Genomic DNA, 72,089 nt, shown 5'->3' on the forward strand with positions numbered 1-72,089 from the left:
CTTAGCGATCAGAGCGCACACAGTGATCTGACAAATACCCAAAAATACAAGAACGAGCTCTGAGACGTGGAAACTCTGTAGACTGCACACCTGATCCTATCCTAAACACAACTAAAAGCGGCTGTGGATTGCGCCTAACAACTACCTAGGCAACTCGGCACAGCCTAAGAAACTAGCTAGCCTGAAGATAGAAAAATAGGCCTGACTTGCCCCAGAGAAATTCCCCAAAGGAAAAGGCAGCCCCCCACATATAATGACTGTTAGTAAGATGAAAAGACAAAACGTAGGGATGAAATAGATTCAGCAAAGTGGGGCCCGATATTCTAGGACAGAGCGAGGACAGTAAAGCGAACTTTGCAGTCTACAAAAAACCCTAAAGCAAAACCACGCAAAGGGGGCAAAAAAAACCCACCGTGCCGAACTAACGGCACGGCGGTACACCCTTTGCGTCTCAGAGCTTCCAGCAAAACAAAAGACAAGCTGGACAGAAAAAAAGCAACAAAAAAGCAAAAAGCACTTAGCTATACAAAGCAGCAGGTCACAGGAACAATCAGGAGAAGCTCAGATCCAACACTGAAACATTGACAAGGAGCAAGGATAGCAGCATCAGGCGGAGTTAAGTAATGAAGCAGTCAACGAGCTCACCAGAACACCTGAGGGAGGAAGCTCAGAAGCTGCAGTACCACTTGTGACCACAGGAGTGAATTCAGCCACAGAATTCACAACAGTCGAACAAGCATACATGCATTTTAAGCCATCATATACCTGAGACAGGGACAAGGAGGCATCCTCTACGTCTGGAGGAAAGAAGGTTTAAGCATAATAACAGACGCAGATTCTTTACTGAGATTATGGAACTCTCTGTCGTATGATGTTGTAATGAGTGATTCATTGCTTAAATTTAAGAGGGGACTGGATACCTTTCTTGAAAAGTATAATGTTACAGGGTATATACACTAGATTCCTTGATAGGGCATTGATCCAGGGAACTAGTCTGATTGCCACATGTGGAGTCGGGAAGGAATTTTTTTCCCTAATGTGGAGCTTACTTTTTGCCACATGGGTTTTTTTTGCCTTCCTCTGGATCAACATGTTAGGGCATGCTAGGTTAGGCTATGGGTTGAACTAGATGGACTTAAAGTCTCCCTTCAACCTTAATAACTATGTTACTATGTTACTATTACACATACAATATCTATAGTCCGTCTTTATTTGCAATTTAAGGGTATATTTACATGAGGGTTTTTTAAACCCTCATCATTTTTGCTATATATAAGGACGTCACAGCAAAATGTCCTTTGTCATATTTTCAAATGTATTTTGTTGCTTCTTTGATGCTGACTTTTTAAAAAAAATATTGCATGTGTTAATAGTGAGCATCTTTCAAGCGGAAGACACCCAAAACTGAACTGCTAACGTCTTATTAGGGTGCTTTCACACTGTGCTTTGTTCCACATTCATTAGTTCCATCTGGGCTTACATTTGGAACCGTAAAACGGTATTTGGGCATATGCGCCGACAGCGCCATTTACTATAATGGTGCTGACAGAGACAACATGTCCTCTGTCTTGCATCATTTTTGGGCGTATACTCCTACTGGAGGCGGACACTCAAGCATAGTCTAAAACATCTGGGTTCCCACATCCAGTAGGTGTTTATGCTCAAAAATTATGCTCGGCAGAGCACACGTTGACTCTTCCGGTACCATTATAGTCAATTGCCCTGTCTGAATCCCATTTTTCTAAAGGGTTCGGACGTACACCCCCACCAGACCAACGAATGTGGGACCCTGCATAGTGTGAAAGGGCCCTAATTTCATGTCTTTGAAAACTTAAAACTTAAAAAGACTGAACGTATGTACTGCAAGTCGTTTTTACAATGCATTTGCTAGTAAGCGCGTATCAGGTGTGTTGCAGGCGGAATATGCCTAAAATGGCATCATATGTTCATACACCAAAGTGTTCATATCAGTTCTTGTACTAAACACATTTTTTAAAACCAATGATTTTTTTTTTTAAATACTGAAATATTTTTTATTACTGTGATTTTTAGGCTAAAAAAATAGGACCCTGCAAAACGTTTTCTACAAATGAAACAAATGTTTAATTAAGACTAATAGAGGCAGCTGGCACAGTAAATTATGTAGCGGAAAAACTGATTTAATCAGGGCCATTCACTGAAAATTATGTCTTGCAGACTCATGTATACAGCATAGATGAGGTACAGAGGTCTGTATTTATGACATGACTTCTCTCATTACGAGGTGTAATTTAGGAGTCAATTTATGTATCATTGTTAAAATGCTCTACAATTTTAATTTCAGACATGAAAGTTTAATTTATGACTTCCATGGAAAGCTTTGTGCATGTAGTGCATTTAATGTGGTAGTTTTAATGGTAATACATTTAGTTTTTTTTAAATGTAGCCTAAAAAATTCATTTGCATGTTTATGTTATGGATTAAATGTCACAATTTGTGATATTTTTTTGTAAGCAGTGGTGTGCATACAAAATGGCAAAATGATAAAATAAGTCAATTTTTCAGGAGCTGCCTGACTTTTCATCTGGCAAGTCCTGATGGCTACATAACAGAAAATTATACATGCTTATACTTCAGAATAGGGGAAACAACCTGAGTTATTGGCAGAACATTCAAATCATAAATTGGTGCTGGTAGCTGATTCTAGATGGAACTGGCTATGTATGCTGTTTACACTGCTCCTATTGACTTTAATGGAAACTGTATAAATACCTATTGTGGGAGCTCACCCTAGTGGCAGCTTTAGGAAACCATACATTTTTTGTTGAATTATGTGCTGAGTTATAATTTCAGATATAAGTTGCATAGTTACTTAAAGGTGTTATCCCTCAAACAAAGTACATTTTAATAAATAGATCTAAAAATATAAATAAGTTCCACAATTGGATGTGTTCAAAATGTTCAAGTCCCAATATAATCTTATAATAGTGCTCCTGTGTACTGGATGTGGCTGATAATGCTAGAACATGATCAGATACACCACAGCTCCTGGGCAGGGGAGGAAAGCAAAAGAAAGTATAAAGACAGGCAGGGGTGTACAACATCAGCGTACTATTATGCCCAATGTCGGAAAGGGGTTAAGCGGCTGGACTGGAACAGTTGAGTCAGGCCCATTCCCCTGGACTGAGACAGTTGGGTCAGGCATAGTAAGGGGCAATACTTTGATCAAGGGCACATCATAGGAAGATATTTTTTTATACAAGAGTCAAATTTATATTGACTTTGTTATTTTTAAGGGCATCATTTTTGGATGTGTTGCAGAAGATGAAGGAAGCATGCAAAGAGAAGTTGCAGATGTGAAAAGTCATTATGCATCTGGTCTTGATGAAAAAAAAGAAAGAGAATATCGCCAATCAGAGAAGATGTCACCGGTAAGATACCTGGGGGTAAATATTTAAATGAGATACTGACTACATGTAATTAGTACTGTGGATCCTGTATGATCTGATGGTGGCTGGTAACAACATCTGTAGAATCTCTTTACCAGAGTTAAGGACATACTAGGAGTTGTAGGTTCATGCGATAAAAGTGTATATGGCAAGAGCTGACCTGACATGGCATTTTATTGCTGTACTAAACTTGGTGCAGTATTTATGTACTGATGGTAGTTTGGGTGCTGAATTTATGCACTGATGATGGTTCTGGTGCTGTATTCATGTAATGATGATGATTTTGCTTATGTAGTCATTTACTGATGATACTACTCATGCTGTATTCATGTGCTATTGATTGTTCTGTTGAGGCATCCATGTACTAATAATAATTCTGGTGATGCATTCATGTACTGATGGTGGTCAGGATTGTCAGCCATTGAGAAAATCCTGAACAGTCTTTAAAAAGAAGGCACTTTTTTCTATACCTGTAAAAAAATTGTTGCATCTGTGATTTTTTTGAAGATGGAGAAACTCATACAGATTATTATGATTGCAATTATTATCCTTTTATAGTTCACAATGAATGCAGCTAATTTCTTTATATCAGAATTACGGGCCATCAACAAAAATAACTTAAACCTTAATGGTTTATTATGGTTTTCTAATGTGTCCATAAAAACATCTGTGATTTTTTTGAGAAGCTCTCCAGAAAAAAGTAAAAACAAAGTTAACAACGCTGATGGTGGTTCTGGTGCTTTATTCGTGTATTGCTGGCTTTGGTAATGTACATCTATTCTAATAAGTTGTCCTGGTGTTATATTCATATACTGATAATTATTGTGGTGCTGTGTGTTAGGGCAGGCGGAACGCACTGAGTAAATATTGAGATAGTACAGGTGCGTTCGCAGCCCGGGGTCCACCGTTTAGGAGTGGAACCTGCTACTAGTAAATGCCTGCACTATATGGCGGTACTATGCCTGAATAGACATGGGTTCCGTTACCCGGTCTGTATAGGAGCGAACTCTGTTGCTTCACAGAGTCACCGAGTTTAAAGGTAACGCTGTGCTCTGTTATCCTCACAGAGGACAGAAGCTCACTAACGGAGCAGGTAGCATACAGTGGTCATACGGTCAGCAACAGCACTCACACAACTCCTCTCCGGAGGTGCCCGAATTCTAGTGGCTATATGCCTGCCCTGAGTTCATACAAACAAACTCCTCTCCGGAGGTGCCGGAATTCTTGTGGCTATACGCCAGCCCTAAATTCACACACAAACTCCTCTCCGGAGGTGCCGAAATTCTACCAGCTTACAGCCGACCCTGAGCACATGCTGACACAGACCACAAAGTAGCAAAGCTCATACACTCATGAACATAAGTTGATACTAGCGCATGGCAGTGCGGCCATGCAAACCTTTTATAGAGGAAGCTCTCCAGGACCTTCCTAGTGGTCCAATAGGAACTGCTACAGGATCAGAGCATGTGACCCCCGACCTCCAATGAGAGGTCGTCCCTTGGGCTTGCTCAGTAGATGAAAAGCAGGACTTAGTCCCCGGAGCGTCTGCTTGCTGCAGAACAGTGCTGGCTACAATGGCTGAGCCAGGAAGATCAGCAGTAACCAAGCGCACAGTATTTGCCTGAGCCAGATGCTGGGACCGATGTCTCTGCTGAGCAGGCTCCACTGCAGCTGAAGAAGAATGGGAGACCGCAGTGGAGATGGTTCGAGATTCCCCCTGTGCAGCAGCGGGAACTCGACACCTAACACTGTGTTCATGTACTGATGATAGTTTTGGTGTCATATTTCTGTATTAACCCCTTTCTGCCATTGGACGTACTATTCTGTCCATGTGTGGTTGGCCCTACTTCCCAAGGACGGAATTGTACGTCCAGAGCGATCAGCCGCGCTCACGGGAGGAGCGCGGCCGAACGCGGCCAGGTGTCAGCTGACTATTGCAGCTGACATCCAGCACTATGTGCCAGGAGCGGTCACGGACCGCCCCTGGCACCCTGCAATCAAACATGATCGCAGTGTTCCGGCGGTATAGGGAAGCATTGCGCAGGCAGGGGGCTCCCTGCATGCTTCCCTTAGACCCTCAGAGTAACGCGATGTGATCGGGTTGCTGCGAGGGTCTCTTACCTCCTCCTCCCTGCAGGCCCAGATCCAAAATGGCCACAGGGCTGCATCCGGGTCCTGCAGGGAGGTGGCTTACCAGCGCCTGCTCAGAGCAAGTGCTGGTAAGCGTCCCTGCTATGCATGTGTGATCGCTGATCTGACACAGTAACATCAAAGTGTCAGATCAGCGATCTGTCAATAAAATGTGATGCCCCCCCTGGGGCAAAGTAAAAAAGTTAAAAAATTTTTTTTTACATGTGTGAAAAAAAAAATCCTAAATAAATAATAATAAAAAAAAAATTGTTCCAATAAATACATTCCTTTACCTGAATAAAAAAAAACAATAAAAGTACACATATTTAGTATCGCCGCGTCCATAACGACCCGACCTATAAAACTGTCCAACTAGTTAACCCCTTCAGTGAACACCGTAAAAAAAAAAAAGGCAAAAAACAACACTTTATTATCATACCGCCGAACAATAAGTGGAATAACACGCGATCAAAAAGACTTATATAAATATACATGGTACCACTGAAAATGTCATCTTGTCATGCAAAAAACAAGCTGCCATACAGCATCATCAGCGAAAAAATAAAAAGTTATAGTCCTCAGAATAAAGCAATGCAAAAATAATTATTTTTTCTCTAAAATACTTTTTATAGTATAAAAGCGCCAAAACATTAAAAAAAATATAAATGAGGTATCGCTGTAATCGTACTGACTCGAAGAATAAAACTGCTTTATCCATTTTACCAAACACGGAACGGTATAAACGCCTTCCCCCCCCCCCCCCCCGCCCCGAAAAGAAATTCATGAATAGCTGGTTTTTGGTAATTCTGCTTCACAAAAATCGGAATAAAAAGCGATCAAAAAATGTCACGTGCCCAAAAATGTAATCACTAAAAACGTCAACTCGTCCTGCAAAAAACAAGACCTCACATGACTCTGTGGACCAAAATATGGAAAAATTATAGCTCTCAAAATGTGGTAACGCAAAAAATATTTTTTGCAATAAAAAGCGTCTTTTAGTGTGTGACGGCTGCCAGTCATAAAAATCCAATAAAAACCCACTATAAATAGTAAGTCAAATCCCCCTTCATCACCCCCTTAGTTAGGGAAAAATTAAAAAATTAAAAAAAGCATATATTTCCATTTTAACATTAGGGTTAGGGTTAGGGCTAGGGTTAGGGATAGGGCTAGGGTTAGGGTTAGGGATAGGTCTAGGGTTAGGGCTAGGGTTAGGGCTAGGGTTAGAGCTAGGGCTAGGGCTAGGGTTAGGGCTAGGGTTAGGGCTACAGTTAGGGTTAAGGTTAGGGCTACAGTTAGGGTTGGGGCTAAAGTTAGGGTTAGGGTTGGGGCTAAAGTTAGGGTTAGGGTTGGGGCTAAAGTTAGGGTTTGGATTACATTTACGGTTGGGAATAGGGTTGGGATTAGGGGTGTGTCAGGGTTAGATGTGTGGTTAGGGTTACCGTTGAGATTAGGGTTAGGGGTGTGTTTTCATTAGGGTTTCAGTTATAATTGGGGGGGGTTCCACTGTTTAGGCACATCAGGGGCTCTCCAAACGCGACATGGCGTCCGATCTCAATTCCAGCCAATTCTGCGTTGAAAAAATAAAACAGTGCTTCTTCCCTTCCAAGCTCTCCCGTGCCCCAAACAGGGGTTTACCCCAACATTTGGGGTATTAACGTACTCAGGACACATTGGACAACAACTTTTGGGGTCCAATTTCTCCTGTTACCCTTGGGAAAATTCAAAACTGGGGGCTAAAAAATAATTTTTGTGGAAAAAAGATTATTTTCACGGCTCTGCATTATAAACTGTAGTGAAACACTTGGGGGTTCAAAGTTCTCCAAACACATCTAGATAAGTTCCTTGGGGGTTCTAGTTTCCAATATGGGGTCACTTATGGGGCTCAGAGGGGAACTGTGACTGGGCACCCTCAGAGCCATAGTGCAGAAGCCGGGTACTGGGAGCCTGAGGCCTTAGTGGAGCTGTACGACACTTGGCAGAACCGGAGGACTAAGAAGTTTATGTGATTGGCCCACACCACACCTGAGACGCAGCAGCACCTGAGGAGCCTGGGGCATGATAGCGTCCCTGTAAAATGGCTCAAGCTGCCCGTCATGCAGGTACCTGTCTCAGGACTCTGCAGAAAGCTTCAGGCAGCAGGGACTTCATACACAGCAGGCGCTAGTTGGAAAGGCTCATGGAACTCTACTGGAAAAGGGAACCCTCAATTACCTCTGAGCCGGATGGGCCATACCATCATCCGTGCCTGGTACCCTGGACTGTGGCCTGCTAACTACAGTAAACCAGGTAAAGACTTACAACTTGTGTCCTCCACTTATTCGTCGGGATTCACCACCTTGCCACACATCTTAGGACCCCTGGGGACCCCACTTCACCTGTAGGAAGTGTAACACCCGTGCTGTCACAACATCCCCCAGGGGACCCCTTCAACGCAGCGTCGGTCCCACTACTGACGAAACACCACAGGTGGCGTCACAACCGACTCATAAACATTTTCCCCTTTAAAGATCGTTCTCCTTTAACGTTGAGCTCCCGGGCCATGGACCGGGTCGCAGCCACTGTGACATCCCCCCTGCAGACCGCACCTGGTACCGAGTACCCCACTGCCCTGGCTGGGCGACTCAATAGTGTCACAGCTCAAGAATAATACACGATATTACCCATATGTTTAATTATTGTATTGTTAACGTTGTTACTGTTTATGTTTGAAACTGTTAAACTGTAAAGCGCTGCGGAATATGTTGGCGCTATATAAATAAATATTATTTTTATTATTATGTGGGATTTTCTGCTTGTTTATTGGGGCACAGTGTTGACACTATGGTCTAGACTTATTGCTTTTGCACCTTTTTTGGTATTTTATTTACCTATTTTTATTTTGTGCTGTACTCTTCTTTTAATTTGGGCCTTTTTAAAGGATATTCTATATGTGTTTACCTGTTGTTGTTTTTCCATTGTTGGCAGGTTTGGGCTTTCCATGGTTTCAGTTGATTCATCAATTGTGACTTTTTAAAAAGTCACAAAAAATTTGCTCCCTTTCTTTCCTGGAGAGATATTATGTATGTCTGATTTTGTTCCACAAATTTTGCAACATTTTAAGAGAACATGAGACTTTTTTAGCTGAAAAGTCGCTCTATAGATAAAAAAACAAATATTTTTTTTTATTTTGGGCAAAATTCATGAACCGTACATGCCATTTTTGCCATTTGCAAAGACATCAATGAATATCACAAAACAGTGATTTAAAAAAACGTGCAAGTTATGATTTGGTCCTTATGTTTATAACAAGCACTTTGCTGGTGCTGTTCATGGAGGTACTTTGCCAGCTGTTCTGAGACATATTTACATCGTCCAAAAAAATCCATATTTCTAAAGCAAAATAATTTAAATGGATTGTTAAGCAAGAACATTTGACTAATTTTGAGTTTTTCTTTTCCATGATTTGTACACAGAATTTTCTTTCATGCTTTGCACTGACATGGTTATTATCATTCCCTTGGATTGCCAAGTAGCTTCACTTAAAATATAGCGCTACTTTAGCACCTCGGCCGTTGTGTAAACCTGTTGTTTCAGATGTATTTTCAGAATAAGCGTCAGTATATGAGGAATAGCACTATTTCTGGCAGTTACTGTATGTGACTTGAATCTTGCATGTTTCCCCAGTTTTCCCTCTAGCTATAATTTTCAGTTACCTCTGAGCTAGTAGACGTAAAACTTTCTGACTCTTCTGTCTCTATATCACCTGTTTAGGGTCAACAGCAACATGTGGGACATTATACAGCAGTATTGTGCAGTGTAGCTGTGAATCTAGCACTGAGGTGACATAAAACATTTACTAGAAAACAGTAGCACCCACTCCATGTATTTCTCTGCCTCTCTCTCACTTTGCTCTTCCTTGCCTTAGATTTCAAAAGGGAGCTGTAATCTGATCCTACAGTGCTCTCTCATGAATTATGAAATGACTTTAAGAAGCATGAGTGTTGAAAGAAGCATACATTACACATTTTCTTATATTAACTTGTACTATTCATTTATAAAAAAGTTTACTGAAGTGACATTGACCATTTAATAAAACTGGTAAATTGTTCATTATTTCTAGAAACTAATCAATGAGTGCTTTATCCCCGAAATATCAACGAAATTGAATTATGAAATGCAACAGCTGCCAGAGCATTACTAATTCCTCTGTACCGCCGAACAATAAGTGGAATAACACGCGATCAAAAAATATATGTAAATATATAAATATACATGGTACCACTGAAAATGTCATCTTGTCATGCAAAAAACAAGCTGCCATACAGCATCATCAGCGAAAAAATAAAAAGTTATAGTCCTCAGAATAAAGCAATGCAAAAATAATTATTTTTTCTCTAAAATACTTTTTATAGTATAAAAGCGCCAAAACATTAAAAAAAATATAAATGAGGTATCGCTGTAATCGTACTGACTCGAAGAATAAAACTGCTTTATCCATTTTACCAAACGCGGAACGGTATAAACGCCTTCCCCCCCCCCCCCCCCCCGAAAATAAATTCATGAATAGCTGGTTTTTGGTAATTCTGCTTCACAAAAATCGGAATAAAAAGCGATCAAAAAATGTCACGTGCCCAAAAATGTAATCACTAAAAACGCCAACTCGTCCTGCAAAAAACAAGACCTCACATGACTCTGTGGACCAAAATATGGAAAAATTATAGCTCTCAAAATGTGGTAACGCAAAAAATATTTTTTGCAATAAAAAGCGTCTTTAAGTGTGTGACGGCTGCCAGTCATAAAAATCCAATAAAAACCCACTATAAATAGTAAGTCAAATCCCCCTTCATCAACCCCTTAGTTAGGGAAAAATTTAAAAATTAAAAAAAGCATATATATTTCCATTTTAACATTAGGGTTAGGGTTAGGGCTAGGGTTAGGGATAGGGCTAGGGTTAGGGTTAGGTATAGGTCTAGGGTTAGGGCTAGGGTTAGGGCTAGGGTTAGAGCTAGGGCTAGGGCTAGGGTTAGGGCTAGGGTTAGGGCTACAGTTAGGGTTAAGGTTAGGGCTACAGTTAGGGTTGGGGCTAAAGTTAGGGTTAGGGTTGGGGCTAAAGTTAGGGTTAGGGTTGGGGCTAAAGTTAGGGTTTGGATTACATTTACGGTTGGGAATAGGGTTGGGATTAGGGGTGTGTCAGGGTTAGATGTGTGGTTAGGGTTACCGTTGAGATTAGGGTTAGGGGTGTGTTTTGATTAGGGTTTCAGTTATAATTGGGGGGGTTTCCACTGTTTAGGCACATCAGGGGCTCTCCAAACGCGACATGGCGTCCGATCTCAATTCCAGCCAATTCTGCGTTGAAAAAATAAAACAGTGCTTCTTCCCTTCCAAGCTCTCCCGTGCCCCAAACAGGGGTTTACCCCAACATTTGGGGTATTAACGTACTCAGGACACATTGGACAACAACTTTTGGGGTCCAATTTCTCCTGTTACCCTTGGGAAAATTCAAAACTGGGGGCTAAAAAATAATTTTTGTGGAAAAAAGATTTTTTATTTTCACGGCTCTGCGTTATAAACTGTAGTGAAACACTTGGGGGTTCAAAGTTCTCCAAACACATCTAGATAAGTTCCTTGGGGGTTCTAGTTTCCAATATGGGGTCACTTATGGGGCTCAGAGGGGAACTGTGACTGGGCACCCTCAGAGCCATAGTGCAGAAGCCGGGTACTGGGAGCCTGAGGCCTTAGTGGAGCTGTACGACACTTGGCAGAACCGGAGGACTAAGAAGTTTATGTGATTGGCCCACACCACACCTGAGACGCAGCAGCACTTGAGGAGCCTGGGGCATGATAGAGTCCCTGTAAAATGGCTCAAGCTGCCCGTCATGCAGGTACCTGTCTCAGGACTCTGCAGAAAGCTTCAGGCAGCAGGGACTTCATACACAGCAGGCGCTAGTTGGAAAGGCTCATGGAACTCTACTGGAAAAGGGAACCCTCAATTACCTCTGAGCCGGATGGGCCATACCATCATCCGTGCCTGGTACCCTGGACTGTGGCCTGCTAACTACAGTAAACCAGGTAAAGACTTACAACTTGTGTCCTCCACTTATTCGTCGGGATTCACCACCTTGCCACACATCTTAGGACCCCTGGGGACCCCACTTCACCTGTAGGAAGTGTAACACCCGTGCTGTCACAACATCCCCCAGGGGACCCCTTCAACGCAGCGTCGGTCCCACTACTGACGAAACACCACAGGTGGCGTCACAACCGACTCATAAACATTTTCCCCTTTAAAGATCGTTCTCCTTTAACGTTGAGCTCCCGGGCCATGGACCGGGTCGCAGCCACTGTGACATCCCCCCTGCAGACCGCACCTGGTACCGAGTACCCCACTGCCCTGGCTGGGCGACTCAATAGTGTCACAGCTCAAGAATAATACACGATATTACCCATATGTTTAATTATTGTATTGTTAACGTTGTTACTGTTTATGTTTGAAACTGTTAAACTGTAAAGCGCTGCGGAATATGTTGGCGCTATATAAATAAATATTATTTTTATTATTATGTGGGATTTTCTGCTTGTTTATTGGGGCACAGTGTTGACACTATGGTCTAGACTTATTGCTTTTGCACCTTTTTTGGTATTTTATTTACCTATTTTTATTTTGTGCTGTACTCTTCTTTTAATTTGGGCCTTTTTAAAGGATATTCTATATGTGTTTACCTGTTGTTGTTTTTCCATTGTTGGCAGGTTTGGGCTTTCCACGGTTTCAGTTGATTCATCAATTGTGACTTTTTAAAAAGTCACAAAAAATTTGCTCCCTTTCTTTCCTGGAGAGATATTATGTATGTCTGATTTTGTTCCACAAATTTTGCAACATTTTAAGAGAACATGAGACTTTTTTAGCTGAAAAGTCGCTCTATAGATAAAAAAACAAATATTTTTTTTTATTTTGGGCAAAATTCATGAACCGTACATGCCATTTTTGCCATTTGCAAAGACATCAATGAATATCACAAAACAGTGATTTAAAAAAACGTGCAAGTTATGATTTGGTCCTTATGTTTATAACAAGCACTTTGCTGGTGCTGTTCATGGAGGTACTTTGCCAGCTGTTCTGAGACATATTTACATCGTCCAAAAAAATCCATATTTCTAAAGCAAAATAATTTAAATGGATTGTTAAGCAAGAACATTTGACTAATTTTGAGTTTTTCTTTTCCATGATTTGTACACAGAATTTTCTTTCATGCTTTGCACTGACATGGTTATTATCATTCCCTTGGATTGCCAAGTAGCTTCACTTAAAATATAGCGCTACTTTAGCACCTCGGCCGTTGTGTAAACCTGTTGTTTCAGATGTATTTTCAGAATAAGCGTCAGTATATGAGGAATAGCACTATTTCTGGCAGTTACTGTATGTGACTTGAATCTTGCATGTTTCCCCAGTTTTCCCTCTAGCTATAATTTTCAGTTACCTCTGAGCTAGTAGACGTAAAACTTTCTGACTCTTCTGTCTCTATATCACCTGTTTAGGGTCAACAGCAACATGTGGGACATTATACAGCAGTATTGTGCAGTGTAGCTGTGAATCTAGCACTGAGGTGACATAAAACATTTACTAGAAAACAGTAGCACCCACTCCATGTATTTCTCTGCCTCTCTCTCACTTTGCTCTTCCTTGCCTTAGATTTCAAAAGGGAGCTGTAATCTGATCCTACAGTGCTCTCTCATGAATTATGAAATGACTTTAAGAAGCATGAGTGTTGAAAGAAGCATACATTACACATTTTCTTATATTAACTTGTACTATTCATTTATAAAAAAGTTTACTGAAGTGACATTGACCATTTAATAAAACTGGTAAATTGTTCATTATTTCTAGAAACTAATCAATGAGTGCTTTATCCCCGAAATATCAACGAAATTGAATTATGAAATGCAACAGCTGCCAGAGCATTACTAATTCCGCTAAGAGCAGAAATATAAACCACAGTCATTGACGGAATAGATATCATAAGATACTGGAAGGAGCTGGCCTTGACATTTCCTGCCAGACAAATATTTACTACCAGAGTATAAGAGACTTGGCCTATAATAAGCTTTCACTCGTCGAGATGGCAGCTCTGCTGAGATCAGTAGAATGGCTGCAGCTGCAAGTGGGATGTGAACATTTTAATTGTTAGATACACCTGTGAAGAAAGGTGAGAAAGAAATGTCAGTCAGCTCTATTCACTATCATTTTATAACGCAAAAAAAAAATCAAGTAACCTATTCTCACCACCGTATGTCCTAATATTGTATAGAATGATAAAGCTTATCCTTTAACGATGCTGACAGTTTTCTCCAGGGCTTGATTTTTGCAAGGCGAGCTGAAGTTTATATTGATTCTGTAATGTCTGCTTACATCTCCGCCTGGTTCCCCCTCCTCCCTCCATGCACTGACTCCAGTTTACTCGCCGTCCAGGCCACAGCAGTTTCTCCGCTTGCTCCCTCCTCCTTTCCTGTGCACGCGACACTGTTCTCAGCGACATGCATAGTGCGCATGTGCGCATACTCCCCTGTACTTATAGGGGCAGCACGCACACGTGTATAAAAGGCATTCTCCCCAATTGGGAGGTGCCTGAGCAACCACTATAGCATAGTAGCATAGTGTTAGGGTTGTGCCATTGTATGTTACCAGGTCCTCTGTCCTTAGTCTGTTTAACTTATTCCCATATCATATGTCCCATTAGTTCAGTATAGTTTATCCTTGTTCCTGTGACCACTTCGGTGTCGACCTTACCCTGAAACTGTTTTATGAGACCAGTGAGTCTTACCTGGCCATCCTGTCAGCATTGTTTGAACTCATCCTCTGTAGCTGTCCCGTCTGCTATCCAAAGACTGCACAGTCTGAATCTGTCCCTGTTGCTATCATGTCGGCATAGCCTGTACCTGTCCCATTGGCCGTCCAGTCTGCTATCTATAGACCGCACAGTCTGAACTTGTCCCTGTTGCTATCATGTCGGCATAGCCTGTACCTGTCCCATTGGCCGTCCAGTCTGCTATCTATAGACCGCACAGTCTGAACTTGTCCCTGTTGCTATCATGTCGGCATAGCCTGTACCTGTCCCGTTGGCCATCCAGTCTGCTATCCATAGACCGCACAGTCTGAACCTGTCCCTGTTGCCGTTCTTTTGGCATAGTCTGAACCTGTTCCTATGGCTGTCCCAACTGCTATCCAAAGACTGCACAGTCTAAACCTGAAGGGATGTCACAGCGTAGAGGGATCGTCTTTATTCTCATTTGCACATGGAAACACGAGAAGCAATGAAAAGAAAATGAAAGGCAGAAGATACAGATTAGATATTATCAAAAACTTTTTGACATTGAGGGTGATCAATGAGTGGAACAGGCTGCCACGAGAGGTGGTGAATTCTCCTTCAATGGAAATCTTCAAACAGAGTTGGGACAGACATCTGTCTGAGATGGTTTAATGAATCCTGCATTTAGCAGACCATTGGACATGATGACCCTAGAGGTCCCTTCCAGCTCTCACTTTTTTGTGATTCTATGATTTTATGAGGGCCCCGTCTGAGATTTAGCACTGGGTCCCACAGGCTTCAAGTTACCCCACTGGCTGTAATCATACTGACCCAAAGAATAAAGCTGACTTATCACTTAAACTGAACAGTGAATGGCGTAAAAAAAGTAATTCTTAAACTCTTGTTTATTTGTTCATTCTGCCTCAGAAAAATCAGTATATGGGCTAGTTTAGATGACCATATTATACAGACAAGTGCTGTCCAAGTAAAAATTGGACAGCACACTGACTAACTGACTAATGTAATTCAATAGGGCTTTTCAGAAGACAAATTTTTCACGTGGGCCGATAGTCTGTGTGAAATAATTGCAGCATGTATTTTTCTTTCCCATATCAGGCTTGCCCATTCAAGTGGATGAGCAAAAAAAAAGGCATCCCATATAGAACATCAGTATTGCATCGTATTTTTACTGATGTATTGCCATTGTTAACCCAACAAACTGTATTTCATCATGTACATTTTAAAATAATGATGTGTAAGTAGTATGGATCCCACACAGATGTCACTAAAAGCCCCAGACTGAGGTTTCTGGGACTCACAAGATGGATTGACCCTAAGGGCCCACTCTACACTCTATAGCTATATGCAAATACATGTTAGCCGTTATCCCAGTTATAGTGGAGCATCAACTGTATAACAGAGGCGGTTCCTGTACATCTGCTGTGTGCCACCATAACTGGGATGTATAAGGCTATGTGCACACGTTCAGGAAAGATAGCAGAATTTTCCTGAGCAAATCCGGACTACTTTAGCAGGAAATCCGCTCGCATTTTTTTGCGTTTTTCTACCGGCACCATTACATGGCAAGGTAAACCCTGCACCTGCCCCCAGCAAAGCACAAATCATCACGGGTTTTAAAGCTACTCAAACTGCAGTAGAACAGAACTCAAGGAGCATCCAGACTCCTATCGTGGGTACTGATGAACTTTACGTTGTACCTGGCACACGTTTGAGCTCCCGGCTAGTAGACTGTACTGTGCAGGTGCTACCTTGGAAAAATAAAAGCTGAATCCACAAGACAAAATGACTGATGAATGTTAAAGTTGCTAAAGTATAAACGTTTCAATTAACCTGGTAAGGTTTCGGCTTCAAAAAGTTAATTTCTTTAAAGACACTGAGGCCATGGACAGTGAATGGTCTACAAACTCTCTTGTAAATAGTTGGCACCTCTTTAGGTGCTTCCTACTGGTTTTACAAAGAACCTTTAAAGAAACTGTTTATAATGTTGCTTTAAATGTTGATTTGTTCTTGAAACCTGAAGAGCAAAACCATTTGGCATGGCTGAACACCGGGTCTGCATATATGACTTGTAGCCTGCCCAAGTCCTACGTTGGGGGTTTATGACTTGAATATTGATTGCACTTTTAAATGAACATTGAATTTGTTGCACTTAGTTTAATAAAGTGATAGTGTTTAATACAGTCAGAAAAGTTACACTGTCAAGGAAGTACATAGTGTTTTGTATGTGAGATAGGAAAAGTATGCAGATATTGTTGAAGAATTATAGAATGAGAGCTAGCAAATGAGAAGTAAAGCTGAAGTTTTTTTTTTGCATTTTGATTAAAGGAAGCCTTAAAGATAGTATACCAATGAAGGGTAGTTTCCATTCTATAGTATATCATAGACAAGTTTTATATTTGTGAAAGTTATTTATACCTTGTAGTAAAGTTATGTAACGTTTAAAGATTAATTACCTCCCATAAAGGGAAGACAAAGTTTTATATCCATTTTACCTGTTGAAATGCATTTCCCAAAATTTTGTAAGTCTTCTAATAACCTGTATTGTTGTTCTTCTTTTCCCAGTCCGGGAGTACTGGATTTAAAGGAGGGGAGTGTAACACCCCAGGGTCCTGGTTATTACAGTGGCATCGCTGGGGAGAGTGATGTCACGCTTGGAAGCAAGGGAACATCTCTTCTATCAGGTAACCACAAAGCACACATGTTCACACTCCAGGCCAGAAGGGGGAGCTCTAAACCCAGTTTAAGGGGAACTTCCCTATATATACATTCTGGTTTGTAGGGAAATCAGTCAGTGAGTAGGAAGAGAGAAAGAGAAAACCAGACAGCAGACTGGAGCAGTTTGAGGCTGAGAGGAGAGTTGGAAAAAGCCAGAGAGGAGCTTGTCACAGAACTTCAGCTATGGCAGAGCTGGAACGATAGGAGAATAGCTGAGCAGACGTGGAGGCCTGCAGCCTCTGGCAGGAGGAGCAAAGAAGAGAGACTTGTGAGGGGCCGTGCAGCCAGAGGTGCTGCAGCTCCTGGACAGGGAAACAGAGAAGGAAGAATGGCTTATAGTGAGCGTAAAGGAGAGTGAAGCACAGGAGAGTGACAACATGGGAGGACAACAGCGTATGGGCTATCTCCCTGTGGCGAGCAGATTCCCGGTAGCTGGAAGATCGAGGTTATGTCTAGGAGACACAGCAGAAACCGGCAGGACAGCTGGATTATTACACGTAACCTGTCCGCCCTAATACCCAGGAGACACAGTGACACATAGAGCCCAAGTTGTGATAGAGACCCTGTGAAAAGGCTCGAGTCACCTGTCATAAGGGTTTGTGTCCCACCTTTATAGAGGACAGAAAGAACTGTGAGAACATTACATAGTAACATAGTAACATAGTTAGTAAGGCCGAAAAAAGACATTTGTCCATCCAGTTCAGCCTATATTCCATCATAATAAATACCCAGATCTACGTCCTTCTACAGAACCTAATAATTGTATGACACAATATTGTTCTGCTCCAGGAAGACATCCAGGCCTCTCTTGAACCCCTCGACTGAGTTCGCCATCACCACCTCCTCAGGCAAGCAATTCCAGATTCTCACTGCCCTAACAGTAAAGAATCCTCTTCTATGTTGGTGGAAAAACCTTCTCTCCTCCAGACGCAAAGAATGTCCCCTTGTGCCCGTCACCTTCCTTGGTATAAACAGATTCTCAGCGAGATATTTGTATTGTCCCCTTATATACTTATACATGGTTATTAGATCGCCCCTCAGTCGTCTTTTTTCTAGACTAAATAATCCTAATTTCGCTAATCTATCTGGGTATTGTAGTTCTCCCATCCCCTTTATTAATTTTGTTGCCCTCCTTTGTACTCTCTCTAGTTCCATTATATCCTTCCTGAGCACCGGTGCCCAAAACTGGACACAGTACTCCATGTGCGGTCTAACTAGGGATTTGTACAGAGGCAGTATAATGCTCTCATCATGTGTATCCAGACCTCTTTTAATGCACCCCATGATCCTGTTTGCCTTGGCAGCTGCTGCCTGGCACTGGCTGCTCCAGGTAAGTTTATCATTAACTAGGATCCCCAAGTCCTTCTCCCTGTCAGATTTACCCAGTGGTTTCCCGTTCAGTGTGTAATGGTGATATTGATTCCCTCTTCCCATGTGTATAACCTTACATTTATCATTGTTAAACCTCATCTGCCACCTTTCAGCCCAAGTTTCCAACTTATCCAGATCCATCTGTAGCAGAATACTATCTTCTCTTGTATTAACTGCTTTACATAGTTTTGTATCATCTGCAAATATCGATATTTTACTGTGTAAACCTTCTACCAGATCATTAATGAATATGTTGAAGAGAACAGGTCCCAATACTGACCCCTGCGGTACCCCACTGGTCACAGCGACCCAGTTAGAGACTATACCATTTATAACCACCCTCTGCTTTCTATCACTAAGCCAGTTACTAACCCATTTACACACATTTTCCCCCAGACCAAGCATTCTCATTTTGTGTACCAACCTCTTGTGCGGCACGGTATCAAACGCTTTGGAAAAATCGAGATATACCACATCCAATGACTCACCGTGGTCCAGTCTATAGCTTACCTCTTCATAAAAACTGATTAGATTGGTTTGACAGGAGCGATTTCTCATAAACCCATGCTGATATGGAGTTAAACAGTTATTCTCATTGAGATAATCCAGAATAACATCCCTCAGAAACCCTTCAAATATTTTACCAACAATAGAGGTTAGACTTACTGGCCTATAATTTCCAGGTTCACTTTTAGAGCCCTTTTTGAATATTGGCACCACATTTGCTATGCGCCAGTCCTGCGGAACAGACCCTATCGCTATAGAGTCACTAAAAATAAGAAATAATGGTTTATCTATTACATTACTTAGTTCTCTTAGTACTCGTGGGTGTATGCCATCCGGACCCGGAGATTTATCTATTTTAATCTTATTTAGCCGGTTTCGCACCTCTTCTTGGGTTAGATTGGTGACCCTTAATATAGGGTTTTCATTGTTTCTTGGGATTTCACCTAGCATTTCATTTTCCACCGTGAATACCGTGGAGAAGAAGGTGTTTAATATGTTAGCTTTTTCCTCGTCATCTACAACCATTCTTTCCTCACTATTTTTTAAGGGGCCTACATTTTCAGTTTTTATTCTTTTACTATTGATATAGTTGAAGAACAGTTTGGGATTAGTTTTACTCTCCTTAGCAATGTGCTTCTCTGTTTCCTTTTTGGCAGCTTTAATTAGTTTTTTAGATAAAGTATTTTTCTCCCTATAGTTTTTTAGAGCTTCAATGGTGCCATCCTGCTTTAGTAGTGCAAATGCTTTCTTTTTACTGTTAATTGCCTGTCTTACTTCTTTGTTTAGCCACATTGGGTTTTTCCTATTTCTAGTCCTTTTATTCCCACAAGGTATAAACCGCTTACACTGCCTATTTAGGATGTTCTTAAACATTTCCCATTTATTATCTGTATTCTCATTTCTGAGGATATTGTCCCAGTCTACCAGATTAAGGGCATCTCTAAGCTGTTCAAACTTTGCCTTCCTAAAGTTCAGTGTTTTTGTGACTCCCTGACAAGTCCCCCTAGTGAAAGACAGGTGAAACTGCACAATATTGTGGTCGCTATTTCCTAAATGCCCAACCACCTGCAGATTTGTTATTCTGTCAGGTCTATTAGATAGTATTAGGTCTAAAAGTGCTGCTCCTCTGGTTGGATTCTGCACCAATTGTGAAAGATAATTTTTCTTGGTTATTAGCAGAAACCTGTTGCCTTTATGGGTTTCACAGGTTTCTGTTTCCCAGTTAATATCCGGGTAGTTAAAGTCCCCCATAACCAGGACCTCATTATGGGTTGCAGCTTCATCTATCTGCTTTAGAAGTAGACTTTCCATGCTTTCTGTTATATTTGGGGGTTTGTAACAGACCCCAATGAGAATTTTGTTACCATTTTTCCCTCCATGAATTTCAACCCATATGGACTCGACATCCTCATTCCCTTCGCTAATATCCTCCCTTAAAGTGGACTTTAGACAAGACTTTACATAGAGACAAACCCCTCCTCCTCTCCGATTTTTACGATCCTTTCTAAACAGACTGTAACCCTGTAAGTTAACTGCCCAGTCATAGCTTTCATCTAACCATGTCTCGGTTATTCCCACTATGTCAAAGTTACCTGTAGATATTTCTGCTTCTAGTTCTTCCATCTTGTTTGTCAGGCTTCTGGCGTTTGCGAGCATGCAGTTTAGAGGATTTTGTTTTGTTCCAATCTCCTCACTGTGGATTGTTTTAGAAATGTTCTTACCTCCCTTCTGAGTATGTTTTCCTGGGTCGTCTTTGTTCGAGTCTAATGTTTTTCTTCCCGTCCCCTCTTCTTCTAGTTTAACGCCCTCCTGATGAGTGTAGCGAGTCTTCTGGCGAATGTGTGTTTCCCAGGTTTGTTGAGGTGTAGTCCGTCTCTGGCGAGGAGTCCATCATACCAGTAATTCACACCGTGGTCCAGGAATCCAAATCCTTGTTGTCTGCACCATCGTCTTAGCCAGTTGTTTGCATCAAGGATCCTGTTCCATCTCCTGGTGCCATGCCCATCTACTGGAAGGATAGAAGAAAAAACTACCTGTGCATCCAGTTCCTTTACTTTCTTCCCCAACTCTTCAAAGTCCTTGCAGATTGTCGGTAGGTCCTTCCTTGCCGTGTCATTGGTGCCAACATGTATCAGAAGAAATGGGTGGACGTCCTTGGAGCTGAAGAGCTTTGGTATCCTATCGGTCACATCCTTGATCATCGCACCTGGAAGGCAGCATACTTCTCTTGCAGTTATGTCCGGTCTGCAGATGGCTGCTTCGGTGCCTCTCAGTAGTGAGTCTCCCACCACCACCACTCTTCGTTGCTTCTTGGCTGTACTTTTTGCTGTCACTTGTTGCTGTGTGCCCTTTTCTTTTTTGCTTGCTGGTATTGCTTCATTCTTAGGTGTGCCATCTTCATCCTCTACAAAGATTTGATATCGGTTCTTCAGTTGTGTGGTTGGTGATTTCTCCATGGTCTTCTTGCTTCTTTTGGTCACATGCTTCCACTCATCTGCTTTTGGAGGTTCTCTGACACTTTTTGCACCTTCTGTGACCAGTAGAGATGCTTCTGTTCTGTCTAGAAAGTCTTCATTCTCTTTGATGAGTTTCAAAGTTGCTATTCTTTCTTCCAGACCCCGCACCTTTTCTTCTAAAAGGGCCACTAGTCTACACTTCTGACAGGTGAAATTGGATTCTTCTTCTGGTCGATCTGTGAACATGTAGCACATGCTGCAGCTCACCATGTAGGTTGTCACATCTGCCATGTTGCTCCTAGATCCTGCTGACTTGCTGTGTGTTTTCCTTCTTGTGTAATCTACTCAGCCAAGCTCTCTTGCAATAATGTCCTACAGGCAAAAATTCGGTTTGGTGATGCTTTCGAAGCAGCTGGTCCCGGCTGTACCCAACGATCTTCTAGCTTAGGGAGACTTCGCTTCTCCCAGAAGGCACCTGCAATATGCAAATTAGCCTCCTGAAGCTTGAATCCCTGGTTTGGTGATGCTTTCGAAGCAGCTGGTCCCGGCTGTACCCAACGATCTTCTAGCTTAGGGAGACTTCGCTTCTCCCAGAAGGCACCTGGAATATGCAAATTAGCCTCCTGAAGCTTGAATCCCTGGTTTGGTGATGCTTTCGAAGCAGCTGGTCCCGGCTGTACCCAACGATCTTCTAGCTTAGGGAGACTTCGCTTCTCCCAGAAGGCACCTGGAATATGCAAATTAGCCTCCTGAAGCTTGAATCCCTGGTTTGGTGATGCTTTCGAAGCAGCTGGTCCCGGCTGTACCCAACGATCTTCTAGCTTAGGGAGACTTCGCTTCTCCCAGAAGGCACCTGGAATATGCAAATTAGCCTCCTGAAGCTTGAATCCCTGGTTTGGTGATGCTTTCGAAGCAGCTGGTCCCGGCTGTACCCAACGATCTTCTAGCTTAGGGAGACTTCGCTTCTCCCAGAAGGCACCTGGAATATGCAAATTAGCCTCCTGAAGCTTGAATCCCTGGTTTGGTGATGCTTTCGAAGCAGCTGGTCCCGGCTGTACCCAACGATCTTCTAGCTTAGGGAGACTTCGCTTCTCCCAGAAGGCACCTGCAATATGCAAATTAGCCTCCTGAAGCTTGAATCCCTGGTTTGGTGATGCTTTCGAAGCAGCTGGTCCCGGCTGTACCCAACGATCTTCTAGCTTAGGGAGACTTCGCTTCTCCCAGAAGGCACCTGGAATATGCAAATTAGCCTCCTGAAGCTTGAATCCCTGGTTTGGTGATGCTTTCGAAGCAGCTGGTCCCGGCTGTACCCAACGATCTTCTAGCTTAGGGAGACTTCGCTTCTCCCAGAAGGCACCTGGAATATGCAAATTAGCCTCCTGAAGCTTGAATCCCTGGTTTGGTGATGCTTTCGAAGCAGCTGGTCCCGGCTGTACCCAACGATCTTCTAGCTTAGGGAGACTTCGCTTCTCCCAGAAGGCACCTGGAATATGCAAATTAGCCTCCTGAAGCTTGAATCCCTGGTTTGGTGATGCTTTCGAAGCAGCTGGTCCCGGCTGTACCCAACGATCTTCTAGCTTAGGGAGACTTCGCTTCTCCCAGAAGGCACCTGGAATATGCAAATTAGCCTCCTGAAGCTTGAATCCCTGGTTTGGTGATGCTTTCGAAGCAGCTGGTCCCGGCTGTACCCAACGATCTTCTAGCTTAGGGAGACTTCGCTTCTCCCAGAAGGCACCTGCAATATGCAAATTAGCCTCCTGAAGCTTGAATCCCTGGTTTGGTGATGCTTTCGAAGCAGCTGGTCCCGGCTGTACCCAACGATCTTCTAGCTTAGGGAGACTTCGCTTCTCCCAGAAGGCACCTGGAATATGCAAATTAGCCTCCTGAAGCTTGAATCCCTGGTTTGGTGATGCTTTCGAAGCAGCTGGTCCCGGCTGTACCCAACGATCTTCTAGCTTAGGGAGACTTCGCTTCTCCCAGAAGGCACCTGGAATATGCAAATTAGCCTCCTGAAGCTTGAATCCCTGGTTTGGTGATGCTTTCGAAGCAGCTGGTCCCGGCTGTACCCAACGATCTTCTAGCTTAGGGAGACTTCGCTTCTCCCAGAAGGCACCTGGAATATGCAAATTAGCCTCCTGAAGCTTGAATCCCTGGTTTGGTGATGCTTTCGAAGCAGCTGGTCCCGGCTGTACCCAACGATCTTCTAGCTTAGGGAGACTTCGCTTCTCCCAGAAGGCACCTGGAATATGCAAATTAGCCTCCTGAAGCTTGAATCCCTGGTTTGGTGATGCTTTCGAAGCAGCTGGTCCCGGCTGTACCCAACGATCTTCTAGCTTAGGGAGACTTCGCTTCTCCCAGAAGGCACCTGGAATATGCAAATTAGCCTCCTGAAGCTTGAATCCCTGGTTTGGTGATGCTTTCGAAGCAGCTGGTCCCGGCTGTACCCAACGATCTTCTAGCTTAGGGAGACTTGGCTTCTCCCAGAAGGCACCTGGAATATGCAAATTAGCCTCCTGAAGCTTGAATCCCTGGTTTGGTGATGCTTTCGAAGCAGCTGGTCCCGGCTGTACCCAACGATCTTCTAGCTTAGGGAGACTTCGCTTCTCCCAGAAGGCACCTGGAATATGCAAATTAGCCTCCTGAAGCTTGAATCCCTGGTTTGGTGATGCTTTCGAAGCAGCTGGTCCCGGCTGTACCCAACGATCTTCTAGCTTAGGGAGACTTCGCTTCTCCCAGAAGGCACCTGGAATATGCAAATTAGCCTCCTGAAGCTTGAATCCCTGGTTTGGTGATGCTTTCGAAGCAGCTGGTCCCGGCTGTACCCAACGATCTTCTAGCTTAGGGAGACTTCGCTTCTCCCAGAAGGCACCTGCAATATGCAAATTAGCCTCCTGAAGCTTGAATCCCTGGTTTGGTGATGCTTTCGAAGCAGCTGGTCCCGGCTGTACCCAACGATCTTCTAGCTTAGGGAGACTTCGCTTCTCCCAGAAGGCACCTGGAATATGCAAATTAGCCTCCTGAAGCTTGAATCCCTGGTTTGGTGATGCTTACGAAGCAGCTGGTCCCGGCTGTACCCAACGATCTTCTAGCTTAGGGAGACTTCGCTTCTCCCAGAAGGCACCTGGAATATGCAAATTAGCCTCCTGAAGCTTGAATCCCTGGTTTGGTGATGCTTTCGAAGCAGCTGGTCCCGGCTGTACCCAACGATCTTCTAGCTTAGGGAGACTTCGCTTCTCCCAGAAGGCACCTGGAATATGCAAATTAGCCTCCTGAAGCTTGAATCCCTGGTTTGGTGATGCTTTCGAAGCAGCTGGTCCCGGCTGTACCCAACGATCTTCTAGCTTAGGGAGACTTCGCTTCTCCCAGAAGGCACCTGGAATATGCAAATTAGCCTCCTGAAGCTTGAATCCCTGGTTTGGTGATGCTTTCGAAGCAGCTGGTCCCGGCTGTACCCAACGATCTTCTAGCTTAGGGAGACTTCGCTTCTCCCAGAAGGCACCTGGAATATGCAAATTAGCCTCCTGAAGCTTGAATCCCTGGTTTGGTGATGCTTTCGAAGCAGCTGGTCCCGGCTGTACCCAACGATCTTCTAGCTTAGGGAGACTTCGCTTCTCCCAGAAGGCACCTGCAATATGCAAATTAGCCTCCTGAAGCTTGAATCCCTGGTTTGGTGATGCTTTCGAAGCAGCTGGTCCCGGCTGTACCCAACGATCTTCTAGCTTAGGGAGACTTCGCTTCTCCCAGAAGGCACCTGGAATATGCAAATTAGCCTCCTGAAGCTTGAATCCCTGGTTTGGTGATGCTTTCGAAGCAGCTGGTCCCGGCTGTACCCAACGATCTTCTAGCTTAGGGAGACTTCGCTTCTCCCAGAAGGCACCTGGAATATGCAAATTAGCCTCCTGAAGCTTGAATCCCTGGTTTGGTGATGCTTTCGAAGCAGCTGGTCCCGGCTGTACCCAACGATCTTCTAGCTTAGGGAGACTTCGCTTCTCCCAGAAGGCACCTGGAATATGCAAATTAGCCTCCTGAAGCTTGAATCCCTGGTTTGGTGATGCTTTCGAAGCAGCTGGTCCCGGCTGTACCCAACGATCTTCTAGCTTAGGGAGACTTCGCTTCTCCCAGAAGGCACCTGGAATATGCAAATTAGCCTCCTGAAGCTTGAATCCCTGGTTTGGTGATGCTTTCGAAGCAGCTGGTCCCGGCTGTACCCAACGATCTTCTAGCTTAGGGAGACTTCGCTTCTCCCAGAAGGCACCTGGAATATGCAAATTAGCCTCCTGAAGCTTGAATCCCTGGTTTATTGATTGTAGCCACAGGCAGCACGGAACTACATCAAAGTGCTGGTAGGCAGGCTTCTAACTCCACCTCGTAAAGGGAACTCTGAACTTGCTTACAAGCCGGCCGGACCCTGCCTGTGCCTGTGATCTGGTGCCCTGGACTGTGGATACCTGAAGTCTCCAGTAAACCAGGTAAAGAGACTGCAAACTTGTGTCCTCCATTTCTTTATACACTACCCACCATCACCAGCTACACATCGGGAGCCCTGGGGACCTACTACACCAGCGGGAAGTTATACCATCTTAGCTGCCATAACATCACCCCAGAAGACCCCTTTAAGCAGCGTCGGTCCCCTCTGACCAAACACCACAGGTGGCGTCACAAACCCAAACTTTATTAAACCCTTAAAAGACCTTTCCCTTTATTTGGGCACCCAGGGCCATGGACCGGGTCGCAGCTACCGTGACATCCCTTTTAAGTACCGGACTCGGTACCGAGTACCCCACTGCCCTAGCGGGCGACTCATATACAGTGTGTGTGTGTGGTGCGTACGGCATATACCGTGTGTGTGTGTGTGGTGCATACGGCGTAACAGTGTGTGTGTGTGGTGCGTACGGCATATACAGTGTGTGTTTGTGCGTGTTGTGCGTACGACGTATACAGTGTGTATGTGTGTATGTGTGGTGCAACGGTGTTCCGCTGGTGGTACCGCACAAGAGGCTGGTACCACCAGCTCTTTCATATTGAGACACCCATCACTTGGGTGTCCGAATATGGTGGTCAGTGAACTTCAGCCGCTTGGAATTCTGGGATTCAGACATATCTGAACGGAACAGGACATTATAAGGTAAGTATATTATATTAAGATGAAATGAATTTGTGAATTAAGTCATATAATGTGCTATAACTGTTTTGCTCCCACAGGTGTTTTCATGCTGTGCATCAATTCCATGTGGAGACCACATGGATAACGCAATGAAGAGGCCTTCACGAGGGAAAGTCCTACTGCTTGCATAGCCTAAACGTGCTATCATGCCTGCTGCGTCTCCAGTTTTTGTCTCCCACCAGTCACATCTTGGATGTGGATGCTTGGCAATTGCAAGGGGATTGCCAGCAGCTAATCTTAATTATTTGCATGCCCAACTACAATTTCAATGTTTAAGGTCTTTACAGTTTACATTGCAGTACTTCGGCAGGTGTCGTGGATAGAGAGGGCTCAGGAGTTGCCGATGGGTTACCGTGGCATTCGGTGGCCTGCTAAAAGCCCCATCATCACCATCCTGGTGTTACAGGCTGGGCTTCATATAAGACTTTTATTTTTAGTACACAGTATTATTTACTATATGCTAGTAAATGCTAGTGAAAATCTCTATATAATATAGATTATTATAGTCTAAATATAATATAGTAACCCATCGGCAACTCCTTAGACCCCTTAATCAACCAGCATATTCTCTATGGTGTAATTGCTAAGGGTTAGTTTATAGTCTTAATTGAGCTCAGTTAAAATGGTACCTCTATTCTACAAGACTGAAGCATATGTATGTTTTTTTATTTGACAACATGAAAAATATATGTTGGTATCGTGCTAGCCAGTAGATAGAAAAATATTAAAAATTGAGAGTCCTCAGTGGTTGATACCTTTTAATGGTTGACCGAAAATATAGTAGCAAATAGCAAGCTTTCGAGACTACTCAGGTCTCTTTCGTCATTCACCAGTACCGCAATAGTCTTGTTAAAGAAGTCCTCCATTGAACGTTTTTCTGGTGTAAACAACATGTCCATAGGTGTATGAAGCATTCCTGCAGTGTGTTAATGTACTCCAGTGCTATTCTTCTTCTCTTCTGAGTGACGGTAACACTCTTCCGATTCGCCGGATAACACTGCTTTCTGTGTGATCCAGATGTGACTTTTACAATGTGAGTCTATGGAGCGTCTAAACAAGGCTTCATAGGATTACATTGTAAAAGGGAGTATAGAGTCACTCTGATCAGCGCTAGATACCAGAGAAGATGGATTTATTAACAGAATCTCACTACACTTCATACACATACATATATGTTTAAGCAAATACCGTAATAAGTTCATGGTAGAGCTTCTTTAAGAGAGACTGGTGGCAGAAGTCTAGCTCTGGCACTGGAGAGACTCGTGTAAGATGTTGAAATAAATAAACAAAAAACTTGAAACTCTTTAACTTTTTTAAGTAAAATTACAATACAAGCAAACTACATATAGTACATTGCAAAATTCATTACCCAAGGTATTTACATCATTTAAATAATTAGTTGAAATTACTGTATTGCACCAATGTATGGGGAAGAACCAAGCTTAAAAGGAACCTGTCACCTGAATTTGGCGGGACCAGTTTTGGGTCATATGGGCGGAGTTTTCAGGTGTTTGATTCACCCTTTCCTTACCCGCTGGCTGCATGCTGGCTGCAATATTGGATTGAAGTTCATTCTCTGTCCTCCGTAGTACACACCTGCGCAAGGTAAGATTGCCTTGCGCAGGCATGTACTAAGGGGGACACAGCATGAACTTCAACCCAATATTGCGGCCAGCATGCAGCCAGCGGGTAAGGAAAGGGTGAATCAAACACCTGAAAACTCCGCCCATATGACCCAAAACTGGTCCCGCCAAATTCAGGTGACAGGTTCCCTTTAATGAATTCATAAATTCCAAAAAGTATGGCCAGATTCAAACATCCGTGTGTCTCGGCCTGAGTAACGACCAGATTGCATGGTCTGGCTTCCGACCCAAACTTGATAGCCTAATATATGCTTATGAAGTTTTTGAGTTCTGGCCGAGAGATTTGCAGTTGGTCCATGGATCTCGAACTGTGGCCTACGGATGTGTGGATGCAGCCTAAGAATTCCTATTCAGAAGTCCAGGTCTTTTTGTTCTTTGCGCTGCTCCTAGTATATAGAGGCACGCAGGGCGCTAGGAGTATAGCATGCTAAATACATATCAGTAAAGGAAACTTATTAGAATAGACATCAGCATGTTACTATCTGTGATATCATATTACGGCAATATGCATGCTTACTCATTTTTTCTCTACCTAATGTACATAATGCTTAATAGCTCTGTATTCATGTAAATCATAACATAATTGTTCAGTTTTCCATTGCTGTGCATATATAATAAAATTACCCAGCAGTCAAGTCTGAACCTATTTATTCCTGCAATCCTTGAATCCAGCTGTAAAATACATGGTAAATTATTAATGAAGGATTGGGAAATGGGTTATTAGCATGATAAGCAAGCACTTTTTTGTTAGGGAATTTACGCTTACTGATCTTGTCATGTAGAAAAAAAAGATTTAAAGAAATATTTTTTTCACTAATTAAAACTACTAGATATAAGCAAATCTTTTGAAATTCAAATTCCACAGGCTCATCAAATTTTCCTTAGAAAATTATATGTGATGCAGCAGTAAGGCTCGCTAAAAATAGTGAAAGATAACCTGTGTTTCAGATTCGGTGGGTGAAATAAGAGGATGAAGAATAAATTACTTACTTCAACTTTAAAGGGCATCTGTCATGTTTTTGCTATATAATCTGAGGACAGCATGAAGTAGGTGCTGAGACACTGAATACAGCAATGTGTCACTTACGAGGCTGTGTGCTTTTGCTTCACTACAGCAGGACATAAAGTGTTTTTTTATCACTGCCTGACTAGTTACCCATGTGCCTCCTAGTCCAACCACACCCCCAGCACTGATTAGCAGCTTACTGTCATAGAAACTTTTGGTGTGGGCGAGTTTAGCTTTCTGAGCTCTGCTACTTGTACAGCAGAGGAAACTCTGATTATATCACAACTGCCGCACCCAGTAAAGTAAGTGATACATCACTAGCACTAGAATCAGGGTCTCTTTTCCCACATCATTCTTCTAACAGATGAGGCAGTATATACTTGGTATATAATTTTTTCGGGAAAAAAATAACTTTTGTTTGTAAATATTGTCAAATTTGTTGCCCACTGTCACTGCACAAAAAGAGTATGGCCCATGAAGAAACAACAGCTTTTAATGAACTATCCAAAAATGTTCCTTGTTATGGGAACGGCAACAGGTTTGTTGTTTAGAAAGTGAAGCAGCAATGGCATCCCTTTCTGTTTCAGGTTTCAAACATTTACCCTGTTCAGACTTGGGTTCCCTAGCAGTGCAGAATAGATTTAGAGCATGATGGGAAGGTGAGAGATACATGGCTGTGCATTGGCAGCGGCAGCAGAGGCTGCGTACACTTAGCTTGGAAATTTAGACCGTACTCACATGTAGCGTAAATGCTGTGTATTTCTGCTGCTTTTTTTTCCACAGAAATTCTGCATTAATTATATCCAAGCAAAATTGATATGATTTCATGAAAACTCTGCCCTTGGTGCTTTTAAAGACACTTTTGTACTGTGCGGTTTTGGTGCTTTATTTCCTCTGTAGGCTTCTATGTGGAGCCTGAAAAAAAATGGTAGGAAAAAAAACACACTGTTGAATTTTTAAGCTCCAAATCAAAGCTTTTCTGTAGTATTAAAGAAGGGTTAAAGACTCGGATTCACACCTGCACCAAAAACACATCAAATATGAGGGAAAAGGCTTAAAAATGCAGCAAAAATGCAATGACCAGAGACGATTGTTCTTGCGTATATTGGTGTGGACACCTGCAGAAAACAAAAAGCACAGTATTCATGCAACGTGTGGCACCAAAAAGCCAGATGTCATGCAGTAAAGCTACTTAAAGATGATAAAAGTTCTGGCTGCTACGACTGAATGAAGGAGCTAAATCCATAGGTCCCAACCAGAGATGAGTATGATGCACAGATGTCGTCACACCGGCTCTAGCTAATTAAAGCCACACTGGAGACGCCGGATGGTAAGAGATTCGTGGCTTCCCGTCCAGCCAACAACTACGATGACTTGGATGCTGCATTGGAGTCCTGTGAATTGATCCGCTCATCTCTAGTCCCAGATGTCCCGGATAGGGCAGGACATTTCCAGATTTGGGTCTGCGCTCTTCAGTTTTGGTGCCTGCTGAATGTCTCTCACTACCACAGACCCCCTCTGACATGTCCTTCTGCTATGGATTGCTGTGGATTGGGGTGTGGCCACGAGTATGGCCAAAATTTGCCGCTGTGTGCTATATTTCGTACCTTTTTTCTGTTCAACAAAGGTTGACAGGTATGGCGTCATATAGAAAGCAATGAATATGCAGAAGATATCCAGGTGTGTCAGACCAAAACTAGCAGTCCCAGCAGCAAAAGTAACTAACTACAGATAGGACGTGATGGACAGACCGGAGATGCCCAACTGTATAAGGGCATTGGCAAGGGGGCAGCAGAATAGCATGGAACATGATGGACAAGCAGGCAGCTCCCACTGCATATGGTCATGTGATTTGCATTCTCCTGGTCACATTATGACTAGAAGGGTCTGGCCTCACTCAATGTACTTATATTGAGTGAGCCAGCATATATCTGGGGGGCACATGGCTGCATATATATAAATCACATACTTGAGGTCACTCACCTACCTGCACCCGGCACCGGAGAATCTGGACAGCGAATGTAGACTTGAACCTCCAGCATGGAAACCCCTTTAAAGGCTTTTTTTTTTTAAATAAAGGCATTGTTCAAAACATACAGTTGCTTTACTTTCTGCAAAGTTATTAATCAATGTGGGAAGCCCCACTCATTGCGAGCCTAATGTGTAAATTTATCAAACTCGACCATACATCTCTATACCCAGGCTTGGACTGGCCCACTGGGGAACTGGAGGATCCTCCGGTGGGCCCTAGCACTGACACCTGCTGGCAGGGCCTCCCCCCGCTCCAGGGCCCCCGCTCGCCCGCCCGCCTTGAATACTCACCCTGCTCCAGCGATGGTCTCGGCGTCTGCACTGCAGCGCGTCCTGAACGAGCGGTCACGTGACACCGCTCATTAAGATCATGAATATGCGCATATTCATGATCTTAATGAACGGTGTCACATGACCGCTCAAGCAGGAAGAAGGTGCTGCGCCGGCGCCGCCGCCTGGAGTCGGGACAGAGCGCGAGGGATGTCGGCACGGCCGTGCAGTGGGACAGGTGAGTATGAGGGATGGGGGGACGGGGGGATGAAGGAGGACATAAGCCGGCGCGCCGAGCAGGAGCAGGAGCGGGTGCGGAGAGATAAGCCTGCATACAGGGGGGAATATAAGCCATGCAGGGGGGAATATAAGCCATGCATACAGATACAGGGGGGAATATGAGCCATGCAGGGGGGAATATAAGCCATGCATACAGGGGGGAATATAAGCCATGCAGGGGGGAATATAAGCCATGCATACAGGGGGGAATATAAGCCATGCATACAGGGGGAATATGGGCCATGCATACAGGGGGGAATATGAGCCATGCATACAGGGGCGTACTATGAGCCATGCATACAGGGGGGAATATAAGCCATGCATACAGAGGGGAATATAAGCCATGCATACAGGGGCGGAATATGAGCCATTCATACAGGGGGGGGATATGAGCCATGCATAGGGGGTGGAATATGAGCCATGCATATGTGGCACCCCTAGGGGTATTTGCCACAAAAATAGTTACTGACAGTAAGTACAAATACTAAAATAGCAAGACTGCACTACCACCTCCGGCCAGAAGGGGGAGCTCCAGAGACTCCCCTTGATCCATTCTGGTCTGAGAGAAGAAATGGCAGTTGGGCCAAGGAGCTGAAAGTGAGAGGTCATACAGTTGAATCTCTAACAGCCCTGTGACGGTTTCCAGGCCTAAATCACCGGCCTGAGGAGAAGAGGGACAGAGAAAAATGACATTGTGAGAACCGGGTAGCATTAATCACTACCCAGAACAGGCGCAAAGACGGATACCGGATCCGTGGCTGTATTCATTATATATAATACAGCAACCGGAAAAACGTGAGGTGATATCAGCTTCACTAGGGTCGGATGCAGCAACAGACACAGAGTTCAGCGGTACTCCCAGAGGGGGTAAACCGATAAAAGGACTCGGGTTGCCCGTCGAACCAGGACCCGGAGGGGACAGATTGGGCCGGCAGCCAGTTCACATACAGCAGCAGGGCCACACAGAAATTGCGCACAATAAGAGGCGAAGACCCCGGCAGGGTCAAAGTAACTCAGAGTTCCCATACAGACTCCGGTGACAGGACTGGTTGTAAATCCTTTTATGTTAAAGTAAACTGGTTAAACGTTTCAGTGCCTCAGTCTTTCATTTGGACAATAGCCATCTATCCAGGATCGAGATCGTCACCGCTGGGAGAACCTGCTGCTGATCAAGTAAGTGCCTGTCCCCTCATGATACCCCTTACACTGTGCATTGCCTGAGGCCACAGCACCGGGTCAAGCCACCCGTGACATCCCCCTCAAGAGACAGACTCCATTGGTCCGGTGCTGGGTATCCCGGTCTCCTGGGCGTCACACATACATGGGGAGATATGAGTCATGCATACAGGAGGGGGTAATATGAGCTATGTATATGGGATAGGAGGGAGATGAGCCATGCATACAGGAGGGGGGTCATTATACAGTACTAGATGTTGGCCCGATTCCAACGCATCGGGTATTCTAGAATATGCATGTCCCCGTAGTATATGGACAATGATGATTCCAGAATTCGCGGCAGACTATGCCCGTCGCTGATTGGTCGAGGCACCCGCCATGGCAACCATTATGACATCTACGTCGATACTGTGCCCGTCGCTGAATCAGAAACGTGAGATGTCTACGTCCTTTATGACATCATCGTCGCTGTGCCCGTTGCTGATTGGTCGAGGCCTGGCGGCCTCGACCAATCAGAGACGCGGGATTTCTACGTCGTTGCTGTGCCGGTCTCTGATTGGTCGAGGCCTGGCGGCCTCGACCAATCAGAGAGCCGGGATTTCCAGGACAGACAGACAGAAAGACAGACAGACAGACAGACAGACGGAAAAACCCTTAGACAATTATTATACAGTATTGAGCATCATGTGTGGCCGTTATACAGTATGGAGCATCATGTGTGGCCAATGGACATTATGCAGTATGGAGCATCATGTGTGGCCGTTATACAGTATGGAGCATCATTTGTGGTCATTATACAGTATTGAGCATTATGTGGGATCATTATACAGTATGGAGAACTGTGTGGCCGTTATACACTATGGAGCACTATGTGTGGGTGGTCATTATACAGTATGGAGCACTGTCTGGCCATTATACAGTACTAGATTGTGGCCCGATTCTAACGCATTGGGTATTCTAGAATATGCATGTCCCCGTAGTATATGGACAATGATGATTCCAGAATTTGCGGCAGACTGTGCCCGTCGCTGATTGGTCGAGGCAACCTTTATGACATAATCTTCACCATGGCAATACTGTGCCCGTCGCTGATTGGTCGAGGCCTGGCGGCCTCGACCAATCAGAGTCGCGGGATTTCCAGGACAGACAGACAGACAGAAAGACAGACAGACAGACGGAAAAACCCTTAGACAATTATATATATAGATGGAGCAATGTGTGGCCATTATACACTATGGAGCATCATGTGTGGCCATTATACAGTATGAAGAACTGTGTGTGGCCATTATACAGTATGCAGCATCATGTGTGGCCATTATACAGTATGGAGCATCATGTGTGATGGCTGTTATACAGTATTGAGCATCATGTGTGGCCATTATACAGTATGGAGCCATATTTTTGTTTGCTTATAATTATTGTATATAAAACAGTGTGATCAGCAGTGCTAAATGGCTGCGGTTGGGACGTGGATATGGGTGTGACTAGTTGTGAAATGGGTCTGGTCAGAGGCGTGGCCTAAAATTTGCCGCGGCGCACTACGCGTGCCGCAAACTTTATACATCCTTCCCTTCTTCAAAAGTTGGGAGTTATGGTACCACATTTGCTAGATCACGGCAAGTGCCGCAAATTCCATAGGGAATGAATGAGGCCGAACGCAGTGTTGCCGTAAGTGATCCGTTACGCGGCAGAGGCAGAAAAACTGCCCGATCTGCTGCAAAAGGCGACTTTCACATCAGCGATTCTTGCCAAAGTCACTGCCGATAGTGTCATACTCACCAAAAGGGGAGGCAGCGCTAAAAGTGCCTAGGGCAGCAGAAACTCTAAATACGGCCCTGGGGGGCTACATTATATTCTGTGGGGGGACTGCATTATACTCAAGGTACTACATTATATTATGGGGGGCTACATCATACTATATGAGGGGTTACAGTATACTCTATGGGGGGCTGCATTATATTCTGTGGTGGGGCTGCATTATTCTCTCAGGGGACTACATAATATTATGGGGGCTACATCATACTATATGAGGGGGCTACAGTATACTCTATGGGGGGGGCTGCATTATATTCTGTGGTGGAACTGCATTCTCTCAGGGGACTACATTATATTCTGTGGTGGGTGGCATTATACTATATGGGGGGGCTGCATTATACCCTATGGGGTGCTACATTATATTCTATGGTGGGGACTGCGTCATACCTGAGAGGGTTGCATTATATTTTGTGGGGTGCTGCATTATATTCTATGAGAGGGGACTGCATTATATTTTATTAGGGGGCTACATTATATTCTGTGAGGGGGCTACCCCAACCCTTGCTACATTATTAAGACGTGAACTACCTTATATTACACCCTGATATTAGCGCTTTTTTTACAATTGGTGGTCTTGTATCTATTTATATGTAGCTACATAGTGGGCCCCAAGAATGATTTTCTCTGGTGGGCCCAAGGTGCTCCAGTCCGACGCTGTCTATACCTGTAATGCATTAGTATTTCTGAACACCAATAGACTGACTCTGAGTTTCATACATGCCAAGTAATGTGTTTTAAAGTCATCTATTACACTTTGCTATGAATCATTTGAACTTAGGAACACAATGCACCATTCTAATTCTTTCCACTAATTGAACATCGATTTCCCAGTGTGCATATTTATATAAAGAAAAAGACCCAAATTGCTAAGTGTGTATCAATCATGGCTTTAAATCCTGTTTGCGATGTACTGTATTCTGCTGCCTGTGCTGCTAAAAGGATTAGGCTAACGATTTGTAGTTTGAGCAAGAGATTAATTTAATCAGTCGGAGTTAGTTAAAGTTTATGTAAATGTAGGCATGTAGTGTACTGATATAATAGATTCAGATTCATAGTCACAATGACCTACATTTATAGCTACTCATACAATAAAAGCAGGCATGACATAATGTTATGTGAATACGTACGCCATTCATCTGAATACATCTCTGCATTTAAGGAATGCTCCAGTTTTCCAAAAGAGACAGATAGAGAGAGAAAGAACAAAAATAATGCATTTCATTATGATCTGTACAGATATAACCCAGGTACTCATGGAATCTGGAGGTGAAATCAAACGGATGATCTTGCGTCCGACTGCTCCACTGTGAACCTCTGATCTCTTGCAACACCCCAGGTAACCGGTTGTTGCAGTGATGTTGCCTTCCTTTCGGGAGGGTGATATCACGCTTGGAGGCAAGAGAGATTCTCTCTATCAAGTAAGGCACTCGCATTCAACACAATCTGAATCCAGGCCAGGAGGGGGAGCTAAGGACCTGGATTCGGGGGAGCTTCCTTACACTTTATGTATGTGGAGGAGCTTTGAGGGAAGAAGCATAGAGGAGGAAGAGGCTCAGCAGGGGATCAGCGGAAGGACATCCTGGGAGCCAGAGTGCAGAACCGGGTACCGGGAGCCCACGGCTATAGAGGGACTCTAGGACACAGCAGAACCGGAGGGCATAGGACTGTATGTCAATTGCCTGCATCAAGTTTGAGGTGAAGCAGTAACTTTAGAGCCTGGGGCATGATATAGTCACTATAAACAGGCTCGAACTGCCTATCATACAGACATCTGTCTTAAGACAGGAGAAAGGGGACTTGCACTGAGCTTCAAGTGGCAGGGACCTAATCAACTAAATAGCTCAAGAAGGAATGGCTTACGGACCTCACCTGGGAGAGGGATCTCCTATTGCCTCCAAGCTGGCCGGACCACAGCTACCCTGCACTTGGTACCCTGGACTGAGGACTACTACTACCATCAGTAAACCAGGTAAAGACTGCAAACCTGTGTCCTCGTTCTTTGCTCTACCATCCACCACATCATCGGTGCCCTACACTTGGGAAGCCCTGGGGACCCCGCTTCACCTGAGAGAAGCGTCACCATCTTGCTGCATACTATAACCCCAGAGGACCCCTTCAAGCAGCGTCGGTCCCCACTGACCGAACACCACAGGTGGCGTCACGAACAATAGACATTACAAATCCCTTTAAAGACCTTTCACTTTAATTGGGCACCCAGGGCCACAGACCGGGTCGCAGCCACAATGACATCCCATTTAAGACAGGACCTGGTACCGAGTACCATGCTGCCCTGGTAGGGCGACTCACTCTGATGACCAAGGTACGGTCCACAACTGTACTAAATATGATAATCTGCTCAACAAACTAGAATGGGATGTTACAGCTGCAGAACATTATGGGGAGCACTCATGGCCACGTAAAGCATCATTAGTCCTCTCTGATGCTTCAACAGTGTGGGAAATGGTTCCGGGCAAGGTTTTTTTGCAGTCCTCCTCACAAATCGAATCTCAATTTGTTTGAATTTGCATGGAACTGCACATTTCAGGATTCAAGCTAAACACGATCCTTCGATTAAAACATTTGCTCACCTTTAGTAATTATAGAATCGGAGCAAGGTCAAGTCCAACCATATACTGTGAAGATGATGCAGTCCATATTGGAGCAGATTAGTGGTTCCACTCAGGAAAGGCGAAACAGCTGAGTCTCCAGATTACAACTATTGTGGCGCACCCTTTTCCCATTGTGAGCACAGGGGAACCTCAGCAGATGAAAATGGTGATTCTGAAAATAAATCTACGAAAAGACTAACACAAATATTATTGTCGTGACCGCATGGTGGATACCTAACAGTCCTGCAGAACAGTACATTAATATGGTAACTTACAGTTGAAGTTCTTTGTGGTGTAGCTTTCTGTTCCTTTTTTTATTCTTTTCCAACTGCCCAGACTGATATGACAACTTCTTCCATCCAAAAATCAACTGCAGAGATTACAACAAATACACATTTGACTTGTCACATTACCCACACCATTCCCATCTTTTCCCAATGCAGACAAACTCCTCATCCTGCTATCACCCCAATACTGAGCTGCCGCTGCTGTATGTGACCCTTTTACTGCACCTGCTGTTTAGCACAATAACAGTGCTCCTCTTACAGACAGACATAATATTGCTCACCACTGTGCCTTTTACATAGTAATTATGACTACTTTGTGCCATCTAGATGGCAAAATAGCCTCTTAAAAAATCTTAATGCCCAAAAAACACTGTCCACATTTTGCCCCTAGAAAGTAGTAATGGCAGTAATGGCACCTTTGAAGGTTACTACACTTTTAGTGCCCCTGTAACAATAATGCTTCAATTAACAATGTACAGCTGCTCTATACACAATATGATGGGCCCACAGGTCCACTGTACACATTATAATGCCCCATAGATCCTTATACACAGTATAATGGCCCTGCAGCTCCGTTATGCACAGTATGATGTCTCAACTGCTTCTCTAAAACATAGTATACTAACCGCCACAGTGACACTCACACAGTATAATGACTGCCAGAGTAGAAGCCACACTGTATAATGGTCCCAACACGGCATAATGGCATCCACAGTAGTCCCCACACTTTATGGCCCCTTCAGTGTCCCTCAAACTGTATAATGGTCCTTGCATTAGTCTACACCCTGTACAATGACCCTTACAGTAGGCCCCGAATTGTATAATGTCCCCTACATTAGCTCCCATGCTGTATAATGGCCTTCACACTTTATGAGGACCACCCACAGATGTTCCTACAATGTATGAGGGGCCCACCCACAGTATGAGGGTCCCCTATATTGTATGAGAGTACTTCACAGTAGTCCCCACACTGATTGCCTCTACATTAGCTTCCACACTGTATAATGGACCCCACATTACCTTTCACACTGTAAGTTGACCCACACATTAGTCCAAAAACTGTATAAGGCCCCCACATTATCTTCCACACTGTATAATTGCTCCCACGTTTACTCCTACACTGTATAATAGTCCCCACATTAGTCACTAAACTGTGTGATGGCCCGTACATTAGCACCCAAACTGTATAATGGGCCCCACAGTTTATGAGGGCTACCCACAGTAGTCCCTACAAGGTATGAGGGCCCCCCTACATGGTTTCAGAGTCCACAACAGTAACCCCCACACTGTGACATGGACACTGCATCTCTCTGTGGTACTGTAAACCACAGGCTTAAAGCGACCTGTGGTGAACAGAATGCAAAGAGGTAGTGCAGGGAGTTCATATCTCCCTACTCTACTGCATAGCTATATAAAAAGACACATATGCATGTTTTTCTCAATATCTGACATGAAATCAGAATAATGAATAAACCTTTCCCATTTTAGGTCAATTAGTGTTACGGCCACTACTTACCCTCGTCGCTCTGCTTCTGGTCGCCGGCGCGCTGTCCCTGCTTGCTTCGGCCGCTCCTCTACCGGGTCCCGGCGTGCCATTCCTCCTGCCTCTCCAGCGGCGCCGACTCCTTCCACCGCTGTTTGTCCCCGCTGTCCTGCCTCTGGGGGGCGGCGCGCTCATCCTCAGCAGGCTCCTCCTCCACACCCTGCTGGGGAGGTTCGGCATCTGCTCTGGTGCACGGACATCTGCGCCGGCGCGCAGGGTTCGACGGTGGGCGCCTGCGCTCCAGTCCTGGATCTCCTGCTTCCGGGGGCTGGGATCCAGTAGTCTCACCAATCCCGGTAATACCCACAGTATTTCAGGCCACCTCCCCTGCTAGGAGGTGCCTGAGTGTCATTTGCCTGTGCTTTTGCCTCTGGCCCCTTGTGCTTCGTACTTCCGTGCTAGCCCTGTGTTCTTCGCTTGCCTCTCGCTAATGTGCCTCCATTTATCCCGTCCTCTCTCTCTCTTTCTCTCTACAGTTTCGCCTCCGTCTCAGCTTTTCCTCAGTACAGCCAGATTTCCAGTCTCCGTGTCCTCCGTTGTTTTTCGCCACCTTCCCCGCTCCTGTGTGTTCCCGCTCCTGTGTTTTCGTTTTTGTTTTCCTCCCTTGTTTTTCTCCTGAGCCATCCCTTCTGGTATCTGCTACTGTGGTTTGGTCTTCTTCGGGCCTGCCCCAGTCAGTCCCTGTATAGGGGTTGGTTAACACCAGGTCAGCTCGCCCGGAGGTAGTACCTTACCACGGTCCAGAGGGTCCACTCTTGCTTTCGCCTCAGACAACATAACAATTAGGATTACCATAATTGTTAATATTTGCCAAATGCCAGAATAATGAGAGAAAGAAAATGTTTTAATGCATTTTTATTACTTACTGCAAAGTCAAAAGTTTACATACATTTCATTAGCATTTGGTACCATTGCCCTTTAACTGAATGACTTGGGTCAAACGTTTGGGATATCCTTCAATAAGCTTCTTACAATAGTTGGTCGGAATATGGGTCCATTCCTCGTGACAAAACTGGTGTAACTAATCCAGGTTTGTAGGTAAACTTGCTCGCAACTGTCTTTTCAGCTTTGCCCATAAAATTTCAATAGAATTGAGATCAGGGCTTTGCGATGGCCACTCCAAAACATTGACTTTGTTATTCATAAACCATTTTGTTACCGTTTTGGCAGTATGCATTGAGTCAATGTCCATTTGGAGGACCCATTTCCACCCAAGCTTTAACTTCCTGACTGATGTCTTGAGATGTTCCTTCAGTATTGCCACATAATCTTCTTTTCTCATGATGCCATCTATTTTGTGAAGTGCACCAGTCCCTCCTGCAGCAAGACAACCCCACAACATGATGCTGCCAACCCCGTGTTTCACAGTTGGGATGGTGTTCTTAGGCTTCCAAACTTCTTCCTTTTTCCTACCAAACGTAACTATGGTCATTATGCCCAAAAACTTCAATTTTAGTTTCATCAGACCACAGGACATGTCTCCAAAAATTAAGGTCTTTGTTCCCGTGAGCATTTGCAAACATTGATCTAGGTCTTTATGTTTCTTTTGGAGTGATAGCTTCTTCCTGGTAGAGTGGCCTATCAGCCCATGTTGATACAGTATTTGTTTCACTGTGGATATTGGCACAATCTTACTAGCTTCCGCCATCATCTTCACAAGGTCTTTTGCTTTTGTCCTTGGGTTGATATACACATATCGGACCAAATAATGTTCATCTCTGGGACACGGAGCCCGTCTCCTTCCTGAGCGGTATAATGGCTGGACATTTCCATCTTATTTGTACTTGTTTATAATTGTTTCTACAGATGAACAAGGTTTGGAACCTTCAGGGATCTTGAAATTGTAGCCAAGAGTAAGCCAGACTTGTGAAAGTCCACTATTCTCTTCCTGATATTTTGGCACAAAGAAGCAGTGTGTTTAAGTTGTGCATTAAAATACATCCACAGGTGTGTCTCTAATTAACTCAAATGTTGCTTCCAAACACCTGACAAAATAATATGGGCAGTTCAGAATTGTTTAAAGGCATTGTAATCTTAGTGTAAACTTTTGACCTTGCAGTAAGTAATAAAAATACCTTAAAACATTCTCTTTCTCTCATTAGTCTGGCATCTGGCAAATATTAATAATTATGGTAATCCTAATTGGCCTAAAATAGGAGAGGTTTATTCTGATTTCATGTTAGATATTGATAAAAACATGCATATTTGTTTTTTATATGGTGTATGTAAACTTCTAGTTTCAACTGTAGATTGTTTATGGTAGCAGTATCTCCAGGCAATGGTGCCTTCTGCACCCCTCGGTAGCAACACTACTGTATTGGAGTAAAGTAGGACTATGTTCACATTTATATAGTGCACTACAATTTAAAATGAACACTGCATCAGTGTTTCCATCTAAATGCCTAAATAATGTGATTCAATTGGAACCGATAAACCATTTAGATTAATAGAATTAATCATCAATAGAATGCCAAGAGTGTGCAAAGCAGTCATCAAAGCAAAAGGTGGCTACTTTGAAGTACCTAAAATATAACACATATTTTCAGTTGTTTCACACTTTTTTGTTAAGTATATACAGTGCCGGCAAAAAAAATCTTTACACTTGCGCAGCAAAAAAAAACGTTACATATAAAATCCACATCATAATTTCACTTTTTAAAAGTGTACACAATGGGGGAGATAATAAAAAACTGTCTAATATTAAAGCTGGCTTTGTTGCAAATATCAACCAATCAACGCTCAGTTTTCACTTCTCTGGTTAAGCGAAAGCTGCACTCTGGTTGGTTGTTATGTGCAGCTCAGCCAGTTTTGCTATAAGGCAGTCTTTTATTGTCTCCCTCAGTTTTTTATTATCTTCCACAATGGGTCGAAAGAAGCTTAAAATGGAAGAGAAATCCCGTGCCTTGACTCGGCTCGAGAAGGGGGATTCGGTGATTGCTGTAGCTAGAGATCTGGGAGTGTCAAGAGAAGCAATTTATCAACTGAAGCGGTCGGCGGCATCATTGCCTCCTGGGATAGTACCGCAGAGGAAGTCAGGCTCTGGCGCACCTAAGAAGACTTCACCAAGGACTGATAAGCTTCTGAAGCGTGAAGTGATGTCACATTCTTCTATAACTGCTGTTGAACTAAAAAACAAGTACCCTATGCTCCTCCAGAACATCGGAACTAGGACAATTTGTCACCGCCTGCAGAAGGACCTGGGTCTACCAAGTTGCCGTGCCGCAAAGAAGCCCCTGTTTGCAGCAGCAATGAAGACGAAAAGGCTTGCCTTTTGTAAGAAATATCAAGATTGGACATCTGAAGAGTGGAAGAAAGTGATGTTTAGTGATAAGAGCACTTTCAGGCTGGTCAGGGGAGGCTCAAAGGTTGTGCGTCGTTCGATTACTGTGTCACGGTATGACCCAAAATATACAGTACTAAAGGAGGTGCTGAAGACACTGTGGGTAAACATGGACTCCACATACTTAGCCAGCCTTGCTGAATCCATGCCTAAACGACTGCAGATAAAATGTAAGGGTGACATGACAAAATACTAATTATAATAAAATATCCACAATAAAACACTTGAATCCACTTGAATATTAAGATTTTGTGGTTTCATTGAACTTGTAAAGATTTTTTTTGCCGGCACTGTAATTCCCCATGTGTTAATTCATAGTTTTGATGCCTTCAGTGTGAATGTACAATTTTCATAGTCATGAAAATTCAGAAAAATCTTTAAATGAGAAGGTGTCTCCAAACTTTTGGTTTGTTTGCACACAGCGATACCTGTCAGCCCATGCCACGACATGCAGCGGCGTGATTAGGTCATCTCACTGCTACCCTCATAACTCTGCTGTTGTTGTCACTGCAGAGGCAGACATAGCAGGGGATCGTAAGTGCTCCGAAGATTAGACATACGGATTACTATTGTGCAAAGGAGATGGGGTGTTAATGTTTAGAGAAATTATGGGGGTAAATTGTAAAGCTGGAGCAGTATTGAGATTGAGGGGAATATTATAGAGAGGTGGAAATGTGGAGGACTTATTATGGAGAGGGGCAGTGTGGGGGACATATGCAGAGGGGCATTGCTGTGTGATATTATGGAGAGGGGCAGTGTGAGGGACAATATGGGGATGGTCAATTTGGAAGTGATATTATGAAGAATGATACTGTGAGGACATATTGTAGAGAAGGCCATGTAGGGGAAATTTTGGAGAGACGCAGTGTGGGGAAAATATGGAGAAGGACGTTGTGGGGGTGATATAGAGAGGGGCAGTGTGGGGGACATATGGAGGGGCAGTGTGGGGGACATATTACGGAGAAGGGCAGTGTGGGGGACATATTATGGAAATGAACAGTATGAGGAACATATGGAAAGGGGCAGTGTGGGTGGGATATTAGGGAGAGGAGCAATGTTGGAGAGGAAAAGTGAGGGGGCATATTATTGAAAGGGACAGGGGGGGAAATTATGAAGAGGGGTAGTATGGGCAGATATATTATGGAGAAGGGCAATGTGGAGGGATATTATGGAGAGGGGCAATGTGAGTGTGTGTGGGGTGCACATTTATATTCAGGAACACAGCTTTTAGCAGATATTTTTATTCAGGAGCATTATAAACAAACACTGTTATATTAAAGGGCACCGTGTTGGAATGCACTGCAGAAGACCAGAGAAAATGGAAGTCTGCAGTGACGGAGATGTATTCATTTAAGTACACCTTTAAAAAAAATTTGTGGCCTTTGGGATTGTTTCAGTATGACAATATGGTCCATGGACCAAAAAATGTTGTGAACCCTTGATCTAATGGCTAGGAGAAGTATCTTTTTGTTTTTGGCATACAAGATAAATGGATGTAAAATGGGCGTTAAACTAGAAGAAGAGGGGACGGGAAGAAAAATATTAGACTTGAACAAAGAAGATCCAGGAAAACATACTCAGAAGGGAGGTAAGAACATTTCTAAAACAATCCACAGCGAGGAGATTGGAACAAAACAAAATCCTCTAAACTGCATGCTCGCAAACGCCAGAAGCCTGACAAACAAGATGGAAGAACTAGAAGCAGAAATATCTACAGGTAACTTTGACATAGTGGGAATAACCGAAACATGGTTAGATGAAAGCTATGACTGGGCAGTTAACTTACAGGGTTACAGTCTGTTTAGAAAGGATCGTAAAAATCGGAGAGGAGGAGGGGTTTGTCTCTATTTAAAGTCTTGTCTAAAGTCCACTTTAAGGGAGGATATTAGCGAAGGAAATGAGGATGTCGAGTCCATATGGGTCGAAATTCATGGAGGGAAAAATGGTAACAAAATTCTCATTGGGGTCTGTTACAAACCCCCAAATATAACAGAAACCATGGAAAGTCTACTTCTAAAGCAGATAGATGAAGCTGCAACCCATAATGAGGTCCTGGTTATGGGGGACTTTAACTACCCGGATATTAACTGGGAAACAGAAACCTGTGAAACCCATAAAGGCAACAGGTTTCTGCTAATAACCAAGAAAAATTATCTTTCACAATTGGTGCAGAATCCAACCAGAGGAGCAGCACTTTTAGACCTAATACTATCTAATAGACCTGACAGAATAACAAATCTGCAGGTGGTCGGGCATCTAGGAAATAGCGACCACAATATTGTACAGTTTCACCTGTCTTTCACTAGGGGGACTTGTCAGGGAGTCACAAAAACACTGAACTTTAGGAAGGCAAAGTTTGACCAGCTTAGAGATGCCCTTAATCTGGTAGACTGGGACAATATCCTCAGAAATAAGAATACAGATAATAAATGGGAAATGTTTAAGAACATCCTAAATAGGCAGTGTAAGCAGTTTATACCTTGTGGGAATAAAAGGACTAGAAATAGGAAAAACCCAATGTGGCTAAACAAAGAAGTAAGACAGGCAATTAACAGTAAAAAGAAAGCATTTGCACTACTAAAGCAGGATGGCACCATTGAAGCTCTAAAAAACTATAGGGAGAAAAATACTTTATCTAAAAAACTAATTAAAGCTGCCAAAAAGGAAACAGAGAAGCACATTGCTAAGGAGAGTAAAACTAATCCCAAACTGTTCTTCAACTATATCAATAGTAAAAGAATAAAAACTGAAAATGTAGGCCCCTTAAAAAATAGTGAGGAAAGAATGGTTGTAGATGACGAGGAAAAAGCTAACATATTAAACACCTTCTTCTCCACGGTATTCACGGTGGAAAATGAAATGCTAGGTGAAATCCCAAGAATCAATGAAAACCCTATATTAAGGGTCACCAATCTAACCCAAGAAGAGGTGCGAAACCGGCTAAATAAGATTAAAATAGATAAATCTCCGGGTCCGGATGGCATACACCCACGAGTACTAAGAGAACTAAGTAATGTAATAGATAAACCATTATTTCTTATTTTTAGGGACTCTATAGCGACAGGGTCTGTTCCGCAGGATTGGCGCATAGCAAATGTGGTGCCAATATTCAAAAAGGGCTCTAAAAGTGAACCTGGAAATTATAGGCCAGTAAGTCTAACCTCTATTGTTGGTAAAATATTTGAAGGGTTTCTGAGGGATGTTATTCTGGATTATCTCAATGAGAATAACTGTTTAACTCCATATCAGCATGGGTTTATGAGAAATCGCTCCTGTCAAATCAATCTAATCAGTTTTTATGAAGAGGTAAGCTATAGGCTGGACCACGGTGAGTCATTGGACGTGGTATATCTCGATTTTTCCAAAGCGTTTGATACCGTGCCGCACAAGAGGTTGGTACACAAAATGAGAATGCTTGGTCTGGGGGAAAATGTGTGTAAATGGGTTAGTAACTGGCTTAGTGATAGAAAGCAGAGGGTGGTTATAAATGGTATAGTCTCTAACTGGGTCGCTGTGACCAGTGGGGTACCGCAGGGGTCGGTATTGGGACCTGTTCTCTTCAACATATTCATTAATGATCTGGTAGAAGGTTTACACAGTAAAATATCGATATTTGCAGATGATACAAAACTATGTAAAGCAGTTAATACAAGAGAAGATATTATTCTGCTACAGATGGATCTGGATAAGTTGGAAACTTGGGTTGAAAGGTGGCAGATGAGGTTTAACAATGATAAATGTAAGGTTATACACATGGGAAGAAGGAATCAATGTCACCATTACACACTGAATGGGAAACCACTGGGTAAATCTGACAGGGAGAAGGACTTGGGGATCCTAGTTAATGATAAACTTACCTGGAGCAGCCAGTGCCAGGCAGCAGCTGCCAAGGCAAACAGGATCATGGGGTGCATTAAAAGAGGTCTGGATACACATGATGAGAGCATTATACTGCCTCTGTACAAATCCCTAGTTAGACCGCACATGGAGTACTGTGTCCAGTTTTGGGCACCGGTGCTCAGGAAGGATATAATGGAACTAGAGAGAGTACAAAGGAGGGCAACAAAATTAATAAAGGGGATGGGAGAACTACAATACCCAGATAGATTAGCGAAATTAGGATTATTTAGTCTAGAAAAAAGACGACTGAGGGGCGATCTAATAACCATGTATAAGTATATAAGGGGACAATACAAATATCTCGCTGAGGATCTGTTTATACCAAGGAAGGTGACGGGCACAAGGGGGCATTCTTTGCGTCTGGAGGAGAGAAGGTTTTTCCACCAACATAGAAGAGGACTCTTTACTGTTAGGGCAGTGAGAATCTGGAATTGCTTGCCTGAGGAGGTGGTGATGGCGAACTCAGTCGAGGGGTTCAAGAGAGGCCTGGATGTCTTCCTGGAGCAGAACAATATTGTATCATACAATTATTAGGTTCTGTAGAAGGACGTAGATCTGGGGATTTATTATGATGGAATATAGGCTGAACTGGATGGACAAATGTCTTTTTTTGGCCTTACTAACTATGTTACTATGTTACTATGTTACTATGTAACATGATGATAAAAATCATCTGAAAATATTGATCAAAATTAGAGATTAGCAGATTCGATTTGTAGGACTCTGGTCCAAGATCCAGGTCAGTTGTACCTGGTACCTGAAAGGGAGGCCCTCAAATATGTTATCTTATGGCTTTGGATTCACTGGGGATGGTGCAGAATCATCTGTGCATGATGTGATGCAGGGGACTCCAATATGTAAAGATTTGCAAGCCCCCCATCTAGTTTCTGACCTGGACTCTGGACCTAAGTCCCGCAAATTGATCCGCTCATCTCTAATCTAAAATCAATCAGTTTTATCTCGTCCATTTTTCAGCAGGACAGTATGAGGTCGCATGTTGCTCATTCTACTGTAAGCTGCCTGCATGACCTAAATGTGTTACACTTGCACTTAGAAGGCCTTTGAATATAATGATGCAGACAGATTCCCAGTGTACTCTGTCAGACATCAATTTCGACCATTTCTTTGAATCCACCTCATATAGACATATACAGTCTATGTCGACTGAGCACACTGCGATGCTGATTGCATCATTACAGTCAATGGCCCTATCAGTGCAAACATACAAATCCTGTTTTTTAGGACTTTAGACGTAATCCCTGTTAAAGCCACTGACTGTAGGCTAAAATGCAATATAAGGGTATGTTCACACGTTCAGGATTTCCATCCTTTTTTTTTCCTGACTGTTTTTTAAAAAACTGCAGCTCTTGGCAGAAAACGCAGGTCCTTTTTTTGGTCCTTTTTTGGTCCGTTTTTGATGCGTTTTTTGATGCGTTTTTTGATGCGTTTTTTTGATGCAGTTTTCTAGCCAGAGTCTGTGTGTTTTCTAGGAATTTTTTTAGGGTTAAAATGGCTGAAAATACCCTAACCCTACCCCTAACCCTAACCCTACCCCTAACCCTAACCCTACCCCTAACCCTACCCCTAACCCTAACCCTACCCCTAACCCTACCCCTAACCCTAACCCTACCCCTAACCCTACCCCTAACCCTACCCCTAACCCTACCCCTACCCCTATTCTAACCTTAGTGAAAAAAAAAAAAAATTATTTATTTTTTTTATTGTCCCTACCTATGGGGGTGACAAAGGGGGGGGGGGTGTCATTTACTATTTTTTTTATTTTGATCACTGAGATAGGTTATATCTCAGTGATCAAAATGCACTTTGGAACGAATCTGCCGGCCGGCAGATTCGGCGGGCGCACTGCGCATGCGCCCGCCATTTTGCAAGATGGCGGCGCCCAGGGAGAAGACGGCCGGACGGACACCGGGACGCCGGGTGAGTATAAGGGGGGGAGATTAGGGCACGGGGGGGGCATCAGAGCACTGGGGGGGGGCATCGGAGCACTGGGGGGGGCATCGGAGCACGGGGGGGCGGGATCGGAACACGGGGGGGCAGCCACACTCCGCCCACGCACTTCCGCCCGCTCCCCGCACTTCCTGCTGCAGCGGTTCTGCACATCAAACCGCAGTAAAACCCGCAGATATATTTTTGATCTGCGGGTTTTACTGCGGTTTGGACCTCACAATGGAGGTCTATGGGTGCAGAACCGCTGCGGCTCCGGAAAAAGAATTGACATGCTCCTTCTTTTTTCCGGGAGCTATTCAGCGCGTCTTTTTTTTTACAATTTCCGGACCATGTGCACAGTGTGTCCTGTTTTCCATAGGGTACAGTGTACTGTACCCTGCATGGAAAACAGCTGCGGAACCGCAGCGGCAAAACCGCCGCGGTTCCGCGGTAAAAAACGCACTGTGTGAACATGGCCTAAACATTTCCTAAGAAGTCTATCGATCCTGCAATTTCTGTACCTCTATGACTTTTCATTTGCATTGTAGTTTAAGTGTTGAAGAGTATAAATATAATTTTTATATAACTAGTGCTTATTTAATATTATGTAACTAGCAAAAGAAAGACAGAAGTAGTAATAAATCACTTCTGTCCTTTCTCCAATATCCCCAGCTATGTTAGACAGTGTATGTATATATCGTAGGAAAGACAGGTAGGCTAGGGTTAATTTCTCACACTACAGGACCTGATTAAGTGCACCTGGATAGCCATGACTAGAACCAGGCCATGTGCTCACTGGTCAGTCAGCTGGGGAAGCTGAGCGGAGTGGGTTGTGTTAGAGTTGAAGAGAGACAAGCTTGAGACTGCATAGGCCAAATTCACCAAACTGCAAGTATTACGGGCCGTTATAGATGTTACCTGTTTTGTGTGTATCTAAATAAGTATGTAAATATATGTATATATACTCTATACATATATATCTAAAGAGAGAGGGTGAGAGACGGTGTCTCCCATCTTTTGCAATGAAAGATGGCTGCCAAGCAAATTATATTGTTGAAGAAGGCTTTGCAGCTGGGATCTGGAAACTGCCCACCTCATGCATTGGGAGGTTACTGAGGAAGAGACAACCTGCAGAGTGAGAGACATGGATGGAGATGACATTCTTACACGCAAGAGGGCTATTGTGAAAGAAGGGATGCAGTGCAGGAAGACTGGAGACTTTGCAAGGCAGGAGGCTGCCACCACAAGCTTTACAGAAAGGGAACAGAATGTATGTGATTGAGTAGAGTCCCTGGAGATAGAGAGACCCACCAAGTAGAGACAGATACGAAAGGCCTGAGAGAGACCATTGAGATATCTGTGGTTTGATCTGAAACTGTATATACTTGTAAAGAGTCAAGACTGATTCTGTTTATGACATGGGGCTTTTAAGGCCAAAATCTAAGTAATGTTCAAATAGAGCGTCATCATATTGAGTTGCTGTATCATAAGCATTGTGGGTTCTGTGAAGATACTAATGGTTTCTGTGCCTGAAGTTCTTCCAATAAAGTTTTAACTGTTGTAAATCTTACCCTGTATCGGCATTATTTCATGCTGCTCCATCACAAATAACCTTCATTTTATTTCTAGAACTTTACACAATTATTACTTGCCCTTTTATATAAAACTGTTTATAAAGCATATTGAAGTCCTGCAGACAAGTTTATCTCCCTCTTAACTCCCCTTATATGATTAAAGAAAATTCAAAACTGTTCTGAAAATGCTGAGTATATAGAACACAGACCATTATCTCTGGGAACAAACTGTGCCCGCTACTTACTTGGGCTATCCTCATCCGTAAACTTGTTTGATATAATTGGACACAACAACAAGATGTTTGCATTTCACATTTGTATTTCCGTATGGAAAAATGTCTTTTAAATTAAAAATCTAGTTACCAGAAAATATCTCTCTTTCTACTCTGATTTGTCATGTAATTTTTGTTTATGTCCAATCCTTTATGAACCACAAAGGATCCTTTCACAATGGGGAAAGCATTGCCGCTTGTGCTAATATAATTAATGTGAAAGCATTTGTTTCAGGACCTATAACGGTGAGAGATGGAACTGTCTGCTGGCTTTATTCCTGATATTCTTGTTCCACTTCCAAAAAGACTTCAGATACGAATTATTTATGCAATAACGCACACAGAAGGATGAATCACACATGCAAGCCTTCAGGAAAATGACATTTCAGCAAAGACTGTGTTATTAATATAGCAAAAAAATATCATTTTTTGAAGATGACAAGAGCTGAGTCATACTTTGAGAATGCACAAAGAATACCCAATTGTCAGGTAAAATTGCTTAGGTAGATAATTCTCTGCTCAAGATTTAATTTGTGATCCAATTTTTATTTCAGATTGGGAAATTACTTCATTTTTTTTAAATCATTTTATGGTTTCATAATTCCTTAAAGAAAAGTCTACAACCCATGGGCGGACATACCGCTGGTTCAACCAGTGCGGCGGCACCGGGGCCCAGAGGCTCTGGGGGGCCCCTGCAGGGCGGATAATATAGAGGGCAATCTGGCCAGTCTATCCGGCCCCGAGGCTCCGGGGGCCCCCTGGCCAGATTGCCCTCATGTGCGGTAGGCAGGGAGCAATCCCTGCAGCTCCGCTGCCTGCAAGAGAAAATGGCAACGGATCTGCAGGGAATGAATCCATCCTGCTTCCTTTCTCACACAGACAGCAGCGGCTGAATGACATCATCATTCCGCGCTGCGGTTGTGCGAGACAGGAAGCTGCTGGCGTGCAGCTTCAGGATAGGATCCGTGTGCAGAGGTGAGACATCTCCTGTCTTCTTCACGGCTGCTCCTCCACCCGGCTCGTCCTGTCTGGCACCTTCTCCCTGCACACACTTCCAGCCTGTGCAGAACGGCGTCTGTACACTCATGCCTGGAAGGAAGCTGCAGCTGTGCAGGACCTCAATCACCCCCTGAGCAGGAGGTAAAGAAATGGCCTGACGAATTGTTTGCAGAGTACAGAGAGGAGGCAGGGGCTGCAGTCAAAGACTAGAAGCAGTGATTTACTGACTGTGACCCCAGAGCTTTGTGTTTTCTGGTCAGTGCAGGATTTTCATCCACACACAGCAGGGACCATAGAGCTCAGAGCTCAGGAACACAGTCACTAAATCACTGGGTCTATTCTCTGACGGGACTCCAGTCATCACTGCAGTATCAGATCCAGGCTGGGACTGACCCCTGAGCGCATCCCCCAGAGAAGACTTTTTCACATATACTGTATCTGTTGCATTAAACACACAGGTACAATACATAGACACATACAAGGGTATGTTTCCACTGTCAGTAAACTCTGTGGATTGAACGCTGTGTACATCTGCAGCATCCAATCCGCAGCAGCCGGATGTTACAGCATAGTGCATGAGATTTCAAGGAATCCAATGTCCACTATGTATGCAGCAGCACCCACAGCTTCCCTGCGGAGACGGACATGCGGTGCATCTTTCTAGACCGTAGCATGTCTATTTATCTTGCGGAGATGCTAAGTCTCTGCAAGATAAATATCACAGTCCAATGTATAGGATGCGGTGATTCCGCATGTGTTCAATGAACACATGCGGAAGCATCACTCGTACAAAAGCCGGCAGCGCTTTGGACTGAGCGGATATGTGCTGCATCCAAAGCGCTGCCGATTCCTGACCGTGGAACCATACCCTTATACATTAATGTATAGTATGTCACATATGCAGTAGACACAGGTGTTTATTATACATGGGCATATTCTACAGTATATGTATGCTTTTTGTATAGGTATGTACTATGAGTGGACTTCATATATATAGTTATACACTGATGCATTGATATACTGTAGGCAGCTACATCATTTTTGCCTACTACTAGTTTTGAAAAATCTCCCCAGACTGTATAAGCCCTTAACGAAATATGACATACTGCATACATCATATGTTGTCTTCCTGCCTTCATGCAGGCTCGCAAGCTGATCCCGCATATTTCCTGACAAATGATGGCAGTGATATTCAGCCATCATCTGTCACTAACAGCCACACTGTTCACCTGTTAAACACCGCTGTGGATCTGTGACAGCAGCATTTACAGCATGTCAGCAGGGGAGAGTGTTGATCAATGCATCCATTGCCACTCTTGTGACATAATGGTGGGGAGCTGATGGGTTGCCATGATGGCCAGAGGCCTGTTGACAGCCCGTGCCTGTCATTACAAATTCCTGTGAAAACCAGCCTGCAGCTGACTTTCATAGGAGATTGTGATTTTTACAATATTCAGCAATACTGTGGCACTGCTAAATATAGCACAAGTAATTGGATTATTAAAGGTTCAAGCCCCCTAACGGGACTAACAATACAGAGAAAAGTAAAAGAAAAATGCTTTGAAAAATATGAAAAAAAGTTCAAGTTACCCTCCTTTTCACTGATTAGGAAGTACAAAAAAATACACATCTTTGGTATCACTACATCAGTAATGGCATGTCGTGGTCATAGTGTGGTGGTAATTCTACCTTGTATGTGGTATTATTCGGTCACTATATGATGATAATATGGTCTGGTCACAGTGTGGCAGTATTTGTCCCTGGTATGTGATATTATTCGGTTACTCTGTGGTGGTTAAATGTGATCTGGTCACGGTGTGGCAGTGTTTGTCTCCTGTATGTGATATTCGGTCATTATATGGTGGTAACATGTGGTTTAGTCATGGTGTGGCGGTATGTGTCCCCTGTATGTGATATTATTCGGTCACTATGTGGTGGTAATTTGTGGTCTGGTCATGGTGTGGCGGTATTTGTTGCTTTTATTTGGTATTATTTGTCTTGGTATAGGGGACTGTGTTGTGTATTGAGGTCACTTGTTCTCAATGATATCAATAAGGGGAAGATTATTGATTTCCAATAGTTGAAATACTTGGAGGTTTTACCCCTCCCTGTCCTGTGACTATTACACAGTAGAAAAGATGCACTTACATTTGTTCTCCTGTGAAAACAAGTAATCACCTATCCTAAGGCCACGTTCATACGTTCAGTATGTGGTTAGTATTATACATTAGTATTTGTAAGCCAAAACCAGGAGCGGCGATAAATGCGGAAGTGGTGACGTGTTTCTATTATACTTCTCCTCTGACTTTGCCAAATCAAAAGCTGCAGGCTATGTATGTAATCTGGTGTTTGATGGGAACTGTTAATGTGTGATTGGTGAGGACGTGGTGCAGAAGTGGAGTTTTTCCAAGAGTGGGCAATGAGACTGTGGAAGGTTCGAGGTGTGGAGGCAGAGCTGGGGTGAAGCCTTAGCGGAGTCTCAAGGGGCCCGAAAATTTTGACAGCATGGAGCCCTGAAATTCCTAGTGGCAGCCCTGGGTGGAGGAGAGGGCAATGATGGGGGTGATGAGGCAGAAGGCAATGATTGGGTTGATGGAGAGGGCAATGATGGGGCAGAAGGCAATGATTGGGTTGACAGAGTGGGCAATTATGGGGGTGATGGGGCAGAAGGCAATGATTGGGTTCACGGAGAGGGCAATGATAGGGGTGGTGGGGGAGAAAGCAATTATGGGGGTGGTAGAAAGGGCAATAATGGGATGGTGGGGAGAAGGAAATGATGGAGGTCCTGGAATGTTTAATGATGGGGTGGTGGGGAGGAGGAAATGATGGAGGTCGTGGAATGGGTAATGATAGGGTGGTGGGGAGAAGGCAATCATGGTGGCAGTGGAAAAGACAATGATGGGGTGGTGGGGAGGAGGCAATGATGAAGGTGGTGGAATGGGCAATAATGAGGTGGTGGGGAAAAAGCAATGATGGAGGTGGTGAAGAGGGCAATTAAGGAGGTGGGGAAGAGGGCAATAATGGGATGCAGGGGGGGAGGACAATGAGGGATGTGGGGGATTGGGGTGAGAGGAAGGGGGATTGCGATGGGAGGAAGGGGGATTTATAATGGATTTAGGAACAGGGGGAGATGGAGGAAGACGTTATTATCGATAATTATTATGTCTAACACAGTCCCTTAGTATAAAGTATACTCACTTATTATGTATAGCACAGTCCCTTAGTATATAGTGTACTCACTTATCTTTAGCACAGTCCCTTAGTGTATAGTGTACTCATTATGTATAAAACCATCCTTAGTTAAATAGTTTCTTCTTTTGTTATATATAAAACCGTCCCTTATTACGTACCATCCTTTCTAGCTATGTATGATGCCCTCCTTTATTATATAGCTTCCTCTGCTGTTATGTACAGTGCAGTCTCTTACATAGTGTATTCTTGATATTTTTGTTATTCACAGCGCCTTCTTTTATTACATAGTCCCCTCTCTTGTTAGATATAAAATGACTACTGATGGAGGAGCCGGTGACCAGACTACCAGTCCATCAGCTTAGTTTACAGCTAACAAGACAGGACAGTATGTAATAAAAACACAGGGCTCTATAAAATCCAATATGTAAGGGACGGTGCAGTACATAATAGGAGAGGGCACTGTATAATAAGGGACGGCAATATACATAATAAAGGAGACTATTTAATATATATATACATGTATGTGTGTGGATATATATATATATATATATATATATATATATATATATATATATATATATATATATATATATATATAATGTAGCTTTGTCGCCTTTAAAGGAGGGGGGCCCAGACACATTTCCTGCACAGGGGTCCCAAGCTGTCTGTGTCCGCCCCTGCTACAACCATCAAAGTTCTGTATATCTGCGGATATACAGCTTTGGCAAAAATTAAGAGGCCACCACATCAAAACCCTGTCATGGGCAGCCCAATCTCTAGACCTGAACCCCATTGAAAATCTCTGGAATGTAATCAAGAGGATGATGGATAGTTACAGGCCATCAAACAAAGAAATGCTTACATTTTTGTGCCAGGAGCAGTGTGAAAGACTGGTGGAAAGCATGCCAAGACGCATGAAAGCTGTGATTAAAAATCATGGTTATTCCACAAAATATTGATTTCTGAACTCTTCCTGAGTTAAAACATTAGTATTGTTATTTCTAAATGATTATGAACTTGTTTTCTTTGCATTATTTGAGGTCTGAAAGCACTGTTTTTTTTTTTTTGTAATTTTGACCATTTCTCCTTTTCAGAAAAAAAATACAAAATGTATTGCTTGGAAATTCGGAGACGTTGTCAGAAGTTTATAGAATAAATGAACAATTTACATTTTACTCAAAAATATACCTATAAAGAGAAAAATCAGACAAACTGAACATTTTGCAGTGGTCTCTTAATTTTTTCCAAAGCTGTATATTTATACTACCCGCTAAGGTTATGAGATGGCATACTGTGCACAAGGACACCATGTGCAAAGAGGACAGCTTAGGATGTGCCTTGTTGGTAATGGGGCTTATTCAGTGGCGTAACTACAAAGTGAGGGGCCCCGATGCGAACTTTCAAATGGGGCCCCCCGCGCCAAAATATTTCCCACCGAAATTCACATTTTCCCTATTCATTTCGCACACTATAGTTGTGTTGCAATGTTGTATAGTCTGACCTAATACTGCCCTGTACTCGCTGAGAAAAATGATTTTATAACTAACATGTCCCTACAGTAATATGTCCTCCCTCGCTCTAATTCCAAGCGCACTCCCGGCGTTTGAAATCTGTGTGCTGTTCAGAGGCGTAGCTAGAGCTTTTGCCGCCCGGGGCTGTTCCCGAGTTTGGCGCCCCCCCCCCTCCCCCGGCTCAATACACACAAAGGTTACCAAAAATGGTTTTCCTGTTTTGTAGAACTTAAACTGGGCCTAATGGTGTCACCCCCACATGCCAAACCTGTGACGTAATACCACCACACCATGACCAGACCACATAGTGACCGAATAATACTACATACAAGGGACAAATACCACAACACCATTTCCAGACCACATATTACCACCACATAGTGACTGAATACTACAATACTGATCAGTAATAAAAAAAAAAAAACACAATACTATCACCATAAGTGCCAGTATTCACAGGAGATCTGTACTTAGTATGCAGTGTCTGTGTAGAGGTAATACAGAGATCACTGGTGGTATTATACACAGGAGCTCTGTATATAATGTATAGATAATACAGTGATCACTGGTGACATTGTACACAGGACCTCTGTATATAGTATACAGTGTATAGTGTCAGTGTATAGGTAACACTGACTCACCAGTGACGTCTCTAGGTGAAGTCCTTCATCTTTCATCCAGCATAGACCGCCATCATTCCTTCCAGCCAGGACTCGTTTCTGCAGGAAATAACACAGTTATCTCGAGCTCCGCTTGCAGAACACATTACTTAACTTTTCACAACTTCTACATTACATCACATGAAGAAAAAAAGGCGATATAGTGTCATTCTGCATAGTAACAGGACCGCCCCCCCATTTAAAACAGTATACTCAAAAAATAAAATAAATACATCACTGCAGTAATAATATCCCTTAATTAGCCCCTATGGTAATAATATTCCCCACCCTGGCCCCGTGTGTCTCATTCCTGGCTCCAGCCATATGTTCTCGCATCCTGCCCTCATGAGTATCCATTCTACCCCATATGATCTCCACATCCTGCCCCATATGTCTCCATCGTATCCATCCTGCCCCATGATCCAATCCTGCCCCGTGTCTCCAATCATGCCCCGTATCTACATTCTGCCCATGCCTCAAGTCCTGCCCCCAGTGTGTCCAGCAATCTGCCCCAGTGTGTCCAGCATATTACCCCCAGTGTGTCCAGCAATCTGCCCCAGTATGTCCAGCACTGCCCCCAGTGTGTCCAGCAATCTGCCCCAGTGTTCAGCATTGCCCCAGTGTGTCCAGCAGTCTGCCCCAGTGTGTCCAGCATATTACCCCCAGTGTGTCCAGCATATTACCCCCAGTGTCCAGCATTGCCCCAGTGTGTCCAGCATATTACCCCCAGTGTCCCCAGCATATTACCCCCAGTGTCCAGCATTGCCCCAGTGTGTCCAGCAGTCTGCCCCAGTGTGTCCAGCATATTACCCCCAGTGTCCCCAGCATATTACCCCCAGTGTCCAGCATTGCCCCAGTGTGTCCAGCATATTACCCCCAGTGTGTCCAGCAATCTGCCCCAGTGTCCAGCATTGCCCCAGTGTGTCCAGAAATCTGCCCCAGGGTCTCCAGCATTGCCTCAATGTGTCCAAAAATCTGCCCCAGTGTCCAGCATTGCCCCAGTGTGTCCAGAAGTCTGCCCCAGGGTCTCCAGCATTGCCCCAGTATGTCCAGAAATCTGCCCCAGGGTCTCCAGTATTGCCCCAGTGTCCAGCAATCTGCCCCATGGTCAAAGGTATTGCCCCAGTGTGTCCAGCATTCTGCCCCATGGTCTCCAGTATTGCCCCAGTGTGTCCAGCAATCTGCCCCATGGTCTCCAGCATTGCCCCCAGACAGAGTCAGAGATAAAGAAAAAAAAAAAAAGTAAAATCCTCACCTCTCCCGTTCCTAGCGCAGGTCCGGAGGGAAGGTCCAGGGAAGGTGCAGGGAAGAAGCAGGGTAGGTCCAGGGAAGGAGCAGGGAAGGTCCAGGGAAGGTCCCAGGGAAGGTGCAGGGAAGGTGCCAGGAAGGTGCCAGGGAAGGAGCAGGGAAGGTGCCAGGGAAGGTCCCAGGGAAGGTGCAGGGAAGGTGCCAGGGAAGGTGCCAGGGAAGGAGCAGGGAAGGTGCAGGGAAGGTGCCAGGGAAGGAGCAGGGAAGGTGCCAGGGAAGGAGCAGGTAGTGCCAGGGAAGGAACAGGGAAGGTCCCAGGGAAGAAGCAGGGAAGGTGCCAGGGAAGAAGCAGGGAAGGTCCCAGGGAAGGTGCAGGGAAGGTGCCAGGGAAGGTGAAGGGAAGAAGCAGGGAACGTGCCAGGGAAGGTCACAGGGAAGGTGCCAGGGAGGGTGCAGGGAAGGTCCCAGGGAAGGTGCCAGGGAAGGTGAAGGGAAGGTGCCATGGAGGGTGCAGGGAAGGTGCAGGGAAGGTGCCAGGCTGTAATGCCAGCACATATAGTGGCAGCACCAGGAATACGGGGTATTAACTCTGTCAGCACCAGAGGGAGGCAGGAACCTCCACCAGCTCCAGAACATGGCAGGTGCCAGGCTGAAGCCAACACTTTACGTGAGCGGCACCAACAATAAGGATGAACCTGGGAATTCCCGGGACTCTGCACTCAGAGGGCAGTGATGGAGGAAGGAAATCCACCGACTCCAGAGGTGCCTGCTCCCTACAGAGGAGAGGATTGCCAGCATGGAGCTGAGCTTTGTAGTTCCACAGCCGCAGGAGATCTGTAGCAGCCGCCAGCCCTGGAGGCCTCTGCAGCAGGGAATATGGGACATGTAGCAGAGCCGGCTGTGTGCTTTATCATCTCACAGCTCTGCTATTCTGCGTCTGCGAATAAACCTCAGCTCTGCTGATCCGCTACATCATACACACTCAGCTCTGCTACATTTCTCTGCATAAGTCAGGCTCTGCTGTGCCACGTCTAAGAAAACACAGAACTATTTTAGCTCTGCTACATCTCCACAAACTCAGCTACATCTGGACAAAGTCATCCGGACACGTGTGGATAAAACACTGCAGCCCTGCTACAAATAACAAACATGGCACTGCTACATCTTACACTGCTGCTGACCACTCTCTACACCATGACAACTCCCTGCAAACACAGAGCCCCTCAGCACTGCTACATCTGACCGACTCACTCCCAAACATGGAGACAATCTCAGCTCGGCTCCATATCTGCCGGCACAGCAGAGCTGATGAGAACAGGAACTTTTCCGATTGTAATGAAGTTCTGCAGCGGCTGCCACTTACAGGGGAGATGAGGCTGAGGAGCAGGGAGAGCAGCAGGCAGGGGGCCAGTCCTGACTCCTTTCCTTTGGTGCGACTCACTGAAGGACCTGTGTGGACACGCCTCTCCAGGTCACATGGTTGGATCATGTGACTGCATTGACTCCATCCATCTTCCCCCATGTAATTGGAGGACCTGCGGTGACGGCTCCCTGCTGTGGGTCACTCACAAATGGTTTGGTCGGTGAGTCATTCATTCTCCTTCGCTATTGTCCATGGACGGAAGGGCGGGGGCGGGGGCGGGTCCGGGCCCTTAGGAAGTCCGGGCCCCGTAGCAATTGCGACCTCTGCGACCGCTATAGTTACGCCCCTGGGCTTATTGTCTTCTTAAGAGCAGCTACTGGATAAAAATGTTTGCTGCTCAGAATTTTTGGTGTAATATCAGAAAGACTTAAATGGATTGTCCAGCAGCTTAATCAATTCAGGACCCCAATTAAAATGAAAACAGTTTATACTTTCCTCCTGCAGTTGTGCCTTCCAGCCATATAGGCACCGCTATTTCCTATGGTGACATGAATTCTTACGTCACGTGTAGACTGCAGCCAATGAGCGTCCACTTCTTAGCTGCAACTCAGTAAAATTTGTCAGGGCGGACATCCGCTCTGATGTGAGCAATAGTGATGAGCGAGTATACTCGTTGCTCGGGTTTTCCCGAGCACGCTTAGGTGACCTCCGAGTATTTATGATTGCTGGGAGATTTTGTTTTCATTGCGGCAGCTGAATGATTTACAGCTATTAGCCAGCTGAGTACATGTGGGGGTTGCTAGGGAATCCCCACATGTAATCAAGCTGGTTAGTAGCTGTAAATCATGATGCTGAGGCAATGAAAACTTAATCTCCAAGAAGTTATAAATTCTCAGATACCACCCGAGCGTGCTCGGGAAAACCTGAGCAACGAGTAAACTTGCTCATCACTAATGAGCACTAAATGGCTGCTGAAAGAAAAAGAAAGGGAAGCAGATAATGCAGAATCTAGCTAGCTAATCTGAGTGCTGGATGAACAGCTACACTGTCCGTTACTGCTGTATAATTTCCTCCAGGCTTTTGCTGCTTTTGTCTTTGTGCTATCAAAGGGGAAAAAAGGAGAAATCTCTTTTTATGTGTGTTTAGTGTATGGGAGGCTTCATAATAGCAAATCTCCACCCCCTAGCTTAGAATTAATTGTAGATTAGAGATAGTCTGCAGAGGTGAAAACAGGCGAAAAGACAGGATACAAGTCATACAAATCCCATACTGAAGTATCATTCCTCATACTGAGAAGATACTTTAAAGTATAGTGTCCCTTTATATGCATAGTACAAAAGGTGGAAGATCACTAAAAGGATTGTTTTAAAAGTATAATTCCTTTCTAAATAAATGCTGGAACATGTTAGGCTGGTAGGTGGATAAGTCCGATATGTATAAACATATTGAAATGAGTGGCCAGCTATTAGATTAAATCAAAGGGGCCAATTCATCAAGAATGGCGTAGCACACAATCACTCTACACAGTAGCATAGCTACCAGGGGGCAGAGGGTGCGCGTGCCCCGGGCCCGGTGCTCTGAGGGGGCCTACCCGGAACTACGCTACTGTAACTGTATCGGCGTGCATAGCGCACCGATACAGTTACTTTCTGCGGCAGAGCAGGTAGAATCGATCTCCCTGCTCTGCTTCTTTGGGGCCCCTGTGCAGGCGGGGGGCCCGGTGCCAGCAGTGGGCCCCCAGCCATCATCGCAAGATCAGCTGCTGCCTTATTACAGGGTCTGACTATGGGGGCTGCCTTATTACAGGGTCTGCTTACGGGGGGCTGCCTTATTACAGGGTCTGACTATGGGGGCTGCCTTATTACAGGGTCTGCTTACGGGGGGCTGCCTTATTACAGGGTCTGACTATGGGGGTGCTGCCTCATTACAGGGTCTGCCTATAGGGGTGCTGCCTTATTACAGGGTCTGCCTATAGGGCTGCTGCCTTATTACAGGGTCTGACTATGGGGGTGCTGCCTTGTTACAGGGTCTGCCTATGGGGGTGCTGCCTTATTACAGGGTCTGACTAAGGGAGCTGCCTTATTACAGGGTCTGACTATGGGGGTGCTGCCTCATTACAGAGTCTGACTATGGAGGTGTTGCCTTATTACAGGGTCTGACTATGGGGGCTGCCTCATTACAGGGTCTGACTATGGGGGTGCTGCCTCATTACAGGGTCTGACTATGGGGGCTGCCTTATTACAGGGTCTGACTATGGGGGCTGCCTCATTACAGGGTTTGACTATGGGAGCTGCCTTATTACAAGGTCTGACTATGGGGGTGCTGCCTCATTACAGGGTCTGACTATGGGGGCTGCCTCATTACAGGGTTTGACTATGGGGGCTGCCTTATTACAGGGTCTGACTATGGGGGCTGCCTTATTACAGGGTCTGACTATGGGGGCTGCCTCATTACAGGGTTTGACTATGGGAGCTGCCTTATTACAAAATCTGACTATGGGGGTGCTGCCTCATTACAGGGTCTGACTAAGGGGGTGCTGCCTTATTTCAGGGTTTGACTATGGGGGCTGCCTTATTACAGGGTCTGACTATGGGGGCTGCCTCATTAAGGGTCAGACTATGGGGGCTGCCTTATTACAGGGTCTGACTATGGGGGTGCTGCCATATTACAGGGCCCGCCTATTGGGTTGTTGCCTTATTACAGGGTCTGCCTATAGGGCTGCTGCCTTATTACAGGGTCTGACTATGGGGTGCTGACTTATTACAGTGTCTGCCTACATGGGGGTGCTGCCTTTTTACAGTGTCTGCCTTTGGGGGCTGCTGTATGCTATATTGTCTGCCTATGGGGAGTGTATTATACTATATTGTGGCCTATTTGGTGCATTATGCTACTGTATATGGAAGCTATCTAGGGGGCCATCATACAGTATAGAGATTAGTGTAGGGGTCATTATTAGTGTTGAGCATTCCGATACCGCAAGTATCGGGTATCGGCCGATACTTGCGGTATCGGAATTCCGATACCGAGATCCGATATTTTTGTGATATCGGGTATCGGTATCGGAAGTGTAAAATAAAGAATTAAAATAAAAAATATTGTTATATTCACCTCTCCGGCGGCCCCTGGACATCAGCGGGAGGATCCGGCGTCCGGCACGGCTTCTTTCTTCAAAATGCGCGCCTTTAGGACCTGTGGTATGACGTCCCGGCTTCTGATTGGTCGCGTGCCGCCCATGTGACCGCCACGCGACCAATCAGAAGCCGCGACGCCATTCCTCAGCTAAAGTCCTAGAATGAGCGCCTTCTAGGACCTGAGGAATGACGTCGCGGCTTCTGATTGGTCGCGTGGCGGTCACATGGGCGGCACGCGACCAATCAGAAGCCGGGACGTCATTCCACAGGTCCTAAAGGCGCGCATTTTGAAGAAAGAAGCCGTGCCGGACGCCGGATCCTCCCGCTGATGTCCAGGGGCCGCCGGAGAGGTGAATATAACAATATTTTTTATTTTAATTCTTTATTTTACACTTTAATTCCTCTCTTTAGTTTCCTCTCCTTCAGACCCTGGGATCCATGAGGATACATTCCGATACTTGATGTCCCATTGACTTGTATTGGTATCGGATATCGGTATCGGCGATATCCGATATTTTTCGGGTATCGGCCGATACTATCCGATACCGATACTTTCAAGTATCGGACGGTATCGCTCAACACTAGTCATTATACATTGTTGGAGCGATCAAACAGTTTGGAGGCTACTAAGGGGTCAGTATACAGTGTGGGTGGTACTATACAGTGACAGGGCATTATACTGTGTATAAGAGAGCATCATGCTGTGTATAGGAAAGCTGTAAAGGGGGGAGACTCGGGACATTATTAAATGTAAAGTGGGCACTTATTGTTATGGGGAACTCAGGTTACTGGGGCTATCACAGGGCATTATTACTTTCTAGGGGCAAAATATGGGCACTTTTTTCTAGGGCACTTGCACCCCGCACTACTATATTATAGAGGGGTGCTTTAGAATTTAGACAGCACAGAGAACCACACAGCAGGTGCAGTAATAGGGACACATACGGCAGCAGCGGCTCAGCATTGGGGTTCAGCATTGGGGTATCAGGTGCAGTAATAGGGACACATGGCAGCAGCGGCTCAGCATTGGGGTATCAGGTGCAGTAATAGGGACACATACGGCAGCAGCGGCTCAGTATTGGGGAATCAGGTGCAGTAATAGGGTCAGATATGGCAGCAGCGGCTCAGCATTGGGGTATCAGGTGCAGTAATATGGACACATACGGCAGCAGCGGCTCAGCATTGGGGTATCAGGTGCAGTAATAGGGACACATACGGCAGCAGCGGCTCAGTATTGGGGTATCAGGTGCAGTAATAGGGACACATACGGCAGCAGCGGCTCAGTATTGGGGAATCAGGGGCAGTAATAGGGACACATATGGCAGCAGCAGCTCAGCATTGGGGTATCAGGTGCAGTAATAGGGACACATACGCCAGCAGCGGCTCAGTATTGGGGTATCAGGTGCAGTAATAGGGACAGATACGGCAGCAGGGGCTCAGGGGTATAAGCAGGATGAGGAGTTTGTGCAGGTTGGGAATAGATGGTGATGGCTGGAATGTGAGAAGTTAAATATGTCTTTGTTGTAATCTCTACAGCCGAGTCCTGGCTGGAAGAAGTTGTCATGTCGGTCTGAGCCAGATGGAAAAGACGGGAAAAATGAACGATTCCATCAGAAAGGACGTCAGCGGTAAGACATTATCTGTAACTGTGCTGTGATCTCTTATATGTTCTGTGGGGCTGGTATCTACCACTGACCATATGGCGGTAATATCTATGTTGGTCGTTATATAGAGATTATCTTCAGTAATAGTGCGGTCATCTGCTGAGGTTCTCCAGTATTAGGGCGCGTCACCGAGTTGTAATCAAGGTTACCTGGTTAGGGGCCCACTCAGAAGCTTCGCCCCCCCTGGACCAAAACCCTAGCCACGCCTCTGATTCTACCCCAGTATTAATAAAAACCACTACAGCACTTAATGAATTCAGAGCCTCTTCTAAATGGCATGTGCCTCCATGCACTGCACATAGACTGTAGTAGCATTTCTGGCATACAAAGCACGGGCATTTTTGATGAATCTGATGGGTGGGTGTCACTACATCACATCTTCCCCTGCCTCAATTCAGCTCCATGTTGGCTGAGCTGAGTCAAACTGATGAAAACTTGCCAAAAGTTGCAACATTTTTCCGTAACTCACCAAGATGCAAAATGTTTGGAATTTTTGAAAGCCTTTATGCTGTTTATTTTTTAGCGTAAAAGCTTTGATGAATAGGCCTCATAGTGCTTCAATGTTTTCATTCAGATGGGCATTCTAGGCCAAATTGTCAGTGTTATGTTTTGTGGGACAACCCTATTTGTGTGCCTTGACAAGCAGAGTTTTTAGGAAAAACGCCAAATTTTTGAGGCAATTTTACATGCAGTTTTTCAGCCAAAACCAAAAGTGAATTCCAAAGGAATGTAAAATATAAACATACATATGCCTTATATTTCTCATTTCTACTGGAACTACTATGACATTGACTCAAAAACGGCAACGGCCTTTCCAAAGATGGCACATATGACACAACACTCTTGGGATTTTATGCTTGGGAAAATGAACTGGTGACAAGAGCATTACAAGATTTACCTTCAAAAATTGACTCTTTGCAGTTCTTCTTTGCTCTCTGCTTTGATAGGTAGATAAGAGTTCCTTATATAAATACCCTCTATTAACTCCCCATAATAGTATTTAAAAATTAGTTTTCTAATCTAGAAACTCATTGTAAACACATTTTCTTTTACAATTGATATTGACTCAGTTGGTTGTGATGTGTAAGAAGTTCTGAAGTCTAGCTTCTGTCCAATTAATATATTGGTGCAAGAGTGTCTAAACAGTGAATATGGATCTCGTTAGAGAAGCACTCCTGTCAAAGTTTTCATCCTATAAATACAGTATATTGCAGTCATCATATTATATAACACTGTGTACTTACAATTGCTCATTTTGCCTTTCTACCCAGCTAATTCTTCTGTTTTCCATTAGGTCTATGATATCACATGATAAAAAACTGACAAGCTGAATCCTTCTTCGCTCTATGTAGAAACAGGAGGTCAATTTTGTCTGCACAAGTCATGAGTCACTGCAAAAGTCTCTGACAGGGAGGAGGAGTGAAACAAATCGGTCAGGAGCTCTGAAGAGGTTTATGTAGAGAAAAGAGACTTCCTGTTTTTACATAGAGCAGAGAAAATAGAAAAATTAGCTGGGTAGTGTCACACTTGTGGGTGTGGACCCACTGCACTGCAGGCCGGGCTTACCAAGGAGGGGTGTAACTAAGAAGCTACCTGGTCCTCCCTCGAGTCCCTGATGGTGAGTTTAGGCTACAAGAGTAGGTATCACCAGGTACCGCTCCAAAGCAGTCCCTGGTACTGCAGCAGCTGACCCCAAGGGTCAGGAATGGTTGGTGTGTCTGGTGGGACAAGAACAGGAACACTGGCAGAAAGGATATTGGTGCAGGTTCAGAACAACAAATGGCTGATTTAGATAGGACAGATTCAGGATCACAGGTAATGGCTCAATCAGGATGGCTGGTTTAGACAGGACAGGTTCAGAATCACAGGCATTGGTTCAATAAGGATGGCTGGTGTAGACAGGACAGTTTCAGGAGCAAAGGTACTGGTTCAGACAGGACAGCTGATTTAGACAGGGCAGGTTTAGGATCACAGGCACTGGTTCAGACAGGACGGGTTCTGCTTCAAGCAGATTCAGGTTCAAGCACAGACAAGATGGTTCCAGGTTCACGTACAGACAGGAAGGAAAAGGATCAAGGACCTAACAACTAAGTAGCAAGTGCAATACTAACTAAACACTATTAAAGTTTTTCAGGCACCTCCCTATAGGAGCAATAGGCTGAGGACACTTCTGGAGTGCACGCACTGTCCCTTTAAGAAGCAGGGAGCATGCACACCATAAGGACAGGAGTGCAGGAGACATGCACAGTATGCGCAAAATGGGAAATTGAAATTTCGGCAGTAGCCGAGGCAGGGGAAACTACAGAGCAGCCGTGGAGGGACAGGGAGGATCCACGCAGGGACGCGAGCACTACATTTAGAAGGGCAAAATGAGCAATTGTAAGTACACAGTGCTGTATAATATGATGACTGCAATATATAAAGATGATCACAACTTTGTTGGGAGTTATTCTTTAAACTAAGACTTAAATTTCTGCAGCGGAGGTGCAAGCAAATCTGAACATGAACTTGCCCTATTGTATTTTAATTACATTTTCTGTGCTCAATCTATTCCATTAAAGAGGACCTGTTACCAGGTCAGAAATAGTCAGTGTTTCCTCATGTTTTATTTTCACTGCTTCTTTGAGGATTTATTTTTTTTATAAAGGATTTTTTAAATCAGGCATACAGTTTTATAGATGTTGGTATTTTTTATTTAATGATAATTTTATGGCCTTTACCAAAGGGGAATTATTCATGGATTCTTGATGGGGGGGGGGGGGTTGTATTATTACCCTGTGAGCAACACCTCCTTGGTAAAGTCCATAAAAATTGTTACACTGGGGTCCTTGGTTCAAATCCCATCAAGGACAACATCAAGGAATTTGTATGGTCTTCCTGTATTTGAGTTGGTTTCTTCCGGGTACTCTGGTTTTCTGCCACACTCCAAAGATATACTAATAGGAAATCTAAAATCTAGATTGTTGTGAGCCCCATTGGGGACAGTTCCAATAAATGTCTGTAAAGTGCTGTGGGATTAACCCCTTTACCCCCAAGGGTGGTTTGCACGTTAATGACCGGGCCAATTTTTACAATTCTGACCACTGTCCCTTTATGAGGTTATAACTCCGAAACGCTTCAACGGATCCTGGTGATTCTGACATTGTTTTCTCGTGACATATTGTACTTCATGATAGTGGTAAAATTTCTTTGATAGTACCTGCGTTTATTTGTGAAAAAAACGGAAATTTGGCGAAAATTTTGAAAATTTCGCAATTTTCAAACTTTGAATTTTTATGCAATTAAATCACAGAGATATGTCACACAAAATACTTAATAAGTAACATTTCCCACATGTCTCCTTTACATCAGCATAATTTTGGAACCAATTTTTTGTTTTGTTAGGGAGTTATAAGGGTTAAAAGTTGACCAGCAATTTCTCATTTTTACAACACCATTTTTTTTTAGGGACCACGTCTCATTTGAAGTCATTTTGAGGGGTCTATATGATAGAAAATGCCCAAGTGTGACACCATTCTAAAAACTGCACCCCTCAAGGTGCTCAAAACCACATTCAAGAAGTTTATTAACCCTTCAGGTGTTTAATAGGAATTTTTGGAATGTTTAAATAAAAATGAACATTTAACTTTTTTACACAAAAAATTTACTTCAGCTCCAATTTGTTTTATTTTACCAAGGGTAACAGGAGAAATTGGACCCAAAAAGTTGTTGTCCAATTTGTCCTGAGTACGCTGATACCCCATATGTGGCAGTAAACCACTGTTTGGGCGCATGGGAGAGCTCGGAAGGGAAGGAGCGCAGTTTGACTTTTCAATGCAAAATTGACAGAAATTGAGATGGGACGCCATGTTGCGTTTGGAGAGCCACTGATGTGCCTAAACATTGAAACCCCCCACAAGTGACACCATTTTGGAAAGTAGACCCCCTAAGGAACTTATCTAGAGGTGTGGTGAGCACTTTGACCCACCAAGTGCTTCACAGAAGTTTATAATGCAGAACCGTAAAAATAAAAAATCATATTTTTTCACAAAAATTATATTTTTGCCCCCAATTTTTTATTTTTCCAAGGGTAAGAGAAGAAATTGGACCTCAAAAGTTGTTGTCCAATTTGTCCTGAGTACGCTGATACCCCATATGTGGCAGTAAACCACTGTTTGGGCGCATGGGAGAGCTCGGAAGGGAAGGAGCGCAGTTTGACTTTTCAATGCAAAATTGACAGAAATTGAGATGGGACGCCATGTTGCGTTTGGAGAGCCACTGATGTGCCTAAACATTGAAACCCCCCACAAGTGACACCATTTTGGAAAGTAGACCCCCTAAGGAACTTATCTAGAGGTGTGGTGAGCACTTTGACCCACCAAGTGCTTCACAGAAGTTTATAATGCAGAACCGTAAAAATAAAAAATCATATTTTTTCACAAAAATTATATTTTTGCCCCCAATTTTTTATTTTTTCAAGGGTAAGAGAAGAAATTGGACCTCAAAAGTTGTTGTCCAATTTGTCCCGAGTACGCTGATACCCCATATGTGGCAGTAAACCACTGTTTGGGCGCATGGGAGAGCTCGGAAGGGAAGGAGCGCCGTTTGACTTTTCAATGCAAAATTGACAGGAATTGAGATGGGACGCCATGTTGCGTTTGGAGAGCCACTGATGTGCCTAAACATTGAAACCCCCCACAAGTGACACCATTTTGGAAAGTAGACCCCCTAAGGAACTTATCTGGATGTGTGGTGAGCACTTTGACCCACCAAGGGCTTCACAGAAGTTTATAATGCAGAGCCATAAAAATAAAACAAAATTTTTTTCCCACAAAAATTATTTTTTAGCCCCCAGTTTTGTATTTTCCCTAGGGTAACAGGAGAAATTGGACCCCAAAAGTTGTTGTCCAATTTGTCCTGAGTACGCTGATACCCCATATGTGGGGGGGAACCACCGTTTGGGCGCATGGGAGGGTTCGGAAGGGAAGGAGCGCCATTTGGAATGCAGACTTAGATGGAATGGTCTGCAGGCGTCACATTGTGTTTGCAGAGCCCCTAATGTACCTAAACAGTAGAAACCCCCCACAAGTGACACCATTTTGGAAAGTAGACCCCCTAAGGAACTCATCTTGATGTGTTGTGAGAGCTTTGAACCCCCAAGTATTTCACTACAGTTTATAACGCAGAGCCATGCAAATAAAAAATATTTTTTTTTCCACAAAAATTATATTTTAGCCCCCAGTTTTGTATTTTTCCAAGGTTAGCAGGAGAAATTGGACCCTAAATGTTGTTGTCCAATTTGTCCTGAGTACGCTGATACCCGATATGTGGGGGGGAACCACCGTTTGGGCGCATGGGAGGGCTCGGAAGGGAAGGAGCATCATTTGGAATGCAGACTTAGATGGATTGGTCTGCAGGCGTCACATTGCGTTTGCAGAGTCCCTAATGTACCTAAACAGTAGAAACCCCCCACAAGTGACCCCATATTGGAAACTAGACCCCTCAATGAACTTATCTAGATGTGTTGTGAGAACTTTGAACCCCCAAGTGTTTCACTACAGTTTATAACGCAGAGCCGTGAAAATAAAAAATCTTTTTGTTTTCCCACAAAAATTATTTTTTAGCCCCCAGTTTTGTATTTTCCCAAGGGTAACAGGAGAAATTGGTCCACAAAAGTTGTTGTCCAATTTGTCCTGAGTACGCTGATACCCCATATGTTGGGGTAAACCCCTGTTTGGGCACACAGGAGAGCTCGGAAGGGAAGGAGCACTGTTTTACTTTTTCAACGCAGAATTGGCTGGAATTGAGATCGGACGCCATGTCGTGTTTGGAGAGCCCCTGATGTGCCGAAACAGTGGAAACCCCCCAATTATAACTGAAACCCTAATCTAAACACACCCCTAACCCTAATTCCAACGGTAACCCTAACCACACCTCTAACCCTGACACACCCCTAACCCTAATCCCAACCCTATTCCCAACTGTAAATGTAATCTAAACCCTAACCCTAACTTTAGCCCCAACCCTAACTGTAGCCCCAACCCTAACCCTAACCCTAACCCTAGCCCTAACCCTAGCCCTAACCCTAACCCTAGCCCTAACCCTAACCCTAGCCCTAACCCTAGCCCTAACCCTAGCCCTAACCCTAACCCTAGCCCTAGCCCTAACCCTAGCCCTAACCCTAGCCCTAACCCTAGCCCTAGCCCTAACCCTAGCCCTAACCCTAGCCCTAACCCTAACCCTAGCCCTAGCCCTAACCCTAACCCTAGCCCTAACCCTAGCCCTAACCCTAGCCCTAGCCCTAACCCTAGCCCTAACCCTAGCCCTAATGGGAAAATGGAAATAAATACATTTTTTTTAATTTTTCCCTAACTAAGGGGGTGATGAAGGGGGGTTTGATTTACTTTTATAGCGAGTTTTTTAGCGGATTTTTATGATTGGCAGCCGTCACACACTGAAAGACCCTTTTTATTGCAAAAAATATTTTTTGCAATACCACATTTTGAGAGCTATAATTTTTCCATATTTTGGTCCACAGAGTCATGTGAGGTCTTGTTTTTTGCGGGACGAGTTGACGTTTTTATTGAAAACATTTTTGGGCACGTGACATTTTTTTATCGCTTTTTATTCCGATTTTTGTGAGGAAGAATGACCAAAAGCCAGCTATTCATGAATTTCTATTGGGGGAGGCGTTTATACCGTTCCGCGTTTGGTAAAATTGATAAATCAGTTTTATTCTTCGGGTCAGTACGATTACAGCGATACCTCATTTATATCATTTTTTTATGGTTTGGTGCTTTTATACGATAAAAACTATTTTACAGAAAAAATAATTATTTTTGCATCGCTTTATTCTCAGGACTATAACTTTTTTATTTTTTTGCTGATGATGCTGTATGGCGGCTCTTTTTTTGCGGGACAATATGACGCTTTCAGTGGTACCATGGTTATTTATATCTGTCCTTTTGATCGCGTGTTATTCCACTTTTTGTTCGGCGGTATGATAATAAAGCGTTGTTTTTTGCCTCGTTTTTTTTTTTTTTTCTTACGGTGTTTACTGAAGGGGTTAACTAGTGGGACAGTTTTATAGGTCGGGTCGTTACGGACGCGGCGATACTAAATATGTGTACTTTTATTGGTTTTTTTTTTTTATTTAGATGAAGAAATGTATTTATGGGAATAATATTTTTTTTTTTTTTTTCATTATTTTGGAATATTTTTTTTAATTTTTTTTACACATTTGGAAAATTTTTTTTTTACTTTTTTACTTTGTCCCAGGGGGGGACATCACAGATCAGTGATCTGACAGTTTGCACAGCACTCTGTCAGATCACTGATCTGACATGCAGCGCTGCAGCCTTCACAGTGCCTGCTCTAAGCAGGCTCTGTGAAGCCACCTCCCTCGCTGCAGGACCCGGATCCGCGGCCATCTTGGATCCGGGGCTCGAGCAGGGAGGGAGGTGAGGAGACCCTCGCAGCAACGCGATCACATCGCGTTGCTGCGGGGGGCTCAGGGAAGCCCGCAGGGAGCCCCCTCCCTGCGCGGTGCTTCCCTGCACCGCCGGCACATCGCGATCATCTTTGATCGCGGTGTGCCAGGGGTTAATGTGCCGGGGGCGGTCCGTGACCGCTCCTGGCACATAGTGCCGGATGTCAGCTGCGATAAGCAGCTGACACCCGGCCGCGATCGGCCGCGCTCCCCCCGTGAGCGCGGCCGATCGGCTATGACGTACTATCCCGTCCAGGGTCAGATAAGCCCAGGGCACCTCGACGGGATAGTACGTCTAAGGTCACAGAGGGGTTAATGGCGTTATATAAGCGAGTTAAATGAGATGAAGATGCTTAACAAATGATCAGGTCACTTCTAATAAATGTTAAATGAAACCTGAAATTAATTTTACATAGCAATGTATATGTTGTTCAGCCTTTTGTGCAGATGTTGAAGTTTTTTCAGGCTCATTTTAGAGCGAAACTGCTCCAAACCCACCCATCACGTGCACAAACTCTTAAGAATTATATTAAACGGCGTCTACATTCACATAAGTATAGAGACAATTAACCTATAAGTATAAAGGGTCT

At 44.2% G+C, this 72,089-nt stretch overlaps 1 long non-coding RNA gene across 1 annotated transcript; it reads right to left on the reverse strand.

The window, feature by feature from the left end:
* Nucleotides 1–13,341: 13,341 nt before the first annotated feature.
* LOC138671989 (uncharacterized) lies at nucleotides 13,342–59,374 on the reverse strand. The gene is made up of 4 exons (XR_011319517.1): nucleotides 59,237–59,374; nucleotides 56,608–56,685; nucleotides 29,960–30,136; nucleotides 13,342–13,726 (listed from the first exon to the last, which is right to left on the reverse strand). It is a non-coding gene; the product is annotated as an uncharacterized lncRNA (long non-coding RNA).
* Nucleotides 59,375–72,089: the final 12,715 nt, after the last annotated feature.

This window comes from Ranitomeya imitator, chromosome 3 (genome assembly GCF_032444005.1).
Source record: "Ranitomeya imitator isolate aRanImi1 chromosome 3, aRanImi1.pri, whole genome shotgun sequence".
Taxonomy (NCBI): Eukaryota; Metazoa; Chordata; class Amphibia; order Anura; family Dendrobatidae; genus Ranitomeya; species Ranitomeya imitator.